This window comes from Phragmites australis, chromosome 2 (assembly GCF_958298935.1).
Source record: "Phragmites australis chromosome 2, lpPhrAust1.1, whole genome shotgun sequence".
Classification (NCBI taxonomy): Eukaryota; Viridiplantae; Streptophyta; class Magnoliopsida; order Poales; family Poaceae; genus Phragmites; species Phragmites australis.
In genome coordinates, this window is record NC_084922.1 from 10,389,919 (window position 1) to 10,462,007 (window position 72,089).

The 72,089-nt window shown below is 43.2% G+C and overlaps 3 protein-coding genes across 6 annotated transcripts; 1 reads left to right on the forward strand and 2 right to left on the reverse strand.

Annotated features, from left to right (window-relative positions):
- Positions 1 to 5,074: 5,074 nt before the first annotated feature.
- Positions 5,075 to 7,304, forward strand: LOC133899163 (serine/threonine-protein kinase-like protein At5g23170). Of its 2 annotated transcripts, none has more exons than XM_062340126.1 (2): positions 5,075 to 5,493; positions 5,806 to 7,304. In XM_062340126.1, the coding sequence occupies exon 2, from the start codon at positions 5,849 to 5,851 to the stop codon at positions 6,926 to 6,928; it is 1,080 nt and encodes a 359-aa protein (XP_062196110.1). In that variant the 5' UTR covers positions 5,075 to 5,493; positions 5,806 to 5,848; the 3' UTR covers positions 6,929 to 7,304. The 2 variants fall into 2 exon arrangements, with proteins under 2 accessions (XP_062196110.1, XP_062196118.1); XM_062340134.1 differs by lacking the exon at positions 5,075 to 5,493 and adding an exon at positions 5,502 to 5,652.
- Positions 7,305 to 9,859: 2,555 nt separating this feature from the next.
- On the reverse strand, positions 9,860 to 14,777 carry LOC133899176 (calmodulin-3). The gene is made up of 2 exons (XM_062340144.1): positions 14,515 to 14,777; positions 9,860 to 10,460 (listed from the first exon to the last, which is right to left on the reverse strand). Exons 1-2 carry the CDS (start codon positions 14,588 to 14,590, stop codon positions 10,087 to 10,089), a joined length of 450 nt encoding a protein of 149 aa, XP_062196128.1. The 5' UTR covers positions 14,591 to 14,777; the 3' UTR covers positions 9,860 to 10,086.
- A 5,903-nt stretch (positions 14,778 to 20,680) lies between these two features.
- LOC133899142 (probable peptide/nitrate transporter At3g43790) lies at positions 20,681 to 30,974 on the reverse strand. 3 transcript variants are annotated; one of them, XM_062340100.1, is made up of 17 exons: positions 30,703 to 30,974; positions 28,377 to 28,417; positions 27,545 to 27,605; positions 27,295 to 27,397; positions 27,033 to 27,135; positions 26,133 to 26,186; positions 25,981 to 26,043; positions 25,846 to 25,895; positions 25,691 to 25,766; positions 24,344 to 24,532; positions 24,117 to 24,204; positions 23,403 to 23,488; positions 23,222 to 23,329; positions 22,870 to 22,914; positions 22,669 to 22,757; positions 22,352 to 22,395; positions 20,681 to 21,616 (listed from the first exon to the last, which is right to left on the reverse strand). In XM_062340100.1, exons 1-17 carry the CDS (start codon positions 30,848 to 30,850, stop codon positions 21,519 to 21,521), a joined length of 1,446 nt encoding a protein of 481 aa, XP_062196084.1. In that variant the 5' UTR covers positions 30,851 to 30,974; the 3' UTR covers positions 20,681 to 21,518. The 3 variants fall into 3 exon arrangements, with proteins under 3 accessions (XP_062196084.1, XP_062196092.1, XP_062196100.1); XM_062340108.1 differs by lacking the exon at positions 26,133 to 26,186; XM_062340116.1 differs by lacking the exon at positions 22,669 to 22,757.
- Between the last annotated feature and the right edge of the window lie 41,115 nt (positions 30,975 to 72,089).

The window sequence follows — 72,089 nt, forward strand, 5'->3', positions numbered from 1 at the left end:
TCGTACCCTTGATATGTCATAATTGTATATATATGGCTCGATGCCAATTTTTTTATCAAAGCACTTGTAGGAGTACTCAATTGTCTAATTCGATCTTGGAACCAAGTCGTGAACCTTTGCATATGTTGTCTCGCAACCCAAGCTTCAGTCTGCCCCAGATTCTCTTCAAGCTTGTGCTCATCGACATATGGACATACTTCGCTCATTTTTTGCAGCACGAGGAAATAAGCTTGGTCATATGTCTTCGGATCATGAGTAATTGCCATCTTCCCCAGAACCCCCAGACCTACGAGCCTCCCCTAATGGAGAGACTTAGGCACGCCAATTAGGTTATTTGGGTCAATGTAATTAACAAACCACTACAATACCTCCTCCTTTCACCGAAACAAGTCTTGCGATGGTAAAGTACTCTTGCTTGTACTTATCCCAAACCTCGACGCCTTTTGACTAGAGTTTCTTAAGATCATTGACTAAATGCATGAGGTGCACATCGATATCATTGCCAGGTTGTTTTGGTCCTGATATCAAGATCGATAACATAATGTATTTTTGCTAGTTACAAAGTCAGGGTAAAAGGTTGTAGATCGACAATACAATATGCCAAGTGTTATGTGACGTACTCATGTTACCGAATGGATTCATGCCATCTGTGCTCATAGCAAACCTAATATTTCTCAATTCTTCAGCGAACCAACCAAATGAGGAACCAACGATTCGTCACTGAGCGGAATCCGCCAGGTGTCATATCATTACATCATTCTTACGACCCTCTTTATGCCAACGTACCAATTGTGCCTCATTTCTATTGGCAAATAGATGCTTTAGACGAGGAATTATAGGAGAATACCACACCACCTTCCTATAACCACCTTTATTTTTCTTGCCTCCATACCCATCACCACCGTCATTTCTATGCTTATATCGACGGGTTCCACAAAAGGAGCATTGATCCAACTCTGCATACTCTCCATGAAACAAGATACAATCCTGCTTACATACATGTATTTTTTCTATTTCTAGTCCTAAAGGACAAATTATTTCCTTCGCGTCATAGACGCCCTCGGGCACTAAGTTCCCCTCCGATAGCATGTCCCTTAATAGATCCAATAATGCTTCGAAACTCTTATTAGTCCAACCATAGGTTGCCTTCAGTTGTAGAAGCTTTAGGTTCCTAAATATCCATGTGTACTTCTCCTTACAGTTGGGATAAAGGGGTGTCTTAGAATCCCGCACAAAGTCTTGGAATTTAGCAAACTCACAATTGTTATACTCGTCATGCCGCTCGACATCCTGCATCATCTGGTCCACATTCTCCACAAATCCTTGAGATCATTTTCATTGAAACCTAATATGTCCTCATCCCTGAGATCATGATCCATTTCACCGGGTGTAAGTCCTTGATCCACACTATCGATATGGAGGATCCGATCCAACTCTCCCTCGTTAAGGCCTTCCTCACTATGTTTGTTCCAACATGTATAATTCTCTTTAAATCCATGCATGACCAAGTGTGCATGGATATTGTCTATTTTCGAGAAGCGACATGGACAATACATTGATGTTTTACTACGATCTTTCATATTCGCCAAGGCAGCACTCATGAAATGCTTCACCCCGCTCAGGTACTCCGAACAAGTTTGGGTCTCAAGGTACATCCAACTTTTGTCCGTTATCTAGAATTAATGTAAAAATATTCATTCTTCATTAATAATTACCTTAATTTTGTGGTTAAGCATACGATTAAAAGTTCCATACCTATGGCATCTTGTGATAGATCGGGCAAATCTAGTATCAAATCTAACATAAATACAACTCACTTGTACTTAAAATTTTGGATAAAGATGCAAAATTACTGATTATAACTCGAAGTATAACAAATCTACCAGCTATGGATTAGAGGAGAAGGAAAGTGAGAGATGCAAACCTTCAAGGACCTAGCACCAATTCAAACTTCAAATCAACAAGATATTAGAAAATCTCGAGCGGAGCCGGTGAAAATCGCCAGTACTGTGCGGGCGACACTGTTGAGTAACTGTTCGCCCATACAGTGGCTGGCCAGCACTTTAAACAGAGCTAAGTAATAGGTGACATGTGATAATATTACCCGTCACTTATTATTTATTGTAGGTACGGATCATATTACAACCCATCATTTATGACTGGCCTAGAGAGATCTGTCACTTATGATCAAATTACAAGTGACGGGTTTAATAATTACCCATCACTCATATTATAGGTGACAGATAATATTATGACATACCACATATTACCTGTCAGGTAAATACCCGATCTTGATCTGAAACAACATGAGTGACAGATCGTGTACTGATCCGTCACTTATATGTACCTCTTTTGCTCGTTTTTAAGCTTTTGTTATCATGTCATACATATCAAGATGTGATTGCATATTATTATAATATTATAATAATGGATGGCTACGTGTATAATATTAATTCTTTATCTAAAAAATATTGTAGCTAGACAAATCTGTCAAACAAAAGAAATGAAAAAAGAATACCTCTTATCTCCTCCATCTTGAAAGCTCATATGCTTGTCATTTATGTATCCTCTTGCTCTCTTGTACGTCACCGGATTTGACGACCAAATAATGTCAAGGTCACATATCCGCCGCCCGCGCGCGCACCGCACCAACCTCGAGCGGAGACGACGAAGAAAGGGACGTACGGGAATGCGCAAAACCTGTGAATATATTCGACGGCCACCCGCTCCGCAAGTTGGGCACAAATTTGCATGCAGCGAAAACGACCTCCGCTGGCTGGCTGCTCCCTCCAAGCGTCCAAGGAGCAGAAACAACCCACCCGTGTCGTTGTCTTCAGTCCGTTACCGAGTCTGCTACCCGATTGGCACACACATATACAAAGTGGAAGTGGCGCACAGCTCGAAAGCTAGAGCAGGTTGGTGCCATGCGTGGTGCGTGGTTTGAGGCGTCTCACGTCACAATTCACGGGTCAAACAGTGGTCGTTACCGCCATGTCGCTGCCGATGATCATCGTCACAAGAGGAAGGAAACTAAAGGATTTTCTTTGAGCTCGATCATGGTGACCAGACGCACCGCCCAACAAACCCTCTCGATCGGCCTCTCCGCTCGCTCCACCACGAGCAAATTAAAGCGCCGTCGCCTTTCCCCTAAAATTCCGAAGCGGATGGAGGTCGCTGCCGCTGCGATGGGTTGCTGCAATGATGCGCAGGCCGGCGTTGGGCGATCCAAGTCCAAGGCGTGCGCGCGCGCGCACTGCATGCGGTGCTGCCGTGGAGGACAGAATCATGGCTCCGACGACTAATGCTACTACTAGTAATCAAGTAATCAAACGGCGCCGTTCGCTTAATTCTGTGCGGAAATCATACGTGTCCAGTGATCAATTCGTGAACGACCGTGGCGCATCTGATGACTGGGCTTGGAGGAGAGTAGAATTTTGCTAGCCCTTATGTACCTATACCCTATTAAAACTGTTTATTTATGTTAAGATTTATAATAAAATTTATAATTATATGTGAGAGAATCAATATATAAATGAATATTAGTGGAAAGAATAGACGGAAAAGATAACCGGTGAGTCCACATCGCTAGTGGAGTTGTCTTTATTCCCTGGGTTTCGAACTGATAAGCTTCGGATTACTCCAACTGCTGGGATGACACGCCTGTGATCATTGATACCGTGATGGATAGTTGGACGGATAAATAGTACGGATCCACCACTTGCTTAAACAATAGACCGAGCAAAAGTGACTCCATCGATCTCGCCCGCGATCACTCTTCTCAGTAGCCTGGTCTCGTGGAATGGAGTGTGCCGGCCGTCCGGGAGGAAGAAGAAAGCGGGGAACGCGTCATCATCACGACCGACTGCAAAGCGGCTCGCTTTTGATCCGGAGAAGAGAACAATACACTTGTTCCTAGTTGCAGTCCTCGTGTGATGAATGATCGATGATCCCTTTCCTGTTCGTCAGAACTGAGGACGCTCCGCTGTTGATCCGCGTTGCAGGCGTGCAGATCATTATTCAGGGAGGGAGTAAAACCATTACATGTACTGATTTACATCTTGTTTCTGTGCACTAAATAAATCTGTCTCAAACTCACTAACAGTAAATTACAAACGAGTAGCGCCAACAACTTGGGATTTTATTTTATTTCCTCAAAAAACAAAGACCTGGGAGATTTTTTTTTAAAATAAGTTACTGAAAACAACTTAAATGTATCAAGCCCGGCTACGAAATCTCAAGAAACAAGCGACGACGAAAATAAATTACACGCGTCGATCAAAATAATCCAGTTAGAGAAATCCTAGAATAAGTGCTTAGTCTTGACTCTTGACAATGCTGCTCAGCATTGCACTTCTAATCACGTACAAATCTAAGGTTGGATCGATGCTTTCCTCAGCATCGACAGTGCTCACCATTGTCCTAGAGTACATACCTACAGTGCATCTTTTATATATATAGATCTTACGCCTCATGACGGCTGATATATGGGTCAGCTTCCTGATTCGTTAAAAACATCCCAAGTCCTTGTTCAATCTTGAGGACCCTACCACGAATCCTTAACCAACAGACAAATCGATCTCTGGCCTCGTTTCAAAAGAACAGTCGAATCTCCTGCGTTTAGTTAGGATTTTAGTTGGTGGTGTAAAACGGAGTGGAAATCAAAGGACTTCTGTCGGTCGTCTTTGTCGATCGCAACTGGCGCCATGATCCCGCAGGTTTAGGTGAGCTAGCAGCTGGGCGATTCAGCGCTTTGGTGAGGAGTGAAAAGGAGAGGAGCATGAAGGTCAATAGAGAGAGAGAGAGAGAGAGAGAGAGAGAGAGAGAGAGAGAAGCAAGCATCCCACATCTAATCAGTTCCTCCGTGGATATCAAGGTCTGATCTGGCTTCTAGCTAAGATATGTTTGAGCTGTTGAAAAAACCAAACCCTCCATGTAACTAGACTCCGATCATATAGTTTTCCATGTAACAAGATTGACTGGCCTGCACAACTACACAAATCCTGCTATCTGACAACCAAATATTTTGACGTGAAGTATACACCAAGAGAACTTTTCAGATAACCTCCTGGAAGCTCCTAGCCTCCTACTCCATAGACTCATGTTTGTTTCTGTTTAGGATTCTTTCTTATCTTGTAAGCAAAAACATGCTTAATCTCGACTAGTATATAAGTATATAGGCCATGGATTTGGTGCAGACTGGTGCATTCGGATGTCCCAAGGACGGACATATATACATATTTATGGCATCAAGCTCCCAACCAGTCCACAGTCCACCCTGCACACACATTCCCTCCTGACGAATCAGCATTCTCTGCTGCAGATTTGTTCGCTTGCTGCGAGGCCCTTCCTTCCTGTGCGGCCAGCACAACCACTCACCATCGCGTGTCACTTTTTACCTCTCATAAACAATACAAAGAGGACAAAGGGAGAGAAAATAGCAAGAGGAGACAATAGAAAGAAGAGAAGAAAACTACAAGAGGAGGGCAACAGCAAGTAAGCCATTCTAACATTCGTCCCTTGCTTGGTCTGTTGAGTTTGTTTTTTTCACTTTTTCCGGGCCTTTTTCCTTGAGAAGACAAAATTAGTTCTTTAGGGGACCAATTAGCAACAGCACCATCATCGCTTCTCTCCTTCCCTCCCTCTCAAAAAATTGTAATGATCAACTTTATCACCCTCTCCTCCTCCTTTGATGATCCATGCCTGCCTTTAGCTTTCTTCTTTGCCTTCTCTTTTCCCTTTATTCCCTGCCTAGTTGCTTGCTGCTAACAAACTGCTTTACATTGCTCCGATCCGTTTATACACCAGCAAGGCAAGAAGAGAGCAGCCATAGCAGCGTAGGCAGCTTGACATGAAGGAGTTCTCGTACGAGGAGGTGGAGGCGGCGACGGGAGGGTTCGCGGCCAAGAACCTCGTGGGGAAGGGCAGCCACGGCAGCGTGTACAGGGCCAGAGTGCGGAGCGGAGGAGGAGGTAGTAGGCTAGTCGCTGTCGCCGTCAAGCGGCCGACGCACGCGCAGGGGGAGGCCAAACTCGCCAACGAGATCGCCGTGCTCTTGGCCGCGCCACGCCACCCGAGCGTCGTCGGCATCGTCGGGGTCCGAGTGGCGCCCCAGCCTCCGCCGGCCGCAGCGGGGCCGGGGCTGCCGCCGCTGCTCGTCATGGAGTACATGCCCAACGGGTCGCTGCACGACCTGCTGCACCGGTCGCCGAGGCCGCCGCCGTGGCCGCGCCGCGTGGAGATCGCGCTCGACGTGGCGCGCGCCGTGTGCGCGCTGCACGCCGCCCAGCCGCGGATGATAATACACCGGGACGTCAAGTCGGCCAACATCCTGCTCGGCCGCGACGGCCGCGCGCGCCTCGCCGACTTCAGTCTCGCCGTCAGGGTTGCGGCGCGCGCCCCCGAGGAGGACGAAGCGGCGGGGCCGGTACCGGCGGGCACGATCGGGTACCTCGACCCCTGCTACACGGAGCCAGGGCGCCTGGGCCCGGAGAGCGACGTGTTCAGCTTCGGCGTCGTGCTCCTGGAGCTCGTCAGCGGGCGCAAGGTGATGGACGTGAACTCCTGCCCGTCGTCCATCGTCGCCTGGGCGGAGCCGCTGATCGGCGCCGGCCGGGCGAGGGAGGTGTTCGACGGGAGGGTGGCCGCCCCACCGAATTCGTGGACGGAGCGCGCGGTCGCCCGCGTCCTCGACGTGGCGGCGCGGTGCGTGTCCGATTGCGTGGAGCGCCGCCCGTCCATGGCGGAGGTGGCATCCGAGCTGCACGGCGCCGTCGAGAGCGCCGGGTGGCGCCATCGCCACGTGCCGCGGGGCTACTCCCGCACGGTGATCGAGCGGGCGTGCAGGTGCATCGTGTCGTGGGGGCAGCACGTGAGGAGGAGCAAGAGGGTGAGGGCGACCAAGATCGAGTGCAGCGGTGCGCCCGATTGATGTGATCTGCCATTTCATTCGAACAGCACGAGCGGCGCGCTCAAATAAGCTGATCCATCGAAAACCAAGTACCTGCGCAATGATCTTCAAGAGTCCCCGGGGAATCCTCGATCCCGTGGGGATTCTCAGAATTTATCGTCGACCGCCTTGAACTCAACTGTCGAAAGTGTAGTTTTCTCATCAGACGGGGGATCAAGACACAAATCGTAATGAACAAAAATGTTACTGTCATTGCAGTTAAGCTACGACGACTGTTTTGCTTCGGTATCCTTTAGCCCGTGCAATATCATATCTATGTCTGTTTTCACGTACGGATGTAGGTACGTAACGATATATCTATAACTGTATTTTTATAAAATATATGAGTTATGATAAATCTTTCTCTATTTTTCATCCAAGTTGATTAAATAGGTACCGTGTAAAATTAGATGTATTCATTCTTTCAAAAATACATTAAATCTCCTATTATTTGTATTTCATACATACACAGTCAATATTTATCTTTTATATATTTAAAAATGCGTTTAATCTCATATTATTTGTCTTCTATACCTAGACGACCAATATTTTCCTTTATACATTCATTGCTAGTTTTCTCTAGATGGCATGTTGCCTTCCACACTTCGCCCATAGCATCAGGTTTATCCAGAGGGTGTGTCGTCTCTCGCACTTCGTCTGCAACGCTATCTTTCTGGAGTGGGTGCGCCACCACCAGCACGTCATCTCCACTGTCGTCTACTACGGAAGTCGCCTTCGCCGCGCTATCTTTACATCATGTTACTATACGAGAACTGTTTTCATCCCCTTATAAATCAGTAACCATCTTGATACTCCTTATAGTGTTGCTACAGAACACTAACTCTAGACAATACGATCTCCTTCACCCTCCTGTCTAGGTAGTTGTCATTCTTCTTCCTTTTGAAATTATATGATCATGTTATGAATTTCGTGTATGTAAATCTCCACACTATATTTTTTACTTCTTCGGATTGCTATATTTTGGATTAATTTCACGTGTTTAAAACACAGACACTAATATATATCATATTCGTGTGTTTGAAATTCTTGCCCTCCTGATCTCGACTGACTCCAACCGGAGATGATGCATTCTCTGTCACTGTATTATGATTGTAGATACTGTCACGCAAGTCTAAACTAAGCACCCTACCGATACTCTAGGAAAGTAGGAGTATAAATATGTATGTGGAATGGGTAGTCGATGTCAACTAGGGCAGGTTAGGCAGCTGGAAAATTTGGGCACGGGTAGCTCATGGATTCAGGTTAGTAGAGCAGTACTGCAGGAGGAGCAGCAGATTTTTGCTTTAGACATGGGAGAGCCATTACTCAAGCAGCAGCAGCTGAACTGCACTGCACTGCACGCATGCTGCATGCATGGCGCCGTGGAAAAGCTACCGTGCCGGCTGTTAGCTCTTTGATCGATCTGATTTTTTTTAACTTTTGCAAAAGGAGAAAGAGAGATGTCTGAAGAAGTTAATCTAATCTGATACACTGCCAACCCATAAAAAGCTTGCTGATTGTATAATCGTACTGGGTATCTGTTAGGCTGCTTTGGAGAGAAGGATAAGGGCTCCTTTGGAATAAATGATTTTTAAATGATTCTTCGTAATCCTATGTGCCTCTCTGGAACAAAGAATTGAGCACCTAAAAATCGTAGGAAATTCATTATGTAAACTTCCCTTTGTGTATTCATCTCTCCGCTAATTCCTTTGTTTTTTCGGTGCTCTATCGAAATGATCATTCCTTCAGTTTTACTTTGTTTTGCAATCCTCCATTCTGCATTTGTATTTATGTTAAAATCCTGTTTTTTTTTTCCTTATTCGTGTGTTTTGTTACTATGTTCCAAAGAGACACTAGATGCCACCCTTTTGTAACGAGGGTCTGCTTTAAGTAGATGGGGATTAGCCTCAATTCACGTGGATTGGGAAGTGAAAATGAACTGATTTAGCTGGGATGCACGCCTCTCCTATCAGAGTCTCAATTCAGTTTTGTTTATAAAAAAAGAAAAATGGAGAAAATGTAAAAAATTTGCATGCATCTCCGATAGTTTCAAATTAATTTGGAAAACAAATCAAATGCAAATAGAGAGAGTAAAATGACATCATGCTAAAGTAAAAGTTGACTTTTGTTTCTTCATTTTTGATCTTTTGGCACACGGGAACCGAATCCTTTCCGTGACGGTCTGCCTTACCTTGTTTGAATAATCAAAACATTATTTTTGGTTTATCCAAGCTTAAAGGAACGGAAATCTCTGACCTTTGAAAAGTAGTTTGTTTTTGCGGGAAAGAAATAGGATCATCACCGGGCAGAGGATTCAGTCAGAGGGACAAAGCTCCGTTGGACGAATTCCTTTGTTGAATAATCCAGCTTGAGATTTTTCCCCTTCCTTTTAATTCAGCGGAGACAAATCTATGAATTGTCGTCTTCCAGCAACTGTTCGCAGAAAACAAGATGGCCAATGCGGTTTCTTGCATCGCCTTTCCTTTTCAATTTAAATACATATGACTGATTTTTTACACATTTTTTAATGAAGTAGGTGAAGAGGTCTACTGAATGTGACAACAAAACAAAATGCGAATACTTTAAAAAAAAAGAAAAAGCACGGGAAGGAAAGCATGACGAAGCGCAAAGTCTTAGTTCAGCCCACCGTAGAGATGTCTCATGGATCATGAGGTTTGCAGCCAACTTTTGAACCATGACAGAGGTAATATAGTACCCTTTCTCTTATAGAACTACCATTTCATTGAAGAAACCGTGTGGTAATGCCTTCTCTTTAACAAATTCCATTTTGTTAAAGCGCTAAGTTCCTACGGTGTCTAGATCATTGCTGCCAAATGATCCAGCAATGCTGCAAAGTTAACAGCACAAACAAACAAAGGATATTGCTGACTTGATGAACCTGCATACCATTCATACTAGCAAACTGAATCAGCTCATTTTGGACGGAAAAGGCATCAATGTACCAAGATAACACAAATGCAAAACAACAGCAAGAAAATCCAAACGAAATTATCGACATCCCTGGGAAGAAAACAAACAACAATTCATTCACACAGAATAAGGCATAACCAAATGCTGTCAGTTTTCAACACTAAACTAGTTACTACCTTCAGGAGAGGAACTAGCTTCAAAATGGCATCTCACTTGGCCATCATCACCTTCACAAACTCGTCATAGTTGATCTGGCCATCACCGTCCACGTCGGCTTCACGGATCATCTCATCCACCTCCTCGTCAGTCAGCTTCTCACCAAGGTTGGTCATGACATGGCGGAGTTCAGCTGCGGAGATGAAGCCGTTTTGGTCCTTGTCGAACACACGGAAGGCCTCCTTAAGCTCCTCTTCAGAGTCAGTGTCCTTCATCTTGCGTGCCATCAGGTTGAGGAACTCAGGAAAGTCGATAGTTCCGTTGCCATCAGCATCCACCTCATTAATCATATCCTGAAGTTCAGCCTCAGTAGGGTTCTGCCCCAACGAGCGCATTACAGTTCCAAGTTCCTTGGTGGTGATGCAGCCTGTTTCATGAGGCAAACACTACTTAGTGCAATCTGGAATTGATTAAATTAATACTGCAAATGATAGATGATAACAGAGCGAAAATCTGAAAAAAAAAAAAGACTGTCTAAACCATTTTCTGCGCGGACTGGGGGGCACTTTAATCGTGATACAGTATTAACAGTAAAAGCAATCATGCTCTAAACTAATGCAATCACCTAAAAGTTCCAACTTTTTAGTCTAGGATGTTGGTGTTCAACATTTGATCTGGGAAGAACTAACAGCTTCTCAAAAAAGGATTCATCCTCAAGGAGTTATTACAATTGACAAGCAAATAGCAATACTTGCCATGCAGTTATTCTATCATTCTATGTACCTGCATCAGGCAGAAAAGGCATCACCAGACTACTTGTGCTACAGGATAACTCCTTGAGAAACTGACAAACAGATATCAACATTATAAGCAAATGCCGTAGCTATTCTTGATCTGGCATTGTAAATTAAATAATTCCAAAGGTACAGACCACTTCTACAAGTAGGGAGCAATATAACACTTGACAGCAAAAAGAAATTATCTGTGTCATCAAACGGAAATTCTGTAACAAAATAAGTGGAACAGGTAGGAAGTCTGAACTGCCTGTACAACATAGGAATCTAACTACCCTTTGGGGTTTCAATAAAAGTGAACATCATTTCTTTGTATTTAATATTTGGAAACTAATTTCTGTTCTGCTAAAGCAAAAGGGAAGTAGTGTCTTAGGGGCCATTCTTACATTACCGTTTCTTCATCAGGATGAACGGAATTGCTCAAGCAAAGAAAAACACACATAGAACCTCAGATTATAATTTCTAAGAAGGAATTTCACTCACAGCCAAACTATTTGGGTTACAATTCGATGAAGATAGATTAGGAACAGATATGCCATTAATTTGATCTGTGCTGATGCTCGAAAAATGAGAAGGCGTGAAAATGTATCATGGTGAAAAATATCAATACTCAAGACCAATGCCTGGAAAGATATTAGAGAAACCTATTTCATAGGTAGTAACTGTAAGAAGTAAGAACAGTCAAACATTCACTGCAACTTCAATTATGCAGCTATGAATATCTAATACTCCCTTTATCTCAAAATATAGGGTGTGTTAGGATTCAAGAAAGTCAAACTTTGTTATTTTGACCAACAATTGGTCAAATTATGCGCATGTTTAGTGTACAAGAGATGTATCAATAGATTCATATATCACACTTTTAATAAGATACTGGTTTCGTAGCAATTGATGATAGTAAGATAAATTAATGGTCAAAGTATACTTTGAAAGACTTTATCAAATCCTAATATGCCCTGTAAAAAGAAATGGAAGGATTATATGCACTAGTGATACTGAAAGCATGAATTTCCTACCCCAGTATATGATGAACTAAATTCTTGTTAAATCATGCAATAAGTGGTTGATTAACTGCACTTGTGGTTTGATTTACTGAGTCTTGACCATATAATATATTCTACTTACTAAACATGTTAATCAATATCTAAAAGACGAAGATAGTCAGCCTGTACTAGATGAGTACCAGCACATCTAAATTTTTTGAAGCAACAGGAATGCCATATGCAACCACCGTTCTACCTACATACTATGCTAGCAGATACCACACCACTGGGCTAGATTCTATTTGGTGGTAAACCCAAGGAGCAAGATTTCTTGAGGACTGGAGGTGACGATGAATAATGGATAGTTACCATATTTGGGTACCCCAGGGTGTTCTGTAATTCTCGGAGCATATCTCAATCTCTGGGAAGGGGATCCCTAAAAGAAAAGAACTATCCGTAGGTGCCCAAGGCAGCCGTAACCGGGAATGTTTACCTCCAAGAATACCCTCATATACATGCGGAGCTGAAGGACCTTGCGGGGAAGGGGGGGGGGGAAGAAACAACTCGAACCAGAGCACCACAAGCCAACATAAGCGAAGGAAGAAGCCGTCGACTAGGTTTAAATCCATCTAGACTAGCTACCCCCTTGTAACAGGCTCAGATCTATACAAGACAAACATGACGTAGGCTTATTATTCTAAGGGAGGTCCGAACCTATCTAAAAAATCTTGTGTATTCCCCTTGTGATTCGTCTATTCAAAACATCCCCCTATTCTTCAACAAGTTCGTTAGATCGGCGGTTTACCAATCGTCGATAGGAGGTATTCTAGCATCGGTCATGACTCATTGTTGTGTAAACGGTATATATATTTTGAAGTGTTATACAAGATTTGAGAAAGCCAACAACTGCGGAAATGATAAAAAATAAGAGAGAAAATCGATCCAACATGAAACCAACAAGAGATTTGCCAATTCCCTGCAGGTTCTTAGCTATTGACTAGGGTTCGGGATTTTCCGAGAAGAAATGTTAACCTGATCTAACATATATCCATTTTGAGCCTAAAGCAAAATTAAACTTATGAGTCCTTCTACCAAATGTTAGCAATCACATTTAACAAGCTAGATATTGTGGTATCAAACTGTTATGCATTTCCTATGAAACACCGATGGACATTTCCTAAGGTTCAAGGGTTTTGACTTTGCAGTTCTCAGCTAAGTAACTTTTTGTAACCCTTAATGCAACGTCAATATGTTACATGGAAAAGAAATGGAAGAAACATAGTCAAAACCAATGAGAAGTAGGCAACTGTATTTACCCAATAGGATGTTGGCTCTAGTCTGCCTAGACTCAATTTTTGGCATGAAATCTAGTAACCTGCAGCAAGTGACTAACCCCAAGCAATCTTCCCATCCAGATGTAAGCTACACTGTTTACACGACAGTCCCCTCAACAGATCCATTCATTCATGATCAATAAACAGTAAGATCCACATTTATTTCACCAACTGCGTGCACTCTCCATATATCATCGAATCTTCATACAGGCACCATCAATGACATATAGGAAAAATTATATACGAACTCTGATGTCTTTTAAAAATGTGACAAATACACTTCAGACCCATTCATAGATATAACTGCTCTTCATCCATGTCCATCCATTGAAAAGAGGGGGAACCAAAAGCCTACAGGGCTGTTTGCCTCCAACTTCCAAACAGTGGATTGTAAGTTTTGGTTTGACCAAAATTTGGCACCTATTTGGCTCATTAGGAATATTGGTAAGGTCTCCATCCCATTGGCTTTTAAATTCATTTTCTTGCCAACAATTGGCAACCAATTTGATGATCAAATTTGGCACACAGTACAAAGGTTTTTGTGTATGGCATGAACCAAACAGGCCCAATAAACCCCAAAAGGTTAGTTGCGCCCCTTTACCTACAACCCACCATGGTGCCCTTGACTGTACAGCGTAACACCATGTGATATTACAACTTACAAGACCCCAACAACTAGGTCGTATCCCTAACGCCTGCAAGATGACAACACATATCTTCTTTGCTGCCCTACGCACACGTACTCTGTAGTGACTCCTGTCTACTACCCACCGTGCTCCCCACAAACTACACAACAATGGGGTTGCACCATGCTGCTCCCCTCACTACCCACGAGCTGCGGCGACCACTATGCCCGTTCTACCCACAGCAGACGGTACATAACAACATGATTCAATCCCTTCCTATTAGTATTCTCGGCTTTTCAAATGGGAGGAATTAACGTGTTATCGGTTCGTTCTCCGTAAGAAACTCCCACGGAGCATCGAAACGGCCATCCTAGAACCGGTCAATCGATCCGCGTAGACATTTCCGCCTGAATGATACATCTGCAGTTCCAGGGGCAACGGAGGAGTCCTCATCAGGCACAGGGCGCAACCTATCTCTCCCCATTAGAGATCCTCCTCAAAACAACTGCAGAAGCACCGCACCGTAACAGCGCCCACAAGAGCTCAACGATGCGAGATCTACATCTACATATCGAGATTCCCCGAGACCGAAATCCCCAAACCTACCAGGCGACCCACTTGGACCGACGAACGCAGGCGGCGACCAGATCTCCCATCACGTCCATTGGCAAACCACGAAATCGCGCGGAGCTAGAGGGATCATCAAAGGGTAAAGAGAGGGAACGAGAGAGGGAGCGGCCGTACCGTCGCCGTCCTTGTCGAAGAGGCTGAAGGCCTCCTTGAACTCGGCGATCTGGTCGTCGGTGAGCTGATCCGCCATGGCGAGCACCACCAAGCCGATCTGACGGACGGAGGGAGGAGACGGGCAGAGAGGCGAAGCGCGAATGGAGGAGCCCACGGCCACGAGGTAGGAGAAAATTTATGGAAAACGCAGTCAGACTCGGACCACGGGGAAGGGGAACTGCTACGCGCACGCGCCCCGCCCCTACTGGGTTCTAAGTTCTAACTAGGCGCGAGGCCTGTCTTGTGTCTCGTGTAGTCGTGTGCAGCCGGACGCCCGGACCACATTGGCAATCTTGCATCGATAATTCTATATACTCAAATTCTATGCCGCCGCCGAACAGTGGCAGACGACCTTGAGTCGTGCCCACCACAACTGCATAAAAGACGTCTCCGCGCTGCAAAGCCGCCACCACCGAATGGTGGCACCTAACAGTACGACAACTGCAAGTCTAGACGGCGATATGGGCTAATCGATGGGCTTGGCAAAAAATTCTCTGCAGCGGTGCCGCACACTGTGTCTTGTACGACACCATCCGGATGCACACCACGTCGCCCCCTCTCCTCAAATCGTGAACGAGCGCACGAGCCATCTGACGTCTTGAGCAATCGAGCCGTCCTACCGAGCCACTCTGCTTCTCTCATCTGCCTGTCTGAGCGAGCCGCTTCATCTTCGTGTCACCCCCTTCGTGCGGTCGCCGTCAATCCCGAGCACCGCCCCCAGTGCAGTCGCCGTCGAGATTGGGCCTTGCCTCGCCTCTTCACCCCTAGCGCGGTCGCCGTTGAGTTTGGGCCCCGCCCCACCTCTCCGTTGTAGCGTTGTCGTCGTCCAGATCATCAATGATCGAGCCTTTGCCTTCCTTCATCCTCGTTCGCAAGCAAAACCAGTCTGCCATGGATGACTCTGCTCCCGTGCAGTCAAACTCTGCTTGACAACTCGTGTTCGACCCTGTGGAGTACATGGATGACTCTGCTCCTATGCAACCGAAAACCCTAACACCAAAGCCGGATGTCGCCACCGCGATCTTGACCCAGTCGTTGCTACCGTCCACCTTCACCACTGAGCTGTGCGCTACTAATGATGTTGTGCTATGTTCTGGTTCATAATCATTGACATGTACACCATCATCCTCAATCCCTACATTAGAGCCTATCACAAGTGCTTCAATAAGCTTGGCGGCGACGCATCCATTACTATCTTTAACATCTACATCGCTGCCAACTGAGGTAATTAGTGCAAATAAATTGCACATAACATAAATTTTCATATTGTGACTACATCATTTTAATTTTTGTCATATTGTACCATAGGTGGATAATAATCATGATCAAACTGCAATTGTACCTCAAGTTGGAATGACCTTCAAATCAAAGTTAGATGTTAGATGCATATGAGATGTACAGCTTATATGTCAGGAACATCGATTTTAGTATTAGAAAAAGCACCACAAGATTGAGACCATATAACACTATATATTAGAAGCATATAGTTTGCAGGAACCAAGGAGAACTAAGTATTCACTTATCACATGACACTTCAAAAGAAAATGCTACTACAAGGACATCTTGCAATGCTCGTGTCCAGTTCAGTATAAGTCGAGAGGGAATTTGGACAGTGCAAAAGGTTGTGCTCTAACACGATCACTATCTTGCTAGTCCAAATAAGGCACACAAGTTGAGTCCCAAAGGCGTATTATAGAGGTGGATAAACATCTAATTGGTGAGATACGAGAAGCTCCGATAAAACCTACCCAAGTGTATGAGTTTTTCAAGTTGTGGTACGGAGGAGGTGAGAATGTACCATTCTCGTGGATAGATTGCAATAATCTGATTGGTCATGAGCGCAAGAAGTATTTGCCATCCAATTATGCGAAAATGCTAATAGAATACTTGAAGAATAAGCAGTTAGATGATCTATTTTTTTTATGCCATACAAATAAATGAGAAGGATGATCTAAGAACTAATTTTTTCTTGACAAATGGTCAAACTATCATAGATTATGCATATTTCGGTGATGTTGTGTCATTTGACACCATATTTCAGACTAACAAGTTTGAAATGCCTTTTGCCTCTCTCCTTGAAACCAACCATCATAAGCAAACAATTATTTTTGGGGTTGCACTATTATATAGTGAAACTATTGAATCATTTGTTTGGTTTTTTAACACATTTGTAACAGCAATGTCCGACAAGCATCCTAACACAATTTTCACAGATCAAGAGTTGTATATCCGAACACAAGGCACCATCTTTGTTTATGGCACATTTATCTAAATGCTGCTAAACATCTTAGTCATGTAATTACTGACAATCCTTATTTTCTTACTGAATTTAAGAGTTGTGTCTACAAAGAAAGGTTTATGGCATACTTTAACAAATATGGCATGAGTTGTTGAGTCGTTATAAAATTGAGGATAATTTATGGCTACAAAACCTATATAAGTTACGAGTGCACTGGGCTACTGTCTTTCGTTATTCTTTTACTGTCGATATGATCTCAACTCAAAGGAGTGAAGGTATAAATAATATTTTAAAGAAAAGGTTCCGTAGAAAACTTGGTCTCTCTGAACTCCTAGAAGAATGTGACAAGTGTGCCACTAGTCTCCGTGAAAATAAGTTGGATGCAGATTACAAGTCACGACACTCTACCCCGATCACTTATATATGAGATTTACCAATGTTGAAGACTGCAACATAATCATATATAAGGAGGCTTTACATAGATTTTGAGGGGGAATTTAAAGAGTAGTTTTCTTTCTCATGCAAACTTTTACGATTGGAAGGGACAATCAGAACTTACAAGGTGATGCTTACGGAATATTAAGACAAAGCAATAGTTATCTTTAACTCTAAGGATATGACCATATCATATTCTTGCAAAAAGTAATTCTAAGGATATGACTATATCATGTTCTTGCAGAAAGTTTGAATGCATTGGTATGTATACACATTTTAAATTAACATTACTTCAAACTACATGTTGCTAAAAATCATTGTACCTATTTTATAGGTCTATTGTGCAAGCATGCACTTCGAGTCTTTAATATCAATGAAGTTTTCATCTTGCCAATTCAATATGTACTAAATAGATGGACATAATATGCAAAAAGAGGAATTTATTCTAAGAAGAAACAAGAAAGTGAGCATGAAACTTTGAAAGCAAATGTTGCACATGTCTCTTGAAAGGCAACATATGTTGCATTGAAGTGTTCAGTTTTGAAATAACTTCTTAATGGTTTGGAAAAGGCAATAGATAAGTTGGACCTGGAGGTAGATAATTCACTAAGCCAAATACCTGCCAATCTTTTGGGGTATGTAAGGAATGTGTTGAAGACATAATAAAAGGGAAAGTATCAATAAGAGTTCCAAAAGTGATAAAAGGTCGAAAGAATAAAAGATTAAGAAGTGTACTTGATAAGAAGAAAGGGAAGAATATGAGGACTGCTAAGAGAAAAGGTAGTGCTACCCATTAAAACATGTACTTTTTACTTTTCATCTTTACATATAGTAATATTTTTGCTTCTCAGTATTTTTGCTTCTCTTATGTACATGTAATATGTAGGAGAAGATCCAAAGAATGTAACAGACAAAAGAGAAGTTGGCCAGGATCCAAAAGAATTGATTGTAAGGCAGATGACCTAAGCTTGTTATTCTCTTTCAACAATAAATTTACCTGCATTTGTTCTGAATAGTTTTTTTTTTACGTAGGGCTCATTTGATGCAAGCATTGGTGCTAATATTGACTTACCAAACTTCTCGACCAGCATGTATGCTGATTTTTCGACCATGGTTGGTCCTTCGGCCCAAGGAGAATATACAAGCCTTTTACTTGGACTTCATCAAGATGCCTCGGTTGCTCAAACATTACATTTTCATGAAGAATTAGATCATGCAACATTAAAGGAGTAGACATGCTTTCGATGCAACTATAATAAGATTATTCAGCTGACAGGACAGCTGCTACCATTTAGCTTGTGATATATGCTTTTGGTACAACTCTGTTATTATTAATAGATGGTACAACTTAGCAAGAAAGGCACATCATATATACTCCGAGAAGTCCCTGATGGATGATGCATTTTTTCAGCCTAGAAGCATGCAGTAGCGGCGATCGTCTAGTGCTTAAACCCTAGTACCGACGCATCAACGGTGACACAGGGGGACGAGTAGTAGCTTTCCTGAGAAAGCGATGTATCTGGTCCTTTTTTCTGCGGGGCCACCATGTGGAGCCAAGCGTGAAGCTTCCCACACGTTGGACGCCTGCTTCTTGCTAGGCTACCAAAATCGGGAAGCGAGGGTTGGGTGGGTTACCAAAAAAAGATCGGAGAATTGGGGATTTGGACTAACATGGCAGACATTTGATTAGCCTGTGATAAGGAAGAATCCATGGATGGTCTTTGCGACTGCGATGATGCGGGGATCAATGTAGCATTACTTACTGAATAAATCACTGAGATCAATCAGGGGTAGGCCTGCTAATGGGTTGGGTTATTTCGGGTTTAATGGGTTTGGGTCTTTATTTGGATTCCTTTGGGTTGGGTTGAAATGGGTTCAACTGAAAATCGGGTTGAATTGGATTGGGTTGTTTTATTATCGGGTTGGTTTGGTTTGGGTTAGGGTATTAACCCATGAAGTGGGTGGAAACTCGTGGGTTGAGACCGTGGGTTGAAAACTGGGGTCGCGCTCCTACCCCCATGGCCTCATCACCTCACGTAGCCGCCGCCTGAACCGCATGCCGTTGCCGACCTCTGGTGGCAGGATCCACCGCTTCCTATCTTCTTTGACCCTATCTGCCACCACCAAAAGGACCGCAAGGCCACCCGGACCATGCCCTGCCGTCACCAACTCCACCCGCTGCTAGAAGCCACTGCCCGCGAGGACCTCGAGCTATGGACGATGATGCCGCAGCCTCGCCCTTGCCCTCCCAATCATGCTCGCCCTCCCCACTTCCTGTCAACAATGCGTGGAGTGGCAATGGTGAGTTGGTATAGACTTAAACGCGGAGGAGGTGTTGTCGTCGCCGCAGATGCTGATGGAATCAAATCGTGTGTGCGAGATTTGAGGGCCGGGGTTCCATTGCAACCAAAACCTGCAGATGCACCAACAACGACACAAGGTGACATGGAACTTGCTGAAGCAGGAGGCGGCATAGAAGCAAGTGTTCGTGTGCCCGGTGCCAAGCTGCCTACACCATGACCCCTCCCAAGCTCTGGGCATCCTCGTCAGCATCAAGAAGCATTTGCGTTGCAAGAACAACGGCCACCGCCAGTGGACTTGCGCCCGTTGCTCCAAGGCCTATGTTGTCTACTCTGACTACATGGACCACCTCCTGACCTGTGGCACCCATGACTACTCCTGTGACACCCATATCTTCTCCCGGTAACTAGTAGTAGTAGGTTCATCATCCGATTAATATGTTGTTGTATCTCCATACTAGAGATTAAATAATCGATTAAAAAATAGCACAATCTTTCTTTTGTCGGTTCTTGAAGATCCGATTTCATGGTAAAACAATTGTGGGATGCAAAGTTTGATGGATTTCTACTGGTTTTTTATGGGTGCTGCATGGGCATGACCGGGGCTCACATCATACAGTGCTGGCACCGGCTGCGCTCTAGTGCTCTCCTTTTGGGTTGTCTGGTATTATTGTGGCATTAACAGGGAAAAGAAAGAGAGTCTGGGTGGGGTGGATCAGATCATTCAATAGCTTGGTGGGTTGGGGAATGGGTTAGAACCCATTTCAATGATTTGGGTTGGGTGGGAAAACTTATGGGTCGGTTTGGGTTGGTCTATGATAGCTGTTTTTTTGGGTTGGGTGGGGTTGGGTTCTTTGGGTTGCATTGTGTGGCTGGTGTTGGGTTAATGCCTATTAGCAGGCCTAGTTAGAAAAAACAGGAAATTGTATAAGACCGTATCTGCAGGGATGGAGGGTGCTAAGGACGGGATGGCGTCGTGATTCTCCGGTGAGAGGGAGGATGCTGAGGAAGGGTGGTGTGTAAGATCCTGAAAATTCAGAATCAAACAACGAAATTGACTGGATAATTTCTCCTAATTTCACTTGCCAAGATCACGGGCAGAATTGGGCAAAACTCGGAGATAAATCCTAATCTACGAATATGCTAGAGAATATGTTTTAGAACCTTCCAGATTGCTTCTCCATTAACAAGTGAGCACTTATATATATCACCCAGTTCGAATTACATTAGCACATAAGCACGATTAAGCTAACACATGTTTTTAAACCTGCTAATTACGCGGTAAACTGAGTTTAAACTCATTACATAACGCGATTAAATGAAATTACGACGAGAGGCATTGGATGGATGATCAACGCTTCATGTCGTAGAGAGTGAAGTCGGTGAACCAGGCCTGTTGACTTGGTGTGGTAGCCCAGAGAGAAGATTTGCGAGGAGAAAGATCGATCTCTGCACAAGTTACGGATCTTATTCTGCTACCTGAACCAATATTTTAGGGGAAAAAATCCAATCCGGCTATATTAGCACCACATAGCAGCAAGACTTAGCGACCACAGGCTGTGTGGCTGTGTGGTCGTCGGTTGCTGTATATCACGCCACTCGGTTGTTTTTGCAACCATCTAGACTTGGTAACACCATCTGCATACAAGATAACATAGGAAAAGCGAAAACAGTACATTGTGTCCCCCACAAAATTTCTAAGATTTTTTTTTTTATTACACATGTAAGAACTGAACAATATTTGCAGTAAAAGAACGTTCTTCCAGTTTAACACGCTGGGAAGCGTCGCTGCCACTGAAATGTATACTTCGTGCCCTATTGCTAATACAGCGAGGCGTAAAGAATAGATATTACAACAATAGAATGCCGTAATATACACTAGGATACTATTCTTGCCTGAATAGTGTAGGCTCGGCTCGGCTGTGCCGAAAGAATATATATATCTCCTGGCTCTTGGTTAGCATGGAGCTCAGTGTTCACTCATTCATGTCTTAATGCTTCCTGCTGCTTCTAGCGAAAAACGGCCTGAAGGTGAACACAAGACCGATGACTGTGAACACGTTCAGAATGAAGAACACAAAGTGATCGCCTGCAAGATTCAGAGCAGATGCCAACAGAGTCATGTTCTAGTCTACCACATTACACTTTAAGCAAATGACCTTCATAGAAACAAGAGCCTAAGATGTTCAGAAGAGCCTAAGATTTTCAGAAGTAAGATCCAACTCTGTTTATAGACGTATTTCAAAATGAAGAGATGGCCTTCACAAGTACCATCACCTTTCAACTTCTTATCACTGATTTCACTCAACAAATATGTACTATTCTGAACAGATATAATATCAGCCATATGCATCTTTGTTCTAATCCTTCATATCAAACGTTAATAGCTCCCCTTCCTCTGTTTATTTCCTTGCCTAGGTCGTGCAATCGTAACCTTTTTCGAGATTTGTTGAAATGCAAACGTTAGAAGGCAGGCCCTGGTGCAATGGTAGTGTCTTGCAGGTCCTAGGTCAAATCAGCCTCCTTGCGATAAAAGGGAAATATTGCCTAGAAATTACCTTCCCCAGACCCGCAATGTGTGGGAGTTCTCAGCATTGGGTATGCCCTTTTATAAACACACGTTCAGATGGACATTTTGCCCACCTTTGATGTGTCCTTATTTCAAACAATAATGGTTCTTAGAGAAAAGGAAAACTAAATATCGAATATCAAAGACGGATAAGTTGGATTCTGATGAAGTGTTAAATGCACTTTTTTAAACAGTAGTAAATAAGAAATTTCACCCATGTATTTGCAAAACAAAACGAAATCATATATGCCGTACCAGGAAGAAACGAAGCTGTTTGACGCCTTTGAGCGAATGAAAATCTGCAATTGGGGGGGGGGGGGGGATTAAACATGATAAGGTGATATTTTGCCACAGAAACAATAATTGTAATAAGAAATGCATCCTTAGGTTCGCAAATAGAAGATGTTTATTCCAGTTTGATACCAGCTGCTGTTTGCTATGGAGAATATTAGATTAATGTAGAGCAACCCCAAAAGCTGATCTGGAACTAAACTAATCAAATTGAGATATCATTTTTTTATAATTGCAATGCATAGTCTTAATATGCTCAATCATGAATAGTGAATACTCACATAGCTCCTGCGACAGCTGGAGCGATAGCTTTAGCGATGGACATTAGTGTTACTGCAAGACCATTGGCTGAAGCTCTTACATCCTGAGTCTGTTTTTTTTTTGGAATATTAATGTTAGAAAAGAATCTTGACATTGCCGATATTAATAAAAACACATGAATGGAAGACACCAAATTACCCATCATTGGAAGCTTAACTTACCACAGAGTCATTCATTAAAATGTTGAACACAGTGATGGTAGTTACCTGAAAACAATTTAGAATAGCATGAATAATTTTTTGCAATAACTGCTTTAAGTTGAAACATATAAGCATGACATGCTTAGCAATCACTCAGATAAACAGATCCATACTTAATTTTTTCCTTTCAAAATATGAATAACCGAGGAAGTTTTGTTTAGAAAACCTGATTTGCATTATATAGACATGAAATGCTTAGCGATTACAAAGATACACAGTGTCACACTTGAAATACTTGTCAAATTATGAAACTAGTAGGTTGTCCAAACTTGGCTATTTGTTTTAAACAGTAAAAGTAAGATTCAGCACTCACCGTGAAAGAATTCTTCAGAAAAGATGCACAATTTACTACCAACTGAAGAGTGAACCCTGATAATGCAGGCATGAATGCATAGCTAGATAGAAGTGGTATCGTCAATATCTGCATATCAGAATATCAAGTAAGTTTAAGTTTTTGAATATAATTAAACTGAACGAGTGGTGAAGAGTCTTACCGCTACTGCACGGACCAATGTGATGGGTTCTACCACTTTTGCAAGTGATGGATAGACCAAAATTTGATATATTAGGAGGAAGAGACCTGATAAAAAATAGAGTCAGTATTCATATCTTTGCCTGCAATGCAATAGAGCATCAATTCTTGAACTACAAGTAACTGAGTTCCAAGTAAGTTTTCATGATCACGTCTTCAGAATTAGTTCTAGCAAGACTAAATCCTTCAATAGCGTATATTACTAATCACATCAAAGTATCAAGCTAGGCATATATGCATATTAGTATATATGCAGTAGTTGCAGTATGAGGGACTTTAATTTCCTTGAATCCTCTGTCTCAAACAACTATCCTTGATGTGCATAACTTCAAACCTCACGAAAATCCTGTATGCCATGGCCCATAAATTCAGAACTCAAACAATTGCATCGTAGAGGGCCTACTCACCCCCAAAAGCTAGCAATTGAGGTGAGGAACACCTTAACTTTTAAACTACGCCCCTAAAGATCCATCAAGCCTTGCAAACACTAGAGTCCCTCGGGTGGAGATGTTAAAATCAATCTCTATTGGATTATAAAGGGATTTTCACCCCAAATGCTAGTCATTGAGGTAAGGCAGTAAGGGACATCCCGACTTTAAAATTGGATCCCTTGCCCTTCCATACTACTCCAACACTAATTTTGGTAAATTTTCTTGTTGTGATTACTCTGAAATACCTGAAAGTGCAAGGACATTGCCCACATCTTGAGTAGAAAAGCTTAATCCACCAAACTTCCTGTCACTGACAGCCCAAAGAGAAAATACCTGCAAATCTTTCCTGATTTCAAATACAGTAATAACAAGGCAATGGAAGCACTGATATAGGGAAAGGGAAACCGAGGAAAAATTCAAACATGCCAATCAGGAAAACCATGAGATGTAACGACGAGTCAGGCAATTTTACCTCCGCATAAGCCACATCCTGGAGAGAGAAAATACAATATAGAGTGATAGCTGACATCAGTGGCCAGTTGGTGAATAACTGTAGGCATCCACCACTATTCTCTTGAGCATCTGTACCAGTAAGAGATTCTTCTACAGTTTCAATTGAATTATCCAAAACTGTATCATTAGTGTGTTTATGCAAAGTTTCCTGCAATATTGCAAATACATAAGTCTATTAGTGTATATGTGCAACAACAGTAAGGCGTCGTCCAGAGATTGTGGCACTGCAATTGCATTTACTGCTGGACAACAACAATAAAATGGCATCTTTATCATACTTGTTTCAGCAACCATCACATTCTCAATAAATTTATGGGTTATCATGAAGAAATGAGTCCAATGTTAAAAAGGGATGATGTTTCACTTGAGTTGTCCACTATTACATGAAAGAACTGACTCATCGATCAACTGTGTTTTGGGTCAACATGCAGACTGAGTTTTGGTAGATTTAACTAAAAGTAAATCATTTCAAATCGTGTCATTTTGACCTGGTAAATGAAATAATGTGAAACTGTTATTGTTTAAACAGTTACCGTTAGTAGTTCCTATTCAATGTTACAGATATAAGACAATGCACCTGAGTAATTCAACCAAAAAGTAGAAGAGTACATGAACCGTATCATGGCTAGACAAGTCCTATGACTGCCTTGTCTCAGTTTAACAGCTTGTGTTTTGGAAGGAAAGTTATTCTTCGTTTATTTGTAATCTGTGTAATCCTTGGCAACCTTCACTCATGATACCAATGCATGTTCCATGGAACGCAAAACCATACTGGCATCCTACAACTGCAACTAAGAGCTAGTACCACTTATCACATGTAGGGCGAGTGCAACTTCACTTGTACTCCCTCCATTTCGAAATATAGGGTGAGGTTTGACTTGGCATAGTCTCCAAAGCTAAACTTTGACTGTTCATTTCTTTTATTGTATATTGCTAATAACAACAAAATCATACACATAAGAAAGTACATTCAAATACGAATTCAACGGTACCATATTTGCATCCAAGTCCGCATATTGTTAGATAAGATTACATAGTTTGAATTTAAAAACGCCTTATAAAAAAGAATGGAGGGAGTACTAGTAAGCATTTAAAGAACACATGTAATGATGCTTTTGGTGTGTTTTACAAAAAGCGCCATTTCATATACCACAAAGCTCTAGCTAGACTAGGGTCATCTACTTATTCGGCCCTTGGGTGCAACACAAATACAACGATGGTATTTACTGTCATAACTCTTAGCCCAGAATGATGTATGTTTCAATAGAAATTGAGCAATGTAGGCACATAGGAGCAACAAACTCACCGGAAGCCAGAAGCAAGCAATTAGAGCAACAATTGCAAGGAGTGATATAGATAGGCAGGGAAGAAAATATGGAAACCTAAAACATTGCACATTAGAACGTAATTAGTATCATAGAAGAGACTTTGCTAAAAAGGATGCATAAAGCAGACGCTCACCTCCCAAATATGGACTCCTCAGAGAATATGCCTGGATATTTATCTGCAGGCTGATATAACAGCAACCCACAAGCATATAAGTTTACAAGGATTGCATATGTTTTTTTTCTCAAAATCGTGTGCCAAGACTAGTACCTGTGCAAAATAACCACCAATAGCTGGTCCAACAATGAGGCCGATGCTGCGTGAGGAAGAAACCTGGTGGATCCAGCAATAGCATCTCGTGAACATTAATTACATTGGGGCTTCGGACCAAAGAAATTAAAAATAATGTTTGAGCATCTTACAACTGCTAATGCCAGATGATTGTATTCTTTTCGTACTACTTCTGTAGCATAAGCCTGAACAAATTAAAAAGAGACTCATAAAATTTAATGCATGGAAACATTTGATTTGTGTAGCCTATTTATCACCACAATAATAAATTTCAAGTTGAGAAAATTCATTTCATTTGTTTGGCACTAGTGCGTAACTAGCAACAGTATTTGCACTGTTTTGTAAAATGAAGTAGCATGCACCCTTGTTATCTTTGACATGTGAATAAACAGGACTGAAGTACACGTAGCGCACAACTAAAAATTATCTGGTGTGAGTAGACAAAGACCTCAATCGCTATACCAAAACAAGCTTCACGAGATAAATGACAGTGACTGGGCACAACCAACTGAATCTGAAATATCATCCTCATGAAACAGCGCCAGAAAAAAAAACCCCCAATGAAAACAACTACAAGTTCTTTTTACTCTAAAACTGACTCCTAACGCAGCATCCCCAATATGTCATGTTGCCTCGAAACTACGGCTGTCAGATCAAACTATGTAGCAATATTAGCCATTAGATCTTAAATACATAGTTTGATTAAGACACCTTTTGGTTGAAAAGTTGGAAGTTTGTGAGACCACATACATTTTTTCATGAAAAGGCAGCTTTCTTGAAAAAAATCATTCTTTTTCATTAATAGGCACATCTCTATGCCACCCTCTAGAAACTATAAATAGTCTAGAAATGTTGACAGGAAAGTAGACATCATTCAACTGGCCCACAGCAAAGCGCGGGCCATATACTAGTTACTGTAGAGAATAGACAGAAGATCATGATACAGAGTATCTAAGCAGTTAGAGTAAAAAGGCTAAGAACAAGATGGCGGGTTCTAGTACCAAAAATCGCTCTCTTGTATGCTTACGTACCTTGACTGGTCCGAGATAGCCACACAAGAACCCAAGCATGCCTCTTGTGGTTATTGCCATCCAATAGCTTGAGCTGAGTCCAAAGAGAGTATTGAAGATAATTCTGAAATAAATAAGAAAACAAGCCCAAACTCTGGTGCATCAGACACACCACAGGCAACAGAAAGCCCATATATGATAGCAGTACAGGTGAAATTTCTTACATTGAAATAAGGGTGATTACAGAAAACCCATATATGTTCTTTAGAAAGAAAATCCTTACATTGAAATAAGGGTGATTACAAGAACTGGTATTCGCCCATACTTATCAGCCACCATTCCCCATATTGTAGAGGAGAGTGCTCTCCCGAACATATATGAAGCGCCTTCATTAGTAATAAAAACACTATTAGTTTATCATGGTAGATGAAGTTTGGAGCGTATCCCTCGCAGTACATGTCCCTACACTGCTATGTTCAAGTTCTTTGGGAAGATCAACACAGAATGGGAACTACATTTTGCAGGAAACTCACCAACAAAACCAGCATAAAATCCGATATCTTGTACTTGTTTAGCAATATGTAGGTCCCTTATCTGCAAACAAAAGGTCCAAGGTGGATAAACGAGAATACATTTAGGAAAATATTCAGCATTTAACTAAGATAAATTACTCTGAAGAGGATTATACAATCTAAAGTGCTTTTCCCCTAACTTAAAAGGATCTAGCTTCCTGTCCAGATAAAAGGTTATGGTCATTGATGTCTCCTGTCTAAACTGTCACAAGCCACAACAGTACAAGAATCATCATGACCTATTAGCCGGATGCACACTATTAATCCAAAATAGCATCTTGAGGTGCCCCTCACCCCGCCTTACTTCCCAATTTAACACGCTGAAGCCTATACTGAAGAAAACATGTATGACAATTTGACTGTTTGTGGTACTTGACTACTTATGTGTCCTAAAGCGTTGCAAGTGACTTTGTCCTCTCCATTCTCTGAAAGTTCAGACTTCAGTTTTACCTTTTTCATCCATATAAACAGCCTGGTGGTGGCAGCCTGCCTATAGAGATTACAAATTCACAATAATACTCATAATGTGGATAGCTCTCCAAATACAGATAGGATCAACTTTAATAGTGTCTTGCCTAGCTAAGAGATAAGATACCAATAAGTGGATAGCCCATGAAACTAATCCATTGATTAAGGGAATATTATAATTCATAATCAATGCATGGGCTGCTTCTACAGTACGCAGCATGGCAACACGGATGTTGAGCACAGCTGCATAAGAACTTGTAACTCTATCTTTTTGAAGAACTCATATTGCACGTTTTAAAAAAGAAAGAGAAGTACAATTGCTCACCATAAAATACAAGAAGGGAAACAAAGACTGTATCGGCAAGGCTGCAGATAGCAAATAAAGAAAATAAAATCAATTAGTATTTAATAATAATTAAGAGACAATATAAGTCAAGCCAAAATGATCTGTAGTCAGTAAATTCTGAAATGTGCGTCCAAGTCTCAAGAAACAAACCGAACGACTATCCTACTCTAGACAATAATGCATTTTGGATTGTGACAGCATACCCACTACAATAAATAATAATTATATCAAAATGACAAGATTTCGTTAGTAAATTTTGCCGACAGAAGCTAACAAATCTTGATAAAACCACTGATGGGTCTTAAAAGCAAACAGCCAGATGTAGTAAGAGAGAAGACACGATATGCAAGTGAACAGTGATTTGTGGACCAAATATACTTGCAAGATTCCGACAAAACGACGTCAGTAAACGATACAGTTCTTCAGACTCAAAGATTGAGTGATAACTACTGCAAGGGTACGGGTGATAGACATAAAAAAACCAACCAGTTGGCAATCCAGTTATTACGGCACCTGACGATGTTGATAGTGACTCAGGATCTGTTTCCCACTGCTAACGACATCTTTGTGCTCTCTGAGAACCAGGTCTTACCTTCCAATCAAAGAAAGAGAACATCTAGAGAAGCAGTCCTCCCAAGCACAGACAATTAAGGGCCTACTCGAGACTCAAGAATTTCACCTAGAGCGACAGAGAACAAGACGACGCCTGAAATATAAATGAATCCCTAATCACTAGCCACGGCGCCCAAGAGCTTGCTGAATGGTACTAGGCACAGCCGCACAGGAACCCAACCTAAAAATACAAAATTTTCGAGCTGAAGCGATCAACGCAGCAAACGATCGATCGCACCAAAAATCGCACCATCACAGATTCACAGGTAACAAGAACATGCCCAACGCGACTCTTGCTGCCTTTCATGCTCCGGCAATATCTATAGGCATCATCCTTTTTTTCTCTCTCACATTTCCACTACTATAGTCGCTTGAAATCTGGGCTCAGGATGTGCCCCCCGGGCTTACATGCACCGGCTCATCTCATCAGCATCCAGAGGTAGAAGACGGCCTTTGGGCCGTTCGATCGGGATCGTGTACGGCCAAGGTTCGTCGACTGTGAACACGTTTGATTTCCGTTACCTCGTTTGGATCCTAGAATTGGGACTCAGAATCGGAACTGGAATTGGGTTTTGTCAATTTCAGCTGTTTAGATGTCCTTAGAATCGGAATTGAAATTGGAATCGATTTCCACGGAATTGAATAACACTTCGGCCTTGGCCTAGGCACTCCATGATTTAGAGCTCCACCCCTCTGATATAGGTAGAACCGGGCACTCCTCTTCCTCCCCATGACCGCGACCCCGAGTCCCGACCTCGGCGGCCGCCGACCACCGCTGGACTCCGCCGTCAAGCACCACCTCTTTCTTCCTCAACTCCGGCCCCAAGTCCTGAAGCCAGGAGTTTGTGCCCTCCAGCAAGATGCTCTCCATCGGTCACGGGCTCCACCGCGACGTTCACATCGTCGGCCACATCCCAGGCATCCTCGTCAGCGATGCCTGCTACTACCAAGCTGATCTCTGCGTCGGCGGCGGCGGCGTCGAGAGACCGGCAGCGCGGGTGTGAGGTGGCGTCGGTGCGGCAGCAGGGAGCAGGCAGAGGTGGAGGCGGTGACTGGGTGGCGAAGGAGGTGGGGAGGAGCGAAGGGAAGGCCGCACGGACAGGGATCCCGTGCCACTCCGCTGCTGTGAGCCGTACCATTTCATACTGCAAATTACTGTCACACAACTCATAAAATATACCGTTCCCCTCTGACGAAGACAGCAATTGGATCCCGCACCTCTCTTTTTTTGAAAAAAATTAGGGCTCTTTGTAACGGATGATCGAAAACACGTAAGAATATGAAAAATACAGAAATAGAATAGGGTAAAAAATGTAAGAATAAGAAAAATATAAAAATAGAATAGGGTAGTGGGTGAAAAATAAAAAATTAGAAAAATACAGGAACTTCAAGTAAAAATTGTTTGGAAAGGTTTGCCTCGAGTTTACGTGAGCCAGAGAAAAATAAGCTCCAACCGGATGTTAGTAATCCTACGCTTTCATAGCATTGGTACAGTATTCTTACTAAATTTCTTTGAACCAAACGGTAGAAACAGTACCACTTCCAAAAGAATAGAAAATGCTGTGAAAATCATTTGACCCAAAGGAGCCCTCAAAATGCAACGGCGAAGAAATCAAAGCGATGTCAGGGGTTGAGCTAGCTGAGGAAAACCAGGGGGACGAATGCAGGGGAGGGCGATCAGAGTGGCACGCACTGGAGCAGACGGTGATGAGCCAGATGAGGACGAGCTCCTTGAGGGGGAACACCCCCGCCCGCTCCGCTTTCAGCCGGTCCACCCTGCACCCGGGGCACCGCGGGTGGTAATACTTGGTCAGCAGCGGCTCCCCCGCGCCTCCGCCCATCTCCTCCGTCCTCCCGGTGGAGAAAGAGACGAGATCTCTCCGAAGACCGCGTCGGGCTCGGGGCGGCAGCTGCGCTCGGCTTCGCCTTTGGCAGTGGCTACGGACCTCACGGCTCGTCCCCGCGGCACGACCCGCCACTTAAATGGGCGCTGTTTTTTTACGTATGGCGCGGGTGGGCCCCTCCCGACGTAAGTACGTGTGGGCGATGGAAACCGGGGAGAAGCTTGGTCCCCTTGGCGTCTCGGCCTCGTGGGCGTTGGAGTGGGAGGAAGGTGCTCAGGTGGCACGTGGGTGGGCGCGGATGCCGGGGTACGAACTCGGCTGTAAAAATCCTACATTCTAAATCGAGATCGCAAATCAGAGAATTATAACTATAGGATTCGTACTACATCAAGTTTACTGACAAAAACCGTAGAATTAGTTCAGTCAATCTAGATGTAAAGTAGTAAAATCGCACGATAGGGTTTTATTGGTAGAACTTTCAGAGTAGAATCAGTATGAGTTAAATGGTATTTATAGTTTTTAGTTGTTAAAGTAAGTTTGTATGAGTGAACTAAGTGTTAGGAACTGAAAAAACAGTTTTTACTAATTTATTTTCACTATACAATTACTTACTCTAGAAAAATTGTTTAAAAATTATTAGAGAATCACTTTTTTATAATATAATTATTTTTCTTGTAGAATCATTTTTCCTAAAAATTTTGATCAGAAAAAACTAACCCAAACATACCTAAAATTGAGATTTTGATAACCATGCAGCGTTAGGTTGGAACCGTACGTCTCGCGGCAGCGGCAGCGGCAGCGCGCGGTCGCCACGCCGCCCCGTGCTGGCGTCTATCGCCTGCACCTGTTTCGCGTGTGGTTTGGCTGGACGCAGGTGAAGCGAACGACGCGGGGCCGTCTGTCCGTCAGCGCGCTCGGGCACATGGGAGCCGGGCGATGGATGGTGCGCAGTCCCGCGGCCGGGACAGGCATGTCGTTGCCCGTCGGGGGCCCGGGGGAGTGTACGGCGCAGGCGTGCCGTGCTTGTCCATGCCCAAACGCAGCAGCATTGTAGCTCGCGGAAAGCAGTCCACACGTTTCGTAGGGACCGACCGGGAAAGAATCTGTCTTCTCAGTAGTTACCACGCGGGCTGCTTTGCATGCTTGAGCTACCGTCGTCTACGCTTCTCGGCACGTAGGCATCTTGCGCAATCACTCTCTTATGCCTTTATTCCCAACTTAATTTATGGTGCAATCACGGCATATAAAGTATAAACCGCTTGCGCAATCATTCTCTTATGCCTTTCCCAACTGGATTTATGGTGCAATCAAGCCATATAAAATATAAACCGGCATTACGTGAAAACGGAGGAAGGAAACACAATTTAGCGACGAATCATTATATAACTCGTCACTTATATAGTCTAAGGTCAGGATCGAATATAGACTCGTTACTAATTATAGATCATATGTGACAGTTTATAACTACATCCATCACTTATGTCTTGATCATAGGTCATAAGTGACGGATCTCCCCGCACTAATTATAAGTGACGGGTCATATTACGACATATTATTTATAACATAGCATAGATGACGGGTCTTCCTACAAAAGTAATAAGTAACTGGTCGTAATACGACCCGTCACTTATGACTTAGCTGTGTTATAAGTTCTGACCCACTACTGTGCGTGCCCAGACTGATCATTACTGTGCGCGCATAGTAGATCGATGATTTTCTCCGGTTTCTCTGGAGACACTATAATATTTTGTTGATTTGAAGTTTGAATTGGTACTAGGTCTTTGAAAGTTTATATCCCATTTCCTCCTCTTCTAATCCCTATTTGGTAGATTTATTGCGACTGCAGGAATGATAAGAAGTTCGTGAAACCAGATAATATCCATACACACTTGGTCATGCGTGGATTTAAAGAGAATTATACCTGTTGGAATAAACATGGCGAGGAAGGCGTTAACGAGGGAGAGATGGATCGGACCCTCCATGTCCACAGTGTGGATCAAGAACTTACATCCGGTGAAATGGATCATGACCTCAGGGACGAGGACATATTAGGTTTCAATAATAATGATCTTGAGGATTTTGTGGAGAATATGGACCAGATGGTGCATGATATCGAGCGGCATGAAAAGTATAACAATGGTGAATTTGCTAAATTTTAGGAATTTGTGTGGCATTCTAAAACGCCCATTTATCCCAACTGTAAGGAGAAGTACATACGGATATTTGGGAACCTAAAGCTTCTACATGCTACCAAAGGGGAACTTGGTGCCCGATGGCGTCTACGACGCGAAGAAGATAATTTGTCCTTTAAGACTGGAAATAGAAAAAAAAATATATGCATGTAAGCAGGATTGTATCTTATTTCGTAGAGAGTATGCAGAGCTGAATCAATATCCCATGTGTGGAACCCATCAATAAGCGTAGAAATAATGGTGGTGATGGGGACATAGGCAAGAAAAGTAAAGGGCCTTCTAGGAATGACACAATGATACGGCACCCATGGATTTCACTCATTGGCGAATCATTGATTCAATATTTGGTTGGTTCGCTAAAGAATTGAGAAATATTAGATTTGCTATGAGCACAGATAACATGAATCCATTATGTAACATGAGTACCTCACATAACATCTGGCTTGTTGTATTGTCGATCTATAATCTTCCACCCTGGCTTTGTAACGAGCGGAAATACACTATGTTTTCAATCTTGATATTAGGACCGAAACAACCTAGCAATGATATCGATGTGTACCTAAGGCCTTTAGTCGATGATCTTAAGAAACTTTGGTCGGAAGGCATCAAGGTTTGGGATCAGCACAAGCGAGAGTACTTTACCTTGTACACTATGTTGTTCGTCACCATTAATGATCTGCCAACACTTCATAATTTGTCAGGTCAGAGCAAAAGAAAAGGTGAAACTTGCCCCCATTGCTTAGATGACACATGCAGTTTGAGGTTGAACAACTTAAAGAAAATAGTGTACATGTGGCATCGATGTTTCCTTACCAGGAAGCACTCGTACCGAAACATGGATAAGCAGTTCGACGACACGAGGGAGAAAACGTTACCTCTAAGGTATTTTAGTGGGAAATATGTCTATAATCAGGTTAATAATATTAATGTTGTCTTTGACAAGCAAAAATGATCCTCTAAGGATGATAAATAATTAGGAATGTGGAACAATAAATCAATACTATTCGATCTAGAGTATTGTGAAAAATTAGATGTTCGTCACTCTATCAACAATATACATGTAAAAAAGAATATTTGCGAGAGTCTGATCGATACATTGCTCTAAATGAAGGGAAAATAAAAGGATAATAAAAACGCACGAGATGACCTTGAAGAAATGAGCTTAAGTTCAGAGCTTCATGCACATGATACGAACAAAGGAAAATATCTACCCTAGTAGTTATCACTCTCTTCAAGAAGGAGAAAAAAAAATTCTATGAGTTCTTGCACAGTGTGAAGGTTCCTTCTAGTTACTCATCCAACATTGCGAGACTTGTTTCAGTGAAAGAGCTGAAAATGAATTTCGCCATGATGAAGTCCCACGATTGCCATATGATGATGATGTCACTGCTTGCGGTAGCTATTAGGAACATCATCCCAATTAAAGTTCGCGAGGCTATCCTAAGCATGTGCTTTTTATTCAATGTAATTGAACAAAAAATGCTCGATCCAGACTCGATGGAGGACCTAGAAAGAAGACACTTTGAGACTATATATTTTGAGGTGTATTTTTCACCATCCTTTTTCGATATCATGGTATATCTCACTGCTTACCTTGTGAAGGAGATACATTACCTTGGCCCCGTGTTCCTGCATCACATGTTTCTGTATGAGAGATATATGGGTGTTCTCAAGTCGTACATAAGGAATCAAGCCTTTCATGAGGGATGCATCATGCAGGGTTATGTGATGGAGGAGGTGTTGAAGTGGTCTGTTAATTATATTGACCCAAATAACCCAATTGACATGCCTAAGTCTCTCGCCATGAGGGGAGGCTCGCAGGTGTAGGGGTTCTGGGGAAGATGACAATAACTCCTGGTTTGAAGGCATACAACCAAGCTCATTTTCTTGTACTGCAACAAATAAGCGAAGTGTGCCCATATGTCGATGAGCACAAGCAGATGCTACTTGAAGAGAATCCAGGACAGCCCGAAGCTTGGGTTGCAAGGTAACATATGCAAAGGTTCACCACTTGGTTCCAAGATCGAATCAGACAATCGAGTACTCCTACAAGTGCTCTGATAAAAAAACTAACATTAGACCCTATATACACAATTATGATATATCAAGGTTATGATATAAACGGATACACATTTTACACGGTTGCCTAAGATGAGAAGATCATATACTAGAATAGTGGTGTCTGTATAGATGCTTATGACAACAACATGTAGAGGGGCACATACTATGGTCAAATAGAGGAGATCTGGAAGCTGAACTACTTGGGATTCAAGGTAGCTATATTTCGATGTCGTTGGGTAGATGGGGCAAAGGGAGCCACTAATGACAAGTATGGATTCACTAGCGTTGATCTCAAACATGTCGGATACAAGTCTGAACCCTTCGTACTTGTTAAAGATGTTCGCCAAGTCTTTGACTGACACAACAAAGAAGAAACGCCATGTAGTTCTCATTGAGAAAAGACACATCGTCGGAGTTGCAAACGTCGTTCGTAAGGAGGAGTTCAATCCATTCGATGAAAGCCCCCTTTTGCTACTACAATCATGCCACATCTTTCGTCGACCGAGAAAACTCCATATCTACGCTCCGACCATAATGAAGGGATCCATGTCAAAAAAGCTCAAAAACAGGGAATTTGAATTTTAGGCTTCAAGTAATTTGAATTTGTAATATTATGTCAAATGTGTAATATTAAGTTCAAATTTGAATTTGTATATATTAAATTTGCAATATTAATGTCAAATTTGTAATATTAATATCTAATTTGTAATATTAATATCAAAATATTAAATTGAATATAACAAGATATGAATTTGAATCTGGAATTTCTGTCAAAGTTACAGGTGATAGGTGATAGTATTCACCTGTCGCTTATTATTAGTTATAGGTGATGGGTGATACTATGCACCCATCACTTATTATTAGTTATAGGTGATGGGTGATCACCCATCACTTATTATTAGTTATAGGTGATGGGTGATACTATTTACCTGTCACCTATGACTTTCTTCAACGATCACTGAGTATAAGTAATAAATGTCAGGTGATAATATTTACTCGTCACTTATAATTTATAATAAGCGATGGATCAATATCATAGATGATGGGTGATAGTGTTTGCCCATCACCTATGATCATTTAATTATATATAGGCTGCCTCCCCGTGTCATTTTTTCTAAGTCCTAGCCCTAACTCCCCGAGCTACACCTCTAGCTCGCGCCATCGCCGTCACGCCCTCTCCTGAGTGCACTGCCGCCATTGACGCCCTCTCCTTCGCGCTCCACTATCGTCGAGCCCCTGAGCCCGTCGCCGACCCCACCGATGACGCCCTAATGAGCTCATGGCTCCTTCGGATATGATCAATATCGTCAATAATCCTCAAATCATACAATATCCAATTATAAGAGCACGTCCACAACAATTAGACCACCAGGTGAACTCATTTCTCGATGTTCATGATTCATTGGATGGATTACTACTAAATTCTTAGATGTTTTATTGCTTAAGAATGTGAAAGAAGCACTACAACCTTAGCTGGATGTCACTCCTCGAAGGCCAAGTCTACTCAGACTCGAGGCTGAGCTCTAGTCGTGATCGTGGTCGAAGTCGTGATCGTGGTCATAGTTGAGTCTCAGGACAACACATTAGTAAAACAGACATAACTCTCTTATACGAAGTTTGTTTTAGACGATCTTGGACATTCTGGAAAGCTTACAATGAGCCCTTTCCAACTGATATGAGCTCGACTAAATATTACTTATAGTTTAGTCAGAGTCAAAGAAATAAAGTGTTGCACCACCGTTTTAGACCTAGTTGGATCTTGTAATCGTGTCAGGGTCGGAGTCTAGATTGTGCATGTCTCTTTTCATGGCTGCACAACCCTAGGTCGACCTCCTTATGCTCCCTATAAATATACAGTAGCTATCATAATTTAGGCTTGTGTTTAACTTAGATTATTCTATTTTAGATAGTGTCACCCTTTATCGGTTTGTTGAACCCTAATTCGAGTACTTCATTGGTAATCAGTAATATTTAGATTGCATCTACATATTCTTGCTTATGTTCTCGATTCATTGGCAGGAAAAACCTTTTTAGCGAGGTCAACCGCGTCTTGGCACGGTTGATAATCATGGGGTAGTGGTGTAGTGGTTGCGAGAGTTCTTGATCTGTTCTGATTAGAGCCTTTGGATCATCAATATCGAAGTTCCATCAATTTGACTTATCATATTACCTACGGAAGATTGGGTATCCCCTATCAGTGGTATCAGAGCTTCGGTTGCCCATTAGGTAATATCAGTTATCCCCTTTGTTTAGTTTTATTACATTACCTAGTGTCCAAAAAATTACGTCACAAAAAGATTTAAATCATAGTTATTCCGTTGTCCAAACCACTTTATGCCCTTCGCAATTTTGCTTTCAGTTTTCGCATTGTTGAGTTTGAGTCCATTGTCAGTGTCTTTGTTGCTGGTCAGGTCACCGTGTCCTATTTTTCTAGTGTCGAGTCCTTGTCTGTTATAGCCGAGTAGCCACTCGGACCACTCACTCGGGTTTCGACCAATCACTTTGACCATCCACTCGGGTTCCGATCAGTCACTCCGACCACCCACTTGGGGTCCAACCATCTAGTCGCCGCGACCACCCACTCGAGTTCCGATCACTCACTCTGACCATCCACTCAGGGTCTGACCATCTAGCATCGCGACCACTTAGTCGGAGTCGCCCACCTTCTTGGATCCGACCACCATAGCCGAAACAGAGGTAGCCAAAGTTTAGAGAGAGAGAGAGTATCTTTTTATGACCTTTATACCTCTGCTCTCCGGAAAACATTTATGACCCACGTACCTCATTGGTCTTAGAAAAGATAGTAGAAGAGTTTTGAGTTTATGTCACATTCGCAAAAAAGAGAAAGAGAGAGAATTAAAAAAAAATCTATCTACATTGCAAATTTTGTTCCTTTGTGCATATGTTTGTTATAGTTTTTGGCTTGCTTGAGCTAGTTCTAGGAACGTGTTCAGCCTAGCAACTGTGACGAGTACTGTGGATTTTTATTCAACTTTGCTAATCTGATTTCAATTATTGCTATTCCTTGCTACTAAATACTGCATGTCCAAGTTACACCTTCTCTCGATCAGAACAATTTCTTCCCTTGCAACTACCTCACTCGCACCTGATAAGGTATCATGAACCAGCCACCGGTTGTGCCAACTACTATGATTAGTAAGAACACTGGCAAGAGCGTGGTAAGACGCTTGAGAGTGTGTAACTCCACTTCACTTTCCACTACCTAGTAGTCAATAGGGATAATATCTTTTGTTATCTTATGTCTTCTACTAACCATAACAAGTGAAATATCGGATGCGAAAGAATATGTTTTGAGGGAAGAACACACAATGTTGTTGGATGATCATCGATAAACTATTAATGATGACATTGACAAGTAATTTGCGGGAACCAATACCGCATTGCGGTGACTCAATGAAAGCATTGCAATGCTTAATACACGCTTTGATTGATTGATTAGTCCACCACTGAACAATGGTCGAGTGGATCCTCATGGTGCAGCTCATAAACTAGAGGAGTCTGTCGTGGATGATGAAATTTTGAGGCAAGAACGTGACACCTTTGATGAAAGACAAAGGAACCGATTGAACTTCAACCGTTAAGGTATAAGAGGTAATAATTTTTAGTAACATAATCCACGTATTAATGATGATCTATTTGCTAAGGTTAAGTTTACTATACAATCTTTTGATGGTGCTTATGATACTGAAAGATATTTAGATTGGGAGATGACGGTAGAACATAAGTTTAATGCTCATTTAGTTCCTAAAGTGCATAGAGTTAGGCAAGCCACTAGTGAATTTAAAATCTTTGCAATCATCTGGTGGAATAGGGTATGCATTGACGGATTAGCACATACTACATGGAATGCTTTAAAGGTTGCTATGCGTAACATATTTGTTCCACCTTCTTTTAAATGTGATTTGCATAAGAAATTGCAGAGCTTAAACCAAGGTGTTAGTTCTGTAGAAGAGTATTATCATGAGCTACAAATTAGCATGCTGTGTTGCTATGTTATTGAGGATAAAGAGGCTATGCACAATTTTACGGAGGGTTAAGGCGTGAAATTCAGGACATAGTCGATTACATAGAATGTGATAGCATTCATAGGTTGTTCCAACTTACATGTTTGGCAGAAAAAGAATTGCAGGGACGACAAGAGAGGCTAAGGAACAATTTTGGAAGCTTGACTATTTCAAAATCAACGCCGGGTCAAGACAAAATAGTGCCACGTTCAACTTCACGGTCTACTGCCTCCTTCTCGAGTAGGACGCATTCAGCAGTACCCTCGACACCATTACACGCTCCCGAGGTAAGCAAATCTACTAGTGTGCAGACTCCGGCGAAGAGCACTTCTTCGGTTGCTTCGACTGGTAACACGACTGAGATTATTTGCCACTGATGTAAGTAAATGGGCCATGTCATGATGGATTGCCCAAGTCAACGAACGTACATTACAACAGAGGACGGTGGATATGTAAGTGCTAGTGATGTTAATGATGAATATGCTCTTGCAGCTAACCTTGCAGTTAAAGAGGACGAACATAAGACAGATATCGATCATAAGGAAGAATTCAGTGCTGTTGCCAAGGAGAATTATAGGAACCTCATTGTGCAGCGAGTGTTAAGCACTCAAATGGAGCAATCAGAACAGCTACAACGCCACAATCTATTTCAGATGTTCCTCGTAGTCAAGGATTATCGTGTTCGCGTCATTATTTATGGAGGGAGCTGCAAGAATTTGGTAAGTTCAGATTTGATCGGGAAGCTTGCCTTGCCGACAAGAACTCATCCTTACCCTTACCATATTTAATGGTCCAACAATGGTTAGGATGCAATTTTCTATTGGCTCATACCATGATTGTATTGATTTTGATGTAGTACCCATGCAAGTGTGCTCTCTTTTGCTAGGTCGACCATGAGAGCTTGATATAGATGCAATACATGATGGTAGAAGTAATAAGTACACCCTTATGTATAAAGGAAAGAAAATAACATTTCTAACTTTAACCCCTGCTGAAATTAATGTGAAAAAGAGATAGCTAAAAATAAGAGAAAAAAACATAAGCATGAATATGAAAATCAGCAAGTAACGAAACGGTTTTTTCCACCCAAAAAGGAGAAGGTGACAACAACTTCTAAATCTGATAGAATTAAATTGAAAGAGTGTATTATTCTTGCTACAAAATTTGATCTTGCTGAAATTTATGACAATGAGCTATCATGCAATGCTTTGATATGCAAAGATGCTTTAATTTCACTCGATGAAATATCTAGCTCTTTACCTCCTGCTGTAGCTGACCTTTTGCAGGAGTTTGTAGATGTTTTTCTAGCTAAAGTACCCTTGGTATTACCATCAATTCAAGGAATATAACATCAAATTGATTTGATTTCAGGAGCAACTTTGTCAAACCATGCTACATATAGGACCAACCCGGAAGAGACTAAGGAAATTCAGCGACAAGTCCAAGGTCTTTTGGATCGCGGGTATGTATGAGAAAGCCTTAGTCCTTGTGATGTTCCTATTTTTTTTGGTTCCTAAGAAAAACGGTAGTTGACATATATGTGTTCATTCTAGAGCCATCAATAATATCACTATAAGATATCATCACCCTATTTCTAGACTAGATGACATGCTTGATGAGTTGAGTGGTTCTATAATTTTCACTAAAATTGACATGCGAAGTGGTTACCACCAGATTAGAATGAAACTTGAAGATGAATAGAAAACTATGTTTAAAACTAAGTTTGGCTTGTATGAGTGGTTAGTAATGTCTTTTGGGTTAACTAATGCACCTAGTACTTTCATGAGATTGATGAACGAAATTTTACGTGCTTTCACTGGAAGATTTGTGGTGGTATGCTTGAATGATATCTTGATTTATAGCTAGTCACATGAGTCACACTTTGATCATCTACATGCTATTTTTAATACTTTGAGAGATGCACATTTGTTCGGTAACCTAAAAAAGTGCATCTTTTGCATAGATTGAGTCTCTTTTCTTGGCTATGTTGTTATTCTACAGGGAATAGAAGTGGATGAAGCAAAAATTAAAGCCATAAAAAGCTGACCAAACCCTCAGATTGTTACTCAAGTGAGAAGCTTTCATGGTCTTGAGGATTTCTATTAGCGTTTTGTGCAGGATTTCAGCATTAGTGCTACCCCATTGAATGAATTGATGAAGAAAGAAGTTATTTTCAAATGGGGGCCTGCACAAGAAAAAACATTCAAGTTGTTAAAAGAGAAACTTACCGTGATCCTTTACTCCAACTCCCTGATTTTAGTAAGATCTTTGAGCTAGAGTGTGATGCTACCGGGATTGGAATTAGATGTGTGTTAATTCAAGAAGGTAAACCTGTTGCTTATTTCAACGAGAAATTAAGTGGGCCAAGTCTGAATTATTCTACCTATGATAAAGAATTGTATACTTTAGTTCGAATGCTTAGAACTTGGCAACATTATCTATGGCCAAAGAATTTGTTATACATTTTGATCATGAATTGTTAAAACATATTAGGAGTCAAGCTAAATTGAATAAACGACATGCTAAATAGGTTGAAATTATTGAGTCTTTTCCATATGTCATAAAACATAAGAAAAGAAAAGACAATGTGATTGCTGATGCGCTTTCTAGGCGTTATACCAAGTTATCTCAATTTGATCATAAGAATTTTGGTTTAGAGACTATTAAGGACTTATATGTTGCTGATTTACAATTTAAAGAAGTGTTTGAATATTGTAAAGAAAGGGAAAACATGGAATAAATATATGTTGAATGAAGGATTATTCTATCGTGCTAACAAGCTATGCATTCTATCTAGCTTCGTTCGTCTTTTGATGTTATAGGAGGCGTATAGAGGAAGATTGATGGCATATTTTGGAGCAAAAAAGACTAAAGATGTGTTGGCAGTCCACTTCTTTTGGCCAAAGATGAGGCGTGACGTTGAGCGCTACATTTTATGTTGTACCACTTGCAACAAAGCTAAGTCTCGCTTAAATCCACATGGTCTTTATATGCCCCTTCCTGTTCCTAGTGCATCATGGTTGGATATTTCTACGGATTTTGTTTTAGACTGCCTACGAAAATGAGGGGGAGGAATATCATATTTGTAGTTATGGATAGATTATCTAAAATGACACATTTTATACCTTGTTATAAGAGTGATGGTGCTACAAACATAGCTGATTTGTTTTTCAGGAAAATCGTTCGACTAAATGGAGTACCTAATACTATCGTCTCGGATTATGATACAAAGTTTTTGAGTCACTTTTGGAGATCACTTTGTTCCCGAGTCCCGAGGCTAGGACAACGCAGTGCCACATGGCGCCTTTCCTCGGGGACCATCTCCCCGAGGGCCCAAAGGAAGCAAGGTCCGGAAGTGAGTGCTCGGGGACAAGAACAGTTGGTCCCCGAGTACCCAGAGAGCCCTGAGGACCCGAGGGAAGCCAGGTCCGGGAGTGAGTGCTCGGAGCCAAGAACAGTTAGTCCTTGAGTACCCAGAGAGCCCCGATGACCTGAGGAAAGTAAGGTCCGGGAGTGGGCGCTCGGGGCTAAGAACAGTTGGTTCCCGAGCACCCGTCAAGCCCCAAGCCGGTGGACCCCGCAGGGACTCCACGATGAGGTGTCAGTCGGTGGGAAGCCCGATGCCGCATTTAATGGGGAGCGTGGACTATCACATCCAGCCACTTTCCCCCCACGCCTGCCATACTGAATACGCCAGTCCTTGCCGCCGCCTGGTAGAAAGGCGTGGGCACAATTAATGCGGCGGGTCCCATCGCATGTCCCCTCGCGGGGCCCATGGATGGAGGTGGTTTGAAGATATCTTTGATGGGCACGAGGCTTATCACCCCGTCACCTCAGACCGCGGCAGACCTACTCTGCACAAACGGGCATGAGAGGGTACTCAGAGGCTGGCTGGTGGGCGCCCCTACGCCTGCTAAAGCTGGAGCGCGAAGACCAATGGAACTGTTCGAGGGATATTTTTTCAAACCTCTGTAACACCAACTGTAGACCAATGATGGTCACTTTCCATTTATTATTTACGGGAACTTGTGCCCTCGTTCTAGGCACTTCCTGAAGGGCCTCCCCCTCGGTAGATAAAAGGGGGAGGGAGCACCTTGTAACAGATATAGAAAAAAGGAGCCCCGAAGGATAGAGATCGAAAGAGATCCAGAGAAAGACAGAGATCCGAAGAGCATTGATAACATACAGAACACACAGAAGTAGGGTATTACCCCTCCGTGCGGCCTGAACCTGTCTAAATCCTTGGTGCATTCATTCCTACTAGCTGATGATCCGTCCCGCCTAAGTCCCATACACTCGCATTAACCCCACGTACGAGGTAGTTTCAGGACCAGCCCCGCGGCCGAATCTCGAAGGGGATCCCTCAGGATCCCTGCTCGTGGTGTTCATCCACCGACAGTTGCTGTTTTCTATTATGTGACATCGCTAGACCGACGATCAAACAGAGGTTGTCAACCGTACATTATCGATGATGTTACGGGCTATTCTAAAGAAGAATTTGAGGATGTGGGAAGAGTGTTTACAACATATTGAATTTGTTTACAATAGGTCAGTACACTCCACCACCAAGGTTAGTCCGTTTTAGGTAGTGTATGGATTTAATCCTCGTGCTCCTATTGATTTACTACATTTGCCTACTTTTGAAAGACTTAATTTAGATGCTAAGAAACGTGCTGAATTTATTCTTAAGTTGCATGAAATAACTAAAAAGAATATAGAGAGCATGACTAAAAGTATAGAATTGCTGGAAGTAAAGGTAGTAAGGAAATAAAATTTGAACCGTGTGATTTAGTTTGGTTGCATTTGAGGAAGGATAGGTTTCTAGAACCAAGAAAATCAACGTTGATGTCTAAAACTGATAGACCATTTAAGATAATTGAGAAAATTAATGACAATGCATACAAATTGGATCTATCTGTCGATTTTGGGGTTAGTCCCATATTTAACATTTCAGATTTGAAGCCCTACTTGGGAGAAGAAGAAGAGCTTGAGTCGAGGATGACTCTAATGTAAAAGGGGGAGGATGATGAGCCCATGGCTCCTTTGGATACTATCAATACCTCTAATAATCCTCAAATCATACAAGGTCCAATTACAAGAGCACATATATGACAATTAGACCACCAGGTGAACTCGTTTCTCGCTGTTCATGCTTCTTTGGATGGATTACTACCAAATTCTTGTGATGTTTTATTGCTTAGGAATATGGAAGAAACACCACAACCTTACCCGGACATCACCCGTCGAAGGCCAAGTCTACTCAGACTCGAGGCTGAGCTCTAGTCGTGATCGAAGTCATAGTCGTGGTCGTGGTCGAGTCTCAGGACAACACGTTAGTAAAACATGCATAAATCTCTCATATGAACATTCTGAAAAGCTTATGATGAGCACTTTCCAATGTATATGACCTCGACCATATATTCCTTAGTTTAGTTAGAGTCAAAGAAATAAGGTGCTATGCCACCATTTTAGTCCTAGTTGGATCTTGTAATCGTGTCGGGGTTGGAGTTCAGGTTGTGTATGCCTCTTTCCACGGCTGTACAACCCTAGGTCAACCTCTTGACGTCCCCCTATAAATATACAGTAGCCATCATAGTTTAGGCTCAAGTTTAGCTTATATTATTCTGTTTTAGATAGTTTCACCGTTTATTAGTTTGTTGAACCCCAGCTTGAGTACTTCATTTGTAATCAGCAATATTCAGATTGAATCTACCTGTTGTTGCTTGTGTTCTCGATTCGTTGGCAGGATAAGCCTTCTTGACGAGGTCAACCGCGTCTTGGTATGGTTGATAACCACGGAGTAGTGGTGTAGTGGTTGCGAGAGTTCTTGATATGTTCTGATCAGAGCATTTGTATCATCAACATCGAAACTCCACCAAATTGACTTATTATATTATCTGTGGAAGATCGGGCATCCCCGCATCACGCCCTCTTTGCCACTTTCCCAGCGGACGAGGAGGAGGAGGAGGCTGCCCGTGTCACTGCCGCTTGCTCCGTCCAGCCACCGCTATCCTCGTCGGGTGCGAGTGGAGCAGATACAGGCGACCGCCCCCATCTCTATCGAGATCGTTGCCCACCTCCCATCTCTGTCAGGTACGCCCCCGCTCCTCCCCCCTTCATCTCCTCCCCCATCTTTGGTTTGAAGTGTGCAATAAGTGGTTACCTTTAGCTACTGCTATACTAGTGCAGATATCAAGTTGAAGTGCAAAATTAGGTGCAGATATTGAAGTATTTGTCATAGGGTTTTCAGTGTAGGGATGTTCGGAGATGACGCTAGGTGGCTGGGATTTGTGAAATGATGTAGTTTTTACCTAATAGAGAGATATGCAACGTGTTGCAGTGTCCATCCGAGTTACTGAGATTGGGTCAACTCCTTGCTGGTCTATATAGGACTAGATCACATTTTTAGTTTTTGTTTGTTTTTTACGGGAATTTTGTGAACAATAGTGTCCTAGGCATCAACTTTCTTCTAGTCATGTGTGATTTAGTAACGTAATTTAACTACTGTCGAAGAGAAAGAATGCACAATGGCTTGTTTTGGTTTTGGTGGAAGCCTGGATTCTGATTTGGCAGGAAACACATGTGAATGATTTGAAAACTTATCTGCAAAATCTACTTTTAATAATTTCAGAAAAAGAAGAGTGAAAATGGTCACTTCCATAGTTCACTAATTTGGCGGGAAAGCTTGTGGGACATGAACATTTTAATGTGTTTAATATGGTTCTTTTTACAGTAACGTTAACTATAGTTTAGGAAACTACTTAACTCAAAGTATGAACTTTCTTATCTTCTGTTTGTGCAAACCATATCTAATTCCATAAACCATCACATCTAACATTCAACCTTGGAACACCCATGGATCTGAGAGCCATAACTTGGCAAAAAACTTTTGATTTATTGGCATAAGACTCCTTTTGAGGGTCTATATATTTTTGTTAAATATGTTCGCTCATTTTCATGAATTGGATTTTCAATTAAAATTAGGTGCAAGTCTGCTTTCTCTCTTAACCTGCTGTATGTTTTATGGATTTTATGTTTTCACATTCAAAACAAGAACCAATTTAAATATCTAAAAAAATTATATTTTGAACATGGAACATTTTTATTACTAACACTGGTCTATGTAAAATTAGCAAAAAAGTCTTATATATTCCAAAATATTTGGAACTTGTACACATATGTTTGTGTAATTGAAGTTGGCACTTTCTAAATATACAATCTATAGCCAATAATTATCGTTCCTTGGAGTAGTATTTTATTTGGTGTAATATCGCATCATATATGTATGGCACTGTCTAAACAGTTGAGGGAAAGAGACATGTTTCCTTGTTCGTAACTTTGATTCCTTTTCTTTCCTCTAAGAAACTATAGGGTAGAAGAGGACTGCCACCCCTCAGAAACCAAAAGCATAGAGGATGCTAGCACTAGAGGCAACCCCAGCACAAGATGGGGTGGATAGGAGCCCAAGCCCGCACCCGACGTCCTCCTCCAGTAGCAGCGAAAGCTAATATCACAGCTTGTTCCGTGCGAGCCTCTGAGCCGATGTCAGGCAAGTGACGAAGAATACAATCCGACCGAAGAGGTATTGATATGAGTCAAAGCATTTTCTACTTGTTGAATTGAGGAATATTTTTTTTTTGTTTATGTCAACTCCCCTTATTTTCTCTCTAGACGGAGGAAGCACAGTCTCCAAGCCAGACAGCTAGTAGTGGTACACGAGCCCAAAAGCCAAGGTCACAAATATAGTGGCCAACAGACAAGGTTACCATCACGGGAATAGATGCTGACGGGCTACCTACAGATGAAGTGTCCCTGAATAGATTCTGGAGGGTCACAAGGCTCATTGCTCGAGAGAGGGTGCTGATAACAATTAAGTTTGATGAGCTCAGTGATGAAGCGAAGAGGGACTTGTTCGATAATGTCATCAAGGAATATCTGGAGTATCCTGGAAATATGAGAGAGCATCAAATGATCGCCACAGCCAATGCAATAATGAAAGCAATCATGAAACTTCACCCAAGCTTTAAGAGCAAGCATGTTAACCAGTCCTTTGCTAAAGGGGTGGCCTCGTTCGGGAGCTATAAGCACTTGAAAGAGAATGATTGTGATGCTTTTGTGCAGATGAAGGACTCAGAGCAGCTCAAAAAGAAGAGTGAGGAGAAGAAATAGTTTCAGGTTAGGAATAAGCACAACCACAGGACCGGCACAACTAGGTACGCTAGGAAAAAGGCAAAATGGCAGGCAGAGGACGATAAGTTAGCTAGAGAAGGCCGCGAGAATCCTTGGTTGCAATTCTCGAGATGATCATGGTTATATTTGCATGCAAGGGGTGAGCTGTCCGAAAGCGGGGAAATCACGTTTAGAAATAGCAGGACCTAGTCAATCATAGAAAAAGTAAAAGAAAAGGCAGCCAAAGCTCTTTCACCGGGATCAGGGAACATGATGTTCTCTCAGTGGCACTGGGAAACCCAGAGCACACAGGTCTAGTACGAGGTGTATGAAGTTCCTAGGGCTGAAAATACATCTTCCCCGAAGACCTCAAGATGTACAAGAAGAGAAAGAGGTCGGGTGCAATGGATGTGGATGCAATTATATGGGACATCACCCGAAAAGTTTATGCAAGCATCATGGGACAACTTTCATCACAAGGAATAGAGATTTCCATGCCACAAGAAGCTAGCCCCGGAGTTGCAGGGAAGAGTAGCTATGCCTCTAAGGAGGTTGATCAACAAGTAGCTACCGTTGTGATTGAGCTGGATATGATTGATTTGCTAGAAGGGCCCATGCCCTGCAGCCTTATAATCAGGTCTGGTGGGTATCTCATCAAGGTTGCAAGGGGCCATTGTCTTCCAGACGTCTGTATCTTACATACACTCCCGATACGTGATGACTACATTGTGGTTACAGTGGACATAGTACATAGCAATGCCACCGATCACGTGTTGGATCTCCCCCCTAATGATGAAGTTAAAACTCTGGGTGAACCTCTTCATTAAAGGATCCAGTGAAAGAGGGGTGACATCGTGGTCTCCAGTGCATCCCAATCTGGACAAGCTTCAAGTGCATCGCCGTCGCACCCCTCACTTCACTGCCTTCTCCTCCTCCAGAGAAGCTTGCTTCACTGCCCTCTCCTCTGCATTTGACAGCCTCGCTTCTAGATTCAATTCCGTCTCCCCAAAGAGCCCAAAGAAGAAGGAAAAGGAAGCCGAGAAGAAAGGCTCTAAGAAGCACCTGCCGAAGATGTCGAAGGCCATTGTACCGACGAAGAAGTCCAATGACATTGGAGCAGCGTGGACTAGTGCCAACACGAAATTACAATATGGGAAACCCTTGATGAGGGTAGATGACTTAGCAAGGGCGGTGTTGGAGTAAGAGTTTGTCTTGCCCCAGCAAGTATAGTGAGAGTTTCTTTAAGGAGGAGACTTAAGCTTGGAGACAAAGTTTGAGAGGAAGGAACACCATGAGTATATTGATGATAGGAAAATGTATCACTCTAGGAGGAGTATCACAACGTTCGTTGTGATGCGTGTTCTTTTTTGCTGTGACTTGCCCAGAGGACCATGGCCTCCTATTTACAGGGCCATGCGTAGCTTAGCGTACAAATTATCATAATGCACAAATATCCGGGATATGAATAAATTACTGGGTCTTATCTCGGATAACTACCTTCTATCCTATCGGGGAGATAAATATCCACCGTGGTAATTATCGTGGTGCCTGCCCCCTAAAGGGGGCGGGCCGGTTGCCAACTGAGTCCCGGCGCCGCACTGTCAGGGGCGTCAGAGCAGGTACCATCATACCGGGGTGTCAGAGCGGCGTCCACTAGCCTAGGCATTTAATGTCGGTCACCTTCTCACAGGCAAAGTACGACCGGTTCTTCCCTTTTGGTAGATTTTTCCTAAGGTCTGATGAGCATACATGACCTCATGGAGGAGTTCACCATGTTACGCATCCAGCCCCTTCAAATGGGCTGGAATTCCGTTTTTGAGCAAGGTGCGGAAGAGTGGCCGAAGGTGTATTCTGGTCCGCTCGTTAGTGATGGTGAGTTCCCTTTGTAGTTGGGTTCTCGAGTTGCCGATGTGAGCCGTCTTTTTTCTTCCAGAGAGCTGCCTCCTGCTGGAGCACACGGTGGAGATCGCGGAGGTGATCCTGGGCCCCCTACTATCACGGAGAGGGAGTGGCGGGTGGCCCTGGCATGGAGCTGGGAGCGGTACAATCATGTCTTCTTTTACCTTGGCGTGGGGGCTCCGGCATGGCGGGATTCTCCAGAGCCTAGGGCTGCTGGAAAACGAGCGCGGGCAGGCACCCCCATTCGTGCGAGGATGCTCCAGGCCCAACGGCCTTCAGCATCCGGAGGCTTGCATGCTAGTTCAACGGGCGAGTCATCGGCGCTGCCCCTAGTTCGCAAGAAGTGCCTGAGGTGGGTTGGGAGCGTGAGCAATCAGTCCGGAGGTGAGGGCCAGGGTGGCGACGATGACCAGGGGAAGGACCGGGCCTCCCCGGATATTGCGGGTCATGGTTAGAGCCAACGGAGAGGCGTGGCCTCCATGGACTTCGACTTCTGTATTGTTGACTCGGATGTTGAGGATGCTACGGGTCCTTCTGTAAGAGGTTCGGGGGAACCAGGTGTGATTTGCTTCGTTAGTCATATCCTTTTTTTGGTCATGCGCTGGGATCTCAATTTGTGTTTCTTTTATGTAGCGACCTTCGAGGTGGATGCGTCCTTGACTCCACCCCTCGAGGCCCTGGAGGCCCAGCAGAGAGTGGGGACTCCTCTGGAGGGTTCTTCGAGGGCCATCTCGGGGGACGTGACTTTGTTCCTGTGGGGCCCTGGGTCAGCTGGTGGCCCACCCGCGGCGGCTGGTGCCGGAGGCACCGTGCCCTCCGCCGAGAGTCCCTTCGGAGCGGTTGAGGAGGGCCCTGGCCTTGGGGTCTTGACCCCGGACGACTTCGTGCTGCGCCCAGAGCCGTCAAGGGCCTTCACTGCGGCCTCCTCTCTACTCCGGAGTGGAGAGGTCGAGCGATCGTGGGCCCAGCGTCCCCTGGAGGAGCTGGAGGTGCGGTTGGTAGCGGTGGCCCTTCAGGTTGGTAGTATTAATTATGATTTGTCGGATCCGGTGTTGGGTCCTGAGTAGCTCATCTTGTCTTTTTCCATCTTTTGTGGTGTCTTGTAGCAAGTAATTTTGACGAGGGTGCTGGGAGGTGGTGGGCGCCAGGCTTTGGAAGAGGCCCGAAAATGGGCGGAGTCCGCGGAGGGCTGTCTTCATGAGGAGATGGTGCTTCGTGAGCGTGCGGAGGCTGAGGCGCAGAAGGCTACTGAAGACCTTCGAGAGGCGAAGGAGGTTGCCGATGTGGCCAACGCAGCCCGCGTGTCTGCTGAGAGTAACGTTGACACCCTTCTGGTGGCGTGGTAAATATGCGGCGAGAACTAGAGGAGGTTCGGGCATCGGAAGGGCACTGCGTTTAGAGTGCCAGCAGTTAATGGTGCTTGCGTCGGAGGTGGCCCGGATTACCTCTAATGCCTTGAGCGGCCTAGGGGCTCGGTGTCCGCCACTACCCTCCAACTCGGAGGCGTCGGTCATGCCGCTCTTCTGGCTTCAGTCCGCCGCGAAGGTTATGGTTAGGGCCGCGAAGGTCTATGCGAGGTCCAACGCTCGTGTGGCCGCTGCGATTCAGCTGACCCTGCTGCACCAGGTGGGAGTTGGTCCCTTTGAAGCTCTGGAGTGGTAGTTGCCGGACTCCGTGGTCGAGGCCTTCCAGCCAGAGGCATCTCCGACGGAGATTTGTCCAGCCCTGGAGAGCTTCCGTCGCGGCGTATGGGCGAAGCATGGCCGGAGTGTGACGTTGTGCTTCATGGCTGGTCATGGGACTCCGGGTGCCTCGGGGGGCCTTCGCCCGAGTTTTTTGTTGGGAGGTCCGGTGCTTCACCCGAAGTCTAGGAAAATGTATCATTCTGGGAGGAGTATCACAACGTTCGCTATGATGCGTGTTCTTTTTTGCTGTGACTTGCCCAGAGGACCATGACCTCCTATTTATAGGGCCATGCATAGCTTGGCGTACAAGTTATCATAATGTATAAATATCCGGGATCTGATCAAATTACTATGCCTTACCCCAGATAACTACCTTCTATTCTATTGGGGAGATAAATATCCACCGTGGTAATTATCGCTGTGCCTGCCCCCTGAAGGGGGCGGGCCGGTTGCCAACTCGGTCCGACGTCGCACTGTTAGGGGTGTCATAGTAGGTACCATCATACCGGGGTGTCAGAGCGGTGTCTATTAGCCTAGGCATTTAATGCCGGTCACCTCCTCGCAGGCAAAGTAAGACCGGTTCTTCCCTTTTGGCAGATTTTTCCTGAGGCCTGATGACTCACCCAGTAACCTCCGGGAAGCCAGCCCGGGCAACGGGAGGCCAAGGCTTTGGGAGGTCGAGCCTTTGGGAGGCTGAGCTTTGGAAGGCCAGGGCTTCGGAAGGGGAGGCTTTGGGAGGCCGAAGCCTCGGAGACCGAGCCTCCGGAAGGCCGGGGTTTCTTAACATATTTACTTTATGCTTGTGAACTTTGTAAAAATCAAGGAGAAATCAATAAAACTCTAAATGAAGTGAAACAAATTTTAAAGATCGTCTTAAGATACACCATAAAAAAATGTGTTTACATGTTAAGATTTTCCTTAACATAAGTTAATAAATGAGCTGCGCGCTTCAACTTTTTTTCAAACTTCCTCACTATAGAATATGATGCAAACGACATTATTTTTGAATTTTTTTCGCAGAAGGTCTTAGAATTGTCTCTAGTATTTAAGGATTTTTTTATTTTTTTTATTTTTTTGAATTCAAAATTCGATTACTGAATGGTTTCTATTATCGGTGTGGAGCGATAAGCTCGGTTACCGTGATTTTTGAGTGGTAACGACGCATTTGTGAACCCTGGGAATATGCTCTTCACGCTCCGCATGAAGGATATCAAATCCCCCCATGTAAGTTAATAAGAGATTATTCGTAACTAATTTCAGTGATTAGTTTAATTTCATGATAACAAGACATTGGTCATGTGTTAAATTATGCAGGAATTTTCAGCTTCTTTTTTCAGCGATGGTGCACTCCTGGAGATTCGATGACGGATCACCGAGTTCATAGTATCTGAAGTCATCAGTCCACAAGGCGAGTTCCATTATAGAATCCCTAGGTTATGAGGTCTTATATAATACGAGTTGATCGAAACTTTATAACATTTATGATTCTGCAATGAATTGATTGAAACTTCATAACCTTTGTGATTCTATGATGAAGCAAGTTCTTATATAAGTGTGTTTGTCCATATGGATTTGGATACGTTGCTGTTATTTATAGAGAGAAGACGATTAACAAATCCTAGCTATGCTCCAGGATGCAGCTAGGAAACAATACAATCATGCCAGATAAGCTACAGATAAGTGACGGGTAACCTTGCTACCAGTCACTTATGTGTTCATATAAATGATGGGTAATCTTGTTACCAGTCACCTATATGTTCATATAAATGATAGGTAACTTATTAACCCATCACTTATATCTTTCTCCCCAGCACATGGGTGACAGATATAAGTGATGAGTAACCTAGTTACTTGTCACTTATGTTAGGACATAAGTGATGAGTGAAGAGGTTGTCCGTCACTTATGTCTTTCTCCCTAGTACATGAGAGACGATCATAGGTGAGAGTTCATGGTTATGATCCATCACCTATGACCTTATTGGTGACAGTTTCTTACCCATCACTAATGACTAGTCATCAGTGACGTGTTCGGGGACATGTCACCCTTAGCCTCTTTTCACGTAGTGCGGTGGTCCATGTCTTGCTTTGGCATGTAAGAGAACCTCCAAAAGAGTAGCTATCACACCCTCCATACGAGCCAAACACCAAAATCAGCATATTTTCGTCTCCAGTAGAGCCTCCATCGAGCATGCCATTTCGACGGGCTCGCCATCCGCTTCCTCCTGCACGTCAAACTTGACGTGTCTCCCCCCCCCCCCCACGCCATCCTCCAACCGCCGGTCGCACCCGTGTGCTCTTGCCACAGTGTATAAACTCTTCTAGGTCATTAGAGAGAGAAATGAAACCAAGTAAGCGGGTATTTATATGTTAGAGATCCAAAATTAGCTATTGTCTAACCATCCACCTTTTATGTTAGCACCGGATTAACCGGTGAGTACCATCTTACACACATTGGACAATCCGGTGCTTAGAAACTCCAGAGATACTTGTGTCAGTTGTCATTAATTGTTGATCCTCCGGTGTATTCATCCGGTGACCACTGAAGTAACACCAGTCAATCCGGTCGGAAGAACCAGACCAAAACACTCATAGCAAACCTTCCTGTAAAAATTAGTTCGGTGATGTCATAACACCGGACTATCCGGTGAGTAGAGTTTTATTTTTGTGCACTTGGAATTTGCATCTGCAAGAAATAGTCTGGTGATTCCCTCTTTCCATCACCGGATAATCCGGTGAGCTTAAATTCATTTTTCCTTAGAAATTCTGTTTCTGCTGAAAAAAGTCCGGTTCACTTACCACTCCAACACTGGACCATCCAGTGAAACACTTCAAAAACTTTTGAACTCGTGTCACCGAAAAAAAGCTTCCGGTGATTTCACTACTTAGACACTGGATCATTCGATGCACTAAGTTCTCTTCTATTATAAACTGAAAGACAAATTGTGATAATTTTTTTCAAGTCACTGGACTATCCGGTAAGGTATATTTGTTGCTGAGCTTGTCTAATTCAATTCTCTTTGAGCTCTAACTTCTTGACATCTCAATCAAGGGCTTCTATGAGCTACTTAGTGCTAAAAATTTACAAGTGTGCATCAAAATAAGTCTAAACTCATTAGATCAAGTTACTACTCTTAACTTATCTTTATAGCACGATCAAAAAAATTAAGAAAGAAGACCTATATTACTCTAAGTATGCTCCATCTTCTTTGTGACACTTAGAACTAAAAAATCCTTAATCTTAATGCAAAGTCTTTTGATCATCTATATAATCAACTTAGTAACAAGAATATCCTATTATTATTATAAACTATCTTCTAAATACACTTGTTAGTCATAATAATATAATTATTATTAATTACTAAAATATTTACCACTTAATTAAAGATCTAGATACTACCACTTCACTACAATATTTATTTGTAGCAATTTGAAATGACAAGTGCGGCAGAAACTTATGTATACTCAGGGTTGATACATCTGAACGAGCTTAGACTTCGCTGTCACCAAGTACATCACGAGCTCAATTTGTGGTCCGTGAACTAAAAAACACGCATGATTGGAGGGTTCTGGTAGCGCCTGTCACCACAAGCATCACGAGCTCAACTTGTTGTAGACCGTGGACTAAAAAATACGCATGATTGCACGATTCTGGGAGCACCAGCCTTGCACGATCTAGTTTAAAGGACTAACTTGTCGGAGTGACAATTCAGAACTTAGAATTAATAGGGCTCAATTTCTTTTTTTTTTTTCTTATCTTTTTTCCTTTTTCTTTTTCTTCTTCTTTTTCATGCCAAAAAATATAAGAGAGCTTACGGGGCTCTCAAATGTTCGGCTGGCCATGGTCCTGCAACCGCCACATGCTCTTGCCAGCTGACACTGTATTAGATTTACCACAAATTAGTTCTAAACCCACATCACACAAGGAATTTAGCTCCCAAATTTTCTTTCACACGGGTGGTTACCTTTTAGATGAAGCAAGTACAATTTCCCATGCCTATATAGGGTTCAAAAATTCATTGGTTACCAGTCGATTATCATGATTTTCAGCCAAACCAGTCCATACCGACTTTAGAAACCGTCCGGTTTTTTAATTTAAAGTGAAAAATAATTCGAACCAGATTTGAAAAAAAAATCCATAAAAATCCTATAAAAACTAGAGAAAATTCTAAGAATATATGTTAAAAAATTTCAAAAAAATGTAGTTTGCATCACGAAATATGTGCTCAAACATTGATAGTTCGTAAAAAGGCCAAAAAAATAGAAAAAGACCGAAACGGGTCGAATGCACAGCACAAACGGTCCGTTTTGGCCCAACTCAATAGGATAAGGGCAGGAGCTCTTCTCCTCTTTGCTCAGTTCCACTCGCCTCATTCCATAGCAAATTCCGCACCTCCGTCACCGGCCCGGTCAGATACACTGCTTTTTTGTGCAAATCTGACGTAGATAGCTCAAATCTCGCGTGATTTGGGTCGGTTACCGACCATATTTAAGCGGTTACCGACAGCAGAAGCGAGCGCATGAGGCCGAGTGATTTTTGAAGCGATTCAATCTGTAACAGGCTAAACTATAGCGATTTCTAGAGTAAATCGGTCGTTACGCGCGCTTAGGCGGTCGGCAGTTTGGTGAGTTCTCGAATTAGTAAAGCCGACCGATTTATTGCTTGATTCTCTCGGTTTTTGGCCTGATTCCATCAGTTTTCAACTTGATGCGCTTGGTTAATACGTTGTACTAGCAAGGGTAGCTAATTTTGGTGAAGTTAATTGTTTCTTGAGACATTTATGCAAGACTAGCAACATGACAGTACATGTTTATCAGGTTAACATGCATGGTACGTTTTTAGGTTGTTAGGGTTGGTTAGTGTCTGAAAGTGTTGGTTAGCGCCTAGTAGTTGGTTTTGTTCAATATTTACTCGTTGTTGGAATTTATGGAGTGCTAATAGGATGATATATGTTGTTTTGCAGTAATCGATGGCGAATATAGATGTGGTGTGGTAGCACAGACACAACTTGGCTCTAGGGTTTAGGTGCAAGTACAGGAAGAAGGAAAAGAAAGGCGGTGGTGCAACAAGGATGAAAGAACATTTGACAGGGTGTGGAATGAATGTTATAAGTTGCGATAGGGTGCCTCCAGATGTGCATGATTACTTCAGGCGTGAACTTGATAGGGCAAGAGATAAGAGGAAGGGAAGGTCTGAGGAGAGGCCTTAGAGACAAGAGGCAGCTGCCCACGTAGATTTGAATAGCGATAATGCTGAGACGGAAGAGCAACAAGTGTGCCATGACTTAGTTTAGGAAGGAGGAAGAGTTCATGAGGATGGTAGGCGATTCCTGCGGGCATGGAGGTGGTATTGAAAGTGCCAGAGGAGGCAATATTTTAAAGAGGATACTTAGGAGGGCATCTTCAACCAGGGAGCCACCAAGTGTCAGAGATTACAATGTTGCTATAGCAAAAGCCCTTGTGTAGTAGAGGATTGACATCGGGTCATAGAGTACGAAAGGAAAGAATGCAAAGAAAGCTATTGGTGTGGCATGGTCCACATTTTTCCACACTTCATATATTCCTGGTAGAAGGGTGGACGATACATTCTTTGTTACTGTAGTGAAAGAAACACAAAAATAGGGTGAGCGATAAAGTTTGTAATGAATTTTATTGTTGTCATATTTTTTTGACGTATGACCATATGTTCTATAACAGGAGAGGGTGTCCCATCTCCAACTGGTCGGGATATAGTTGGTAAGTACCTGGACGAGAACAAGAGTGTATTGTAGAAGATATTTCACAACTGGAAGTTACAATGTCCAGAGTATGATGTGATCATCATATGTAATTCTTGGACTAGAGAGATGCACATGAGTATTATTAATTTCCTTTTATATTGCAATGGTCATATGTTTTTTCACAAGTTCGTAGATGCGACATACGTGAATATTGGTGATACATTCTTACCACTTGCATTCTTATTGTACTAATTCTTATGGTACTAATGCTTTGATCACCAACTTGCAGTGGCCACATTGAATCCCTGCATGCACTACGTGTATGGCATGGGTCCAAACTTGTTCGAATATCTCCAGGAGGAATTTGAGAGGATGACCGATGTTGGTACTGCCGCAGAAGCACTTAATGATGTTAAAATATATCAGACAAAGTCTCGATCATTTACTGGTCTGCTCGCTTCACGGATGGCATGTGATGGCAGGACTCCATCTGGTATGAATTGTATTGACATATCTAACCGTTACTTCACTTTATCTACTTTTCTAAACATTATATCACTTTACCTACTTGCAGCACAATGGTGGTCTATGTTTGGTTCGTCTATACCTACACTAATGATGCTTGCCAGGTGCTTAGTGTCTCATTGTGCTTCATCTAGTGGGTGTGAGAGGAACTAGAGTACATTTGTATTTATGCACACGAAGTTCATAACCGGTTAAGCTACAAGAAGCTCCATAAATTGGTATACGTAAACTACAACATGAGAACACAGAATGATTTGAATGCAAGTATTAGGTTGACTATTGATGATGATTCATTTCAGCGGCTTATGGAGCTCACATTGAATGAGGAGAACAATCCATTCCGAGACTGGATGGAGAGCGGTAGATCAAATGCTGCCTCAAAGCTTGATGAGGAGGACACATAAAATGACATACTCCTGCCAACTCACCTAGTTACAGACACAATGAACCCAACTGATTTGTAACGGCAGATTGCGGGACGTACACTAGCACAATGGACTGCTAAAGTGGCAGGTGACACACAAGAAAGAGGAATAAGCAAATTGTGCATCTAAAGTAGAGCAAGAAGATTAAGGGTAAGAGCAAAGGACAAATGCCGAGTGACGAGAGCATGGATAGTGCTTCAAAGAGCCTAACTTACCAAGAGTCTAATGACAATAGCTCAAAGATAGATAGTGATGACGGTCAAGGAAGCGGTGCTCCTCCACGCCCATCCTCTATCGTTGCTCCCATGCAATTCTCTAATGAGAGTCAGTTTTTGCATGCCACATAGGACCAGGACTATGGTGCCCCATACTCACAAAAGTATGTCATATAGGGGGACCATGATAGACCATAAGATAATGCGAGCTATTCTAGCAACTATGACATAGAGAGTAGTTCTGGATCGTATTAATATAACTATCTTATACCTGATGCTCAGTAAGAGCCTCCTATTTAATGAGTCTATGAGTTGCAAGATCCTAAATTTTATGCCATATTACAAGGATAATAGTCAACCACTTCTGCATGGACAGAGCAAAATTAGGCAGAGTTTTAAGCATAGTTGCTATCTATATGACGGATAATGCTCATATCCACCGAGGAGTACAATACAGCTGAATTTATTCGCCCCCTGTTAGAAGCTGGTAGTACTGAAGGTGGTGATAATTTACTTTCTGTAACTACTTTATTTGCATACCATGATATTCGACATATTTATTAATTTGAGGTGCTACTTATGTAATGTATGTAGATATTTGATGAAACAATTATATGGTCATACTCGTATTGCTATTAGTATTTATTTATCTATAGAAATATCCAAAATACAGCAAAGGTCTTGCCAAAAATTTTCCTGATTAAACAAAACATAGAAAATCTCATGTCATATTTTCTCCTATTTTTTCAGATTTTTTGTGATTTTCCGTGAACTACGCTAAAATTCAAATAATACGATTAGTTACCGTTGTAATACGGTTGATTTTCGAGCAATTTGCGATAAATCATTAAAAGCAGTCGGTAACCGGTGTAAACCGACTGGTTACCGATTCGTCGATTAGGTTCGATTTCTTGCCGAATTTACAAATTTAATCAAATAAATTTGTTTGAATTCTCGCTGAATTTTGCTCGGTTTTTATAATAACCATGATTTTTTTAACCACTGACAACCGGTTTTCGAGCACAAACACATTTGTAAACCTTGATCTATACTAACGGATGTCAAGACGTAATGGCCCGTGTGGTGGTTGGTTTATGTGGCCATGCGTGGATGCCGCCAACCTTGGTGGATCCGGCCTTTGTCAGCCTGGATTTTCCATGGAGGCGCGGTATAGGGGATGTGGCTCTCCAACCCGCATTGATGGTTGTGATGGTGCTGCTCGACGTGCCACTCGTCATGGATGCGGACCAGCAAGCTCCCGATGGGTCTCACTGGTCTCCTCCTCACGGTGCTCCCCTCATCCCGATCTCTCATACGCCACATGAGTTTCTCCCCTACCAGATCTGTCTCTTTCTCCGGATTTATCCTGCGGAGAGCATTGTGGCTCTATGGTGGCTACGTACGTGGGCTCCTCCCCTTACAAGAATAGCAGTTTGAAGTTTAATACAGATGTGGACTTGATCGCTAGCCTATCCTTCTTTTTTAAAAAATAATGATGATAAGAGCTTTGGCGTTTACGAACCGAGCAGGTGCTCGGTCCCGTATTAGTTCATGATCCAGTGCATGGGAAGGCTCGAACGCGCCCAAGGGATCTGCTCAGATCGAACCACCCTATGTCCCTGTCAACTCCTTCCGGCCAATTGGCCATTTCATTCCGTTTCCATGCATCATGCCGGCTGGGCTGATTTTACTACACTAGCTCACGGATGACCCGATGAGCTGGAATCGAGAGCCATGCGAATTAAAGAGCGCGTCAAACTCCAGTGTTACGTGCCACATGCCAACATTATTGGGACATCGTTTATGTATCGGTTTTTTTTTTCAAGAACTGATCCGGGGCAGTGGTGCTAAACATTTGGTTAGATCGAGTGATAATAGAATCTACACATGAGTAACAGCACAAACAACAAGCCAGGTTCGTTCGTTTAGCAGCAGATGAAAAAGGGTTATCATCTCACAGACGACGGCTCAGTCAGTCATTGGAGTCATCACAGACACTCTGAGGTAGACTGAAGGTAAACCGTCAGCCATGTATATTAAAACTCGTCTGCTATAAAGAGTTACATGTTACTGTAATAGCTCGATGCATATCATCATATGTTGGTATCCTACTCGTGAGATGTACAAGTTTGGTTTGATTTCTCTTGTTTGCTGCCATGGATTGCTTTTCCATGCATAGTCGTTCCTTTGGAGTCCGGGCTCTGGAATATTTACATTCATGAACCTTTATTAAGAGAAACAAACACAGCAATCATGCCGGGTACATACCGTGGCTACACGTAATTGACAACCACATGAAATCGATGGATGGAGTTCGTGTACATCGTCAAAAGGGAAGTTGGGTCAAACAAAAAGCAAGAGCTATCGATGGCTGTGGACCAGTTTTAAGGACGGACGGGCCACCGACAAGGAATGAGAAGCAAGGTGCAGGACACCAGATACATGAATTTCCCAGCAGGAAACTAACACGAAGCTCGGCATGGCGTCTCCAACAAGGGCGAATCAATTAGATATAAGATATCATGTTATTATTTGTCCTAGGTGGAGGAGAGAATGAGAGAGGAGAGATAAAATATAGCTACTAACTGGAGTACTAATTAGTCGTGCACTCTAAGACATAGGTAATCTTTATAACTTTATTATATGTGAGCTTATATTTGTTTTGAAGAACATGCATGTTATAGCTAGTCTATTAGAGAGTGTGTTCATTATGTTTTCTACTTTGACATGGATCATATTATAGTTAGCAAGCCGACTGTATCGTAGATGTCCTGGTAGTAAGACATATGGATATAGAGGTGGGACTTGGGCCGGGTCAGACTGGCACGGCACGACCCCTTCTTACCTCGCGCCGCCTTGTGTCGAGCAGATTTGGCCCACTCAGCCCATCGAGTCGTGTCGTGCTAGCACGGCAAGCTGATGGCTAGGCCCAAGCATGGCTCATGGCACGCCATGTCGCCGCTGTGACGTGCTGGTCTAGGCACGACCCTCACATTTATGAACTCGTGCACGATTAGGCACAATCAAGGTTTTGATTTGGCTATCACAATAAACAAACACAATTGTTATGCTCGATGAATGGGGACACGTATGAACATAATTGGCAACAACCAGCAAACAAGCTTCGATCTGTTTATGGACATAGTAAGACTCTCTTACCTCAATTGATCAGCGTCACAATATGAGGCTTAGACAAAATGTTACGAGCTCAGTGACATGCCCACTATCGAATACTTGAATTAGTTGACCTATCGTCACAATGTGAGGCTTGAATTAGCTTGACCTATCGTTAATGACAATATGTTCCAATCACCAACCAATAACTCTGTAAGAATTAGGCCTATTTGCGCCAAGCCGACCTAGGCACGACCCATTATTTGGGTTGGGCCGTGCCACCCACCGTACCAAGACCCTAGAAACGACATGGCTCGCATATCCATGCCATACTAGTCCGGTCCAATTTTTCTAGTACCATGCCGTACCATAAACCATAACAAATCATCTTAGCATGGACCACCCTAATTTGGTCCGCAAGTCCCACCTCTGTATGGATTAGTGCAGCACCTTACCGGCCATCAAATCGTGTCGTCGTTGTACCACAAGCATGCGTATGGCGCGTGTGGGTCCCTCTCGACATAAGTACATGGGGGCGATGAAAACCAGCCACTACTATAAAATATGCAATAAGTAGTGTATCATCAGTGTCGGTTGTATAGGAACCAGAACTGAGAAGGTATCAGTGTCGGTTCTTAATCTCCTTTGAGTGAATAATGGTTAAATCGTTAAGAACCGGCACTGAAAACTAACTATCAGTGCTGGTTCTAGCCACAAATGGCACTAATTGTTGGTTTTCAGTGCCGGTTCCAGAACCAACCGGCAGTGAAGCGACCGGACCCAATTTTTTTTCATCGATATGATTTTAGCTCACGACCACAAGTTCGGCTCCGCTTGCTCAGTCTTATCTCACGTTATCCAACCTTATCTCTTCCCTCACGCCTCCTCCCCACCGCCCCTCCCCACCGACCTCCTCCCCATCGTCGGGTGCTGGACTCCTCCCCTACCTCCTGCCACCGCTGGGCACCGGCCTCCTCCCCTACCTCCTCCTCATCGCCAGGCGCCGGCCTCCTCCACTACCTCACGTGGGAGCTCAGCCGCAAGATCGACGGTGAGACCATCAAGTGGCTGCTACAGTAGGCGGAGCCCGCCATCATCGCTGCCACCGGCACCAGCACCATCCTGTCCAACTTTTCCTCACTCACCGTCTCCCTCCACTCCGCTGCCTCGCACCCCTCCGCCTCCCGCATCGCGCGCCAGCATCCTAACGACGGCGGTGGTGAGCCCGAGGAGCACAAGGCTCGCACGGCGCCGGTGGCAATATGGGCCATGGCGTCGAATAACTCTACGGGCGGCGCCTTCTGGATGTAGCCCGCGTGGGCCTTCGGCGGCGGCGGGAACACGGTGCAGGAGCCATTGTTGTTCATGTCAACAAGAAGCAACAACTTCCCCGACAGCCGCATCTATGTGTGCGCGCCGCAACTTCCCCGGCAGCAGTAGCAGTAGCCGAAGATGGGCCAAGCTTCGTGTGTACCGGGCGTGTTATGGTGGCGGCCTTCGTGCCGTCGTATCTGTGTATGTGCCGCCGCCGACTCGGATGTCGCTCTTGTTACCGCTAATTTTCTCTCTTTTTTAATTCTTTAAAAATAGCATCAGTGTTAGAGGGGTAACTGGCACTAACAGTGTGTTACTATTAGTGTCGAGTAAAAAGTTTATAAAACCGTTTTTTATAGTGATGTAACTTTTGTAGTAGTGAGCATGCATACGTCTCGCGGCAGCGGCAGCGCGCGGTCGCCACGCCGTCCCGTGCTGGCGTCTATCGCGTGCACCTGTTTCGCGTGTGGTTTGGCTGGACGCAGGTGAAGCGAATGACGCGGCGCCGTCCGTCCGTCAGCGCGCTCGGGGACATGCGCGGTCCCGCGACCGGGACAGGCATGTCGTTGCCCGTTGGGGGGAGTGTATGGCGCAGGCGTGCCGTGCTTGTCCATGCACGCCCAAATGCAGAAGGATTCTAGCTCGCGGAAAGCAGTTCACACGTTTCGTAGGGACCGACACGGGCTGCTTTGCATGTTTGAGCTAGAGTCGTCTATGCTTCTCGGCACGTAGGCATCTTGCGCGCGTAAGACTATGCGCAAAGGATTCCCGTCGCAGACGAAAATCCTGTCGTGAAGTGATTTTTTTTTCCTTCAGCATTCTAACGACTTCTCTTTATGATTCCTGTCACGAAAAGAGTCCTAAGTCATTCCTTTCAGGACGAGATTCTCTCTTTTCCTTTCACGATTCCATTCGAAAAGAAACTGTTAGAGATAAAGAGAAAATAAAAAAATATGAATAAAAAAGAAAATTAAAAAGAGAACGAAATAAAAGAAATATGATTAAAGATGATCTAATTACTCTCTTATGCCTTCCCAAACTAAATGTAGTGGCAGAGGCATGAGCCATAGCTCAATTTTGCCGACCACTTTTCCTGCCTTACAATTGTTGTCTAATATTTGTTTATATATATTTCAATGTTTTATTACCATTTTATCATATTTACATGTGGATTGTATTTGATAATTTTATTTAATACCATATAAATTTATTACTATATGAATTACTTTGATTTTACATCATACATTATTATATATGAAACCAACTCCGTTATACTTAAATTTAATCTCTCCGCCAATGTGTGGTGCAATCGTGACGTATAAAGTATAAACCAGTGGTCCATGTCTTGCTTTGGCATGCGAGGCCTGTAGCGTATGGCTACACTTGCACTGTACGTAAAAACCATGCAGTATGTACGCAAAAGGGAAGACTCTGGCCACCGTTTTCAGATCATGGAATAGAATACTAGCCGCTACATTAGAGGATGTACGAAACCGAGATGATGGTACATTAATTGTAGTATATATGTTTGATTCGCACAATCCCACCGGCTCCCTAATATGTTAATTAGCACGAAGGTTAAACTTACGTAAACACTGAAATACTGCTTCTCGAATAGGGTAATTAAATGCATTTGGATCGAGCGTTTGAAACACCGACGTCCGTGCTGCTAAACAGCTAACAAGTCAGGTCAAAACCCCATTAACGAATCGCAATGTAATTAGTTCGCGCTCACATCACTACAATGTTTATTTGTAGCGATTTGAAATGGCAAGTGCGGCAGAAACTTTTGTATACGCTGGGTTTGATAGATCTGAACGAGCATATATTTCACTGTCGCCACTAGCATCACGAGCTCAATTTGTGGTCCGTGGACTAAATAACACGCACGATTATATTGCACGATTCCGGAAGCGCCAGCCTTGCACGATTCTTCTTCATTTTCTAATGGGATCCCTTTTATAATTCCATCACGCGTGCCCTGGCCGTGCGGTCCGCCTCCTGCCACCTCATCTTCTTACCAGCTGACACTGTCTTATATATATTCTGCGCCTATGCACAGCTATCATTCACGCTGCATACATCCCACTACCGTCAGTTACAATTCGAAGAATTACGAGTTATAACTTGTTACATAGACCAGTTATAACTCTGAGTTACAACTCGGCCTCTAATATATACCAAACAACATGAGCCAGCCAACCAGCTTGTGCCACATCACCCATCATCTACATACCAGAGCGTTGCATGCGGAGAATCTTTTGTTGATTCGAATCGTTAAAATGTAATCTCTCTAGGACCACAGATCCAATTCTTGATCTGTTTGATTCATATTGTTAGAAAAAATATGCTTAATAAAATAAAATCCATCAAGACTATATTTCAATGAAGTTTTAGAATTATAAAGGAGTTACGTCTATATAGTTACAACATAGTGAACATCGCAGTTGCAACATGGTGAATATTGCAGTTACAATATGGTGAACTGCAGTGTTCTCTGGTGGTGGTAGGCACTTTAGTTACAACATGGTGAACTCTTTAGTTACAGCATTCTGAACACTACAGTTGCAACATGGTTAAGCAGTACAGTTGCAACATGAAAAAATAAAATCAAATTAATTGCATCATGCAACTAAAAACAGTTACAATATCGTAAACACTACACTTACAACATGATAGACAATCTAGTTACAACATGTATATAGTTGTAACCGCTCTGTCTGTAGTTGCAACTAATAGTTGTAACCGTTCTATCTGTAGTTGCAATCACTCTATACTACATATTGCAACTCATCTATACACCTAGTTGTAACTGGCTGTAAATCACTGCTCACGAGGTGGGAACGTGCTAGGTCATCTAATGGGCCCGCGGGATAGGTGGAGGGGAGCACGTTGGGTCAGTGGGCAGTTACAACACAGTATATGGCGAGTTGCAACTCTTGAGTTGCTATTCTGTGCCTGTGTGCATGCTGCACATACGTTGCACATAGGCACAGAATAGCAATACAATATATATATATATATATTAGTTCTAAGCACACATCACAGAAGCAATTTAGCTCTTAAGTTTTCTTTCACACGGGTGGCTACCTTTTAGATAAAGGAAATACAATTTCCAGTGTGTATGCTAACAGAATGTTAAAACGTTAAGGATACTAATCGTCCCATCCAAAGTCAAGGATTCATTGAGCATACTCCTCGGTGTCGCCTCCCTGGGTGACGCGAGGGGTGACATAACCTCTGGCTCAACCCCTGCTGTGTGCCCATGGACGGTAGAGCAGCGGCACCAAGTGCCTGTCCGTGACCCTCTATTCCCTCCCCTTGCTTCCTCCCTTATTTTTCTTCCCTCTGCCCAGATCAACGATGGTTGTTTTCGCTGGTGGTGGGCGGCGAGCTCGCATGGTGCAGCCTTGGGACCATGCCACCAAGCTTCCCCAGCTTGATTCAGGCTTCCATATCCTGGATCTGGCCCACAATGCACAACGGATGTTACCGTGTCAATGCGACAGTATTGGCTGCCTGCTGCAGCACACAGCTTGTGGCGAGTTGAGACACGTCACGAGTGGGTTGGGTCTGGTTCTCCCGCCATTGGAGGCTTTAGTGGCACTGGTTGTCGCTAGCTGGTGGGGCTCGACGACTCCGACATTGCTCGACGTAGTGACCCGTGTGGCGGTTGGTTTGTGTGGCCATTCCTGGACGCCGACGACCCCTCCCTCGGTGTCGCCTCCCTGGGTGTGATGGTATTGGCTGCATGTTGCAGCATACAGCTTGTGGCAGTCAAGACGTGGCGCGAGTGGTTTGGGTCTAGTTCTCCCACCACTGGAGGCTTTAGTGGCATTGGCTGCCATTGGTGGGGCTCGGTGACTCCAACATTGGTCGACGTAGTGACCCATGTGGCAATGCCTGGAAGCTTACGACCCCTCCCTTGTTGGAGCTGGCCTTCGTCAACCTAGATTTGTCCATGGAGGCACGACCAAGGGGATGTGGCTCTCGTGCATGCATGGGTGATTGTGGTGGTGCTTCTCGACATACCTTAGTGGTCATGGTTGTGCTACTCACCGTCAGTGCAGGCTAGTGAGCCCTCAATGGGTCCATCTCTTGTGTTGTACTCATCGGTCTCCTTCTCACGACGCTCCCCCTCATCCCAACCTCTCTGGCGTTGACGAGGATATATGATCAATATTATATAATTCATAAAATATCGTATATTTGAAAAAAGGTATATAAGGATCATCTGTATCTTACTTGATACGGGGCCAGACAAAGCCGTCATGGAGTACAATATGGAAATAATATACTTGGAAGTTAACTAGCATGGACACAAAAGTTATCTCCTAATCAGGAAGGATTCTTAGTTAGATATTCAGGAGTCTGACATCTGAGTAACGTCCGGAGGAGTCCGAGTAGGATACGCCCTAAGTTCCTTTGAGTATATAAGGTGGGGAGAGAGGTACGTCCAGAGAAACCAGAAATCACACCATAGGAGCACAAGCCAATAAGCAACTCGCACATTCAGATCTCCAAAGTCATGAACCTATTGTCAAGTCTAGTTGGATAGAAGACTAACACCAATTTAAGATCCACGATAGGAACAATCCCATATCCGACTGATCTTCAGTAGTAGATACACAACAATCCCCCTAGTTTTTAGGGTTAGATCCATCCTCACACCACATTGTACTTTGTGATCCTAAGAATAATCAAGGCAAGACAAGATGTAAGGTTATTATTCAACTCGGAGGCCTGAACATGTATAACTCTGTGTCTCTTTGTGATATTCTTCGATGATTATACGCATGTATCCCTATTTCATATTCACATACTACCAATAATCGACTACAAATAATCCTCGACAGCTTGTGTTGTCAATGGGGTTTCAAGCGGATCAATTGACATCAAAAGATACCACCCTTCGTGGCATGGTAGATTCTAATTTCGGATCCTTAAGTGACTTTGGCCCCGGCATCTATGTCATGCCGGATGAGTTACAGAGACCAGCCAATATACGAAGGCAATCTACGTTCGGTCGACTCCGAGTCAGTTGACCAAGGTGATCTCCCAAGTTACCATGTGGCGAGGTTGGATCACCTGACGTCTATCCCTACCACTGGTGTAAACTACTTGAAGGGATCGGTGACATCCTAAGAGGGGGGTGAATTAGTACACTTAGAACTATTTTGGCTAAAAAAAACACAAGATAAACCTATATCAAATTCTATCTAGATATGCTCTAGGTTTATCTAGTGTGTCTACTCGACCGATCAAAGCAATTGCAACCTATCTAAAAAGGTAAATTGCAAGAATATTAATGCAAAAACGTAAATAAGGTAGAGAGCAAACTCGACACAGGGATTTTTTTTTCTTGTGGTATTGATGACATGAATGCCACTCCTAGTCAACGTTGGAGCTCCACAAATGATATGCTCCCGGTCGGCACCCGTTCATGACAATTGAGCCACCAAGTCAAAAAGACAATGCCTCCACCCGGATGAGCCACCAAGCCACCAAGGTAAGGTCTCACCACTAGCCTCTCTTCCGGTTCCTTACTGTTGTGATTACTTTGGAGCATGAGCCACCAAGGCAAGGGTCTCTGTGTCCTCGCACAATCGCATTGCCGCTGCTCCATACCAAGTCAGAGGGTCAACGAGCTTGCCGACGAGTCACCAAGACTCCAAAGTGCCGATGTACCACTTGATACAAGATTGGATCACTCCTTGATTCACTCTCTAGGTAGCAATCACCTAGCAACACTATATCTATACTTATAAGCACTAATCAATCTCTAATGGTGTGCTTCATTGCCTTGAATGATCACTTTGAGCACTTTGGTAGCTTGGATGTCTTCTCAGGTGTACATGAACTTCTCTGAACTCCAGTAGCACACCACACCTTCAAATGACTGAGTGGATGGGTATTTATAGCCTTAAACTCGCGCACTAGCCATTAACCCAACGACTCTAAGAAGTTGTTAACACCGGATGATCCGGTGAGAACAGTAGTACTAACACTAGATCATTCGATGAGTAAACTCTCATAAACTAGCCATTGGAACCCCACTCAAGGCTCTGTGAACACTAGACACACCGATGTATACTTCATCTCCATCACTGGACTATCTGGTGAGTTATCTTGAGCCATTCGAGCATTTCCTTCTTCTCTGTGTAAATTGCTCTTGTGTATGCATCCGGTGCACATCACTCCATCACCAGACTATCTGGTGAGTTGTCTTCAGCCAACCGAGCCAATATAGCCCTCTCTGAAAATAATGCTCCGGTGCTACACTGCCTTCATCATCAGACCATCCGTTGGGTTGAACTTTTTCTTCTTCTTTGCACTGTTCATTGTTCAGTGTATTATTCGGTGTTCATTTCATTCACACTAGACCATACGATGGGTTGAACCTTCGATCTTCAGTGGTTGCATCCTTCTCTAGTAATAATACTCCAGTGCATTCATCCTTCTCAACATCGAACCATCCGACAGGTTGAGACTTTTCTTCTTTGCTCTAGAAATGCTTCGGTGCAACTCCCACTAATCACTAGACTATACCGTGAGGCATATTCTTTAGCACAACACCTTCTTTGGAAAAATTGCTCCGGTGAGTACTCTTCTCAAACACCGGACCTTTCGGTGAGGTCTTCAGGCCTCTCTCCCATTTGACAAATATACTCCGGTGAGTTCAAACATGCAGAGCACCAGACCATCTGGTGAGGCAAATCTTCCTGGGATATCCTCCAATTCAGTCCAACTTTGTCCTAGCTGCAGTGGCTTCTTCATGTATTGCATCCATAAGACCTACTAACATATATTCTTGACAAACATGTTAGTCTCATTAACTGTGTTATCATTAATCACAAAAATCACAAGCATGGCCTAATGTGGCCATTTTTGCTACACTACTGAAGAATCTAGGGCTAGGATGAGAAAGTTCTAGAGAATGAGCCCTGATTTACCGATTTCGATGCTTTGTCTTTGGATTCATCTTGCGATGAGGGGGAACATAACGAGGTTAACACCTTGGTAGTCGGTAACCGAGGACATAGGGATAACCCTGAGATTCCATCTAACCCATATCCTATAGGCGATCAACCTACTACCGTTATGCCATAGGGGGCTCTCTATAGCTCCAGTCGTAGGAAATGGACAACTCATCGCTCTTCCTCCTCTAGCAAACCCCCTTGTGATGACTGGTCTGACCCTAGGTCAAGACAACGGGAGCCCTCTAGTCCCTAGAAAGTCTTTGGCTAGTTCTCTAGTACTCAATATGCATCCAATACAACATGACTGCTGGAGCATGCCAAAATCTTACTTTCCGCCCCTCCCGAGGGATCGCGATAAGCCGGAGTCTCACACTGGATGCAAAAGATGGCTAGATGTATCTTTCGAGCTTAGCAGTTGATCGAGGCCTCAACTAGCTAGAAGAGTGATACACCTCATAGTAGTTAGCGCCCTTCTAAAGGAGGTGACTTGAGGGGTGCACTCAAGAACCTTTCTCCTCACCAACAATGACACCCTATTCACATACCCCTATGGAGAACTTAAGGGAAGATGCACACCGAGAAGTCAAAAGTCAGTACAACAAGACAATGGATCATGAAGAACCCTCTAACAAGACCTCACCGATTACCTAGAACTTATACTCGATTAAATTTTGGAGGGCAGGATTACGATGGTAGGAGAATTCCTATGGTTACCGGATGTCGAGCATTCACTCCTCAACTTAGATCTATGCATTGGCCGCGCAAATTCTGACCTAGCTCAATTGAGAAATACAATGGAAGCACTAACCCAATGGAGTTTTTTCAGATCTACACCACGACTATCCAAGCAGCTGAGGAAATGAGCATGTCATGGTCAATTACCTCCCCACAGCTCTTGAAGGGTCGGCTTTGTGGCTGACCACTCTGCCCCTAGTTTTGATCGATTCCTAGGAAAGATTGTGCGACGTCTTCTATGCCAATTTTCAGAGGACATACAAACATATTGGGAAGGAGAATGATTTCCACGTCCTCCGAAAGGAACCCAAGGAGTTTGGTCAGGAGTTCATCAAGCGGTTCAGCACTGTAAGGAACATGATCCCAAAAATTACCGATACCTCGGTCATTCACACCTTCACACAAGGTGTAAGAGAACATAGGCTGATCAAATACAAGGCCATACGACCTCCCTAAGATGTCAGGGAACTCTATGAATTGGCCGGCAACTGTGCATCTGCCGAAGAGGTGATCATCTAGAATTTATCGATGGATAGGGGTGACGATTGTCACTGTTGGACAAGGAACTCAAAGGCTCCAAGTGGATTGAGAAGAATAAGGCCGAGGAGCACAACATCATGATCATATCCCACGACAAGACCTACACTTCCCGTAAGAACTCCGGCAAGGGAAAGAAGTCAGCGACAAGGAGAACTCAAAGAAAAGATGGTGTACCTACCAGGAATCGGATACACACAATACTAAGTTCTGTTGTACAAGGCTCAAGCAACTAAAGCAGCAGCGGCAAAAGGGAAAGCACTCAGGGAAGCCCTTCAGCTCCAAGCTGTTGGGGGACGATGATGATGATCTCCCATTCCAAGAATATCCTCATGAGGTAAATCACATCTTTGGGGGTCATCTAGCTATGAGTCAAAGAGACATATCAAGAGCGTCGAACGAGAGATCTTTGCTATCATTCCAGCACTTCCCAAGGCCCTTAAATGGGTAGAAGTTCCCATGTCCTTTAATCAATTTGATTGCCCAAGAGGCGTTACTCAGTTAGGCCGCTACCCAATAGTTGTCGAGCCCACCATCAATAACTGTAAGGTAAATCGAGTACTTATCGATGGAGGGAGTTCCCTCAATATTTTATTTATTGGTGCTTTGGATAACATGAAGATACAAAGATCCAAAATCAAACCTATGAAGTATGCTTTCCATGGCATTATCCCAGGCTCTTCGTTCAAGCCACTTGGACAAATCTCGCTTCCCACCACTTTCGTTAATGTAGAGAAATTTCGAACGGAGAAAATCCAGTTCAATGTGGCCCACTTTGATACAACGTATAATGCCATCCTCGGTGGTCCAACCCTTGCAACCTTCATGGCAGCTGCCCACTATATATACCAGTCTGTGAAGACACTGGGTCCCAGAGGAGTTATCAATGTCCAAGGTGGCAGACATATGGCGATAGAAAGAGGCTCGAGTTAGTAGGTCAGATGCCCCTTCACAAGTATAGTTCTATGGAGGAAGAACCAAAGCCCTCAAAGCCAAAGTTGTTTAAAAATGGGGAACAAGTTCAAAATCACTTCTCGAGGTCCAGCATAGCTGGCTCGGTATGTCCAACACAAACACTAGGTCTGAGTGGAAATTCTAGTCCGCCAACCAAGCTCTGGGTCTCATTACTAAGTAAGTAGACCAAGTATAGTTCATTTTTTAAAATAAACAAAGTCATAATGGTTTTTATAAGCAACGCTCGATGTTTTATTTTTTTCTCCTGAGCTACTTAATGTCCAATTCCCGAGTCTAGTATATCTTCACGAGTCCGATAATACAATGGAATTTTAAGTACCCTCCAAGGTGAGAACAAACTACACACTCTTACCAAAACTTATTCTCTAAATCCTGACTATCCAATAGAAAACATCTACTTCAATTGAATAGTTGAGGGCTAGGGAAATGAAATCTATCTCTCATAAAGTATTTTTTCTTCATTGCCCGACTGGTATGCCAGCCATAATAGCTAGATAGTCGGGGGCTAGGGGAAAGTATATTACTTATAGAGCAATTATAAAGCTTCCCAGTGTTGCTTGATCACATTTACTTTCAAGTGGGTAGTTCAAAGAGCCTCAAGACATAATTGTAGAGACTTGATGACAATCTAGGATGTTCCCAAGTACACACAAGCCAACAAGTTTGTA

Coding starts and splice junctions, on each gene's coding strand:
- LOC133899163 (XM_062340126.1), top strand. CDS start 5,849: ATGAAGGAGTTCTCGTACGAGGAGGTGGAGGCGGCGACGGGAGGGTTC.
- LOC133899176 (XM_062340144.1), bottom strand. CDS start 14,590: ATGGCGGATCAGCTCACCGACGACCAGATCGCCGAGTTCAAGGAGGCC. Junction 10,461..14,514: donor CTTCGACAAGGACGGCGACG/GTACGGCCGCTC, acceptor CTCATGAAACAG/GCTGCATCACCACCAAGGAA.
- LOC133899142 (XM_062340100.1), bottom strand. CDS start 30,850: ATGGGCGGAGGCGCGGGGGAGCCGCTGCTGACCAAGTATTACCACCCG. Junction 24,205..24,343: donor AGGATGTGGCTTATGCGGAG/GTAAAATTGCCT, acceptor AAAGATTTGCAG/GTATTTTCTCTTTGGGCTGT. Junction 21,617..22,351: donor AACAGCTTCGTTTCTTCCTG/GTACGGCATATA, acceptor TGAATCTTGCAG/GCGATCACTTTGTGTTCTTC.